Here is a 72,089-nt window from a genome sequence, read left to right as displayed (position 1 = left end):
TCACAACTAGAAACTACACCAGGTGGAGTGGTCACACAAAGGGAACTTTATTTGCAGCAAACGAGATCACAGGGAGTAACTTCCGAAGTTGTGACTCCCAGAGCAAGAGTGAACGGCTTCCGTTAGTTTAGGGTTAGGATAAATATTTAGAAAGGGGAACTTTGTCATCGTATGTAGAGGTGGGCCTAAAGTTGCTCCTGTGCTTAAGGAAACTGCCTATACATACATTGTTGTGTAGATGTGTCTTACGCTCCTCTTGGGGGTGAGGCGGAGATTTTAATATAACAATGAGGTAAAGGCAACTGTTGGTCTCTCTGGCTCCAGGGGTCACCCCATGGTCCAACTGTGCAGGTGCGAGTTGGACGTTAAGTTCAAATTGGTCTGAGCCTGCTGGAGCTCTTCATCCAGGCAGTTGTTATTGCTTGAGGGGTAGTTTTGGTTTCCTTCATGGGATGCTATGCCTGTGGGTCTTTTGCCTGAGTTCAGAGAAAAGCTGTAAAGAAGAACTTACGGGAAAATTTGGGACAAAGGTTGATGGGTACAAGCAAGTGAGCAGTAAATGTCAGGTCTTGGGGATCTAGCTGGTGGCAATGTGACACCGAACGCTGGCACAGAAACAACTTGACTGAAGCCAGGACTTCCTCATTCCCCTGAGCCGTCATTATTTTCTTATTATTTTCTTACTTCTATATTTTTGCCAATATTTCATGGTGTGTGTGTGTGTGTGTGTGTGTGTGTGTGTTTTAATCTTCCTTATAATAGCTATTCTGATTGCATTTATTGTCAGAGAATCATGGTACAGAAAGAGCATGGGTCTGGGTTTGGATTCCTGCTCTGCCATTATCCTTCATACAACCTTTTAACCTTTTTAAGCTTTGTGTGAGTCATTTAAACCTCTCAAAGCTTCAGTTTCTTGCCTATAAAATGGAGACAATAATAAAACTTATTCAGGGGGTCACTGTTAGGTGAACATGAAACAATTCATGGAAAATGGTCAGTCCAGGGTTGGCACATGGTAAATCTTCAGCAAGTGTTAGCCACCACCACCACCACCACCATCATCATTATTATTTACTATAAAATGAGCACATTTGTCCTCTGGTCCTGCTGGTTTGTAGAGATCCTATATAACCCTTAATCTTCAAACAGTAAGCTACTTGGATTCTTTCATTCGTTCAGTAACTATTGAGAACTTACTCTGTGAATAAACTAGAGCAGAGTTCTGCCCTTAAGGACCTTTCATTTTTAGTGTGCTTTGTGCATTTGCAAATTTCTCTCTGGGAGGAAAGATCAGGCAGTGGTGTCTGTTGCCCTTTCTCGCAGAGGCCTGCTTTTTCTAAGTGCCTAATGCTGGTTGCTCCATTACTGATGGGTCTTACTAATAATGACTTGAGGTTTTCGAAGCTTTTCCTTAATAGTACGTTCTTTTCCTTCATGTGTGATGTGTTATTTATGGGAGGCACTGGAAGTACATTTTCATCACCAGACTTCTTTGCATATGTTTTTACACAAACATTAAGCTGTTCATTTTCCGTGGAATGAAACGGAAAGCCTTGTTTTCATGCTCCACTGTGTTTCGTCTCAAAATGGCATTGCAGCTTGGCAGGGTCCTATAAAACTAATTTGCAAAATTTACTACACAAAACATATTTAGGACTCGGGTAATTTTTATTGCCATAAAAGGTGACTTCCCAAAACAACTAAATACCATTCACCTCTCTTTTTTTTTTAATTTTTTAAATGTTTATTTATTTTTGAGTGATTGAGACAAAGCACGAGTTGGGCAGGGGCAGAGGGAGAGAGAGGGAGACACAACCCGAAACAGTCTCTGAGCTTTGAGCTGTCAGCACAGAGCCCAATTCAGGGCTCAAACTCGGGAATGGAGAGATCATGACCTAGGCTGCAGTTGGACACTTAACCCACTGAACCACCCAGGCACCCCTCATCCTCATCTCTTGCCTTGGAGTGGCTTTGCATGAGCATTTTTAGTATATCGCTTTTGTCATTCAGTGAGGCTGATGCTTTAAAGAATTGCTCTAAGATGGGATATTTGATATCTTGGTCCTGATCAAACTCATCCCACTCAGATTTTCTTTTTAAATATTTTGTTTTTAACTAGTGAAATCCATTTTTAGTTTTAAGGATGATTTTCTTTAAATTTGTTAAGATCCTGATTTATTTTTGAGAGAGAGACAGAGCACAAGCGGGGGAGGGGCAGAGAGACAGGGAGGCACAGAATCCAATGCAGGCTCCAGGTTCTCAGCTGTCAGCACAGAGCCTGATGTAGGCGCTCAAACCCACAAACTGCAAGATCATGACTTGAGCAGAAGTCTGATGCTTAACCGACTGAGCCACCCAGGCATCCCTAGTTTTAAGGGTAATTTTAAAAGCCTACTTGAAGACAGTATTACATGAATATACATTAGCTATACAGGCACTTATGTCTAATAACTATAGGAGGACAGTGCCTTGATGGGAAATATAACATAGAAACTAGTTATTGCAGACGGACTAGTGAACTATAATAATGAAGGCAGTAGCCCTGTGGTCACCAATGTGCTCCTATTTGGAATTGTAGCACATTGGATGTGGACATTGTTGTCTGAGTTTTAAGCATACATAAAACATAGTTCTGAAATTTTAATTTTTACAGAGTAATGTGTAGCCAAATTCTGTTCGTGTAGAGACTTACAGATCAGGCACAGGCAGGGCACTGCCCATTTCCTCCTCAGGCCTTTTCAGAGATCTACAGCTCTAGTGGACTGTCCTTACACAGTGGCAGCTTCTCCCCTCAGCACCTGCGTTTCTCTATTTGAGAACTTTCTCTGGCTGTACTCTGCAAAAGCGATAGCCCCCACGAGTAACATAGAGCCAGCGAGGAGCTAGAGGTGGTGAATAAATCCCCGAACTTGTTCCTTGGGCAATTCTGAGGTGTGTCCACACAGTCTTCTCAAGGGGCACAGTGGGATTGATCTCCAGTCGCCAAAAGGGCTAACCCATTCATTAATACACCTTCACTGAGCTCTCCCTTTCCTGTCTCACTTCTCCACACCCCCCACCATGCTTCTTTGGTACATCCCTCCAGAATTACCTGTATCCAAATCATGGGACTGCTTTGAGGTGAGCCCACAGCTAGACACTGTGTAATGCATATTAAGTGATGTAGAAGGATTCACACCTAACTGATAAGGGTGTGGTGGGCACGAAACGAAGTGGCTGTCCAGTTCATAGTAGTTCTCCCAATTACCACACCTATGCTGCCTCTCTCCTTCTGAAGAACTCTTCTCCCAAAAAGATCTGCCTCCCTATCCACAGTGATGAGTTGAAATCGAGGATCTCATCCAAACCATGAAGATCACCCAGTGCCATTGCAATTGTGATTGTCCATGGAGAGAATGTAACCCACGTTGGAACAACCAGAAAACTTCCTGGGATTTTTCTAACTGATGCTATGGGAAGAGCATAACTCCTATCAGAGCTATGAACCCAGAGGTGACCTCTGGTCAGAGTTCTCTCACCGCACAGAGAAGCCTGTTCACAATGCGAGAGTATACATCGAATTCTCAGAGAGAGCTAAGTGATGGGCTTCAGGATTATCTTCATGGCATTTGAGTCCCTAGGACAGTTGAATCTAAACCAGCTCCACTCCATCCCTCCCCATAGTTTGATTATGTGGACTTCTCTACACATCACTATGTTGGCATAAGCTAATTAAAGACTTATCATTTACAAAGAACCTTACTACAGATGTTTACCTCGGGGGCAAAACATTGGATTGGGAGTGAAAATGTAGACCAGAAGAATCACTTTTTAGATACTGTGTTTTTCTCTCCTACAGTTTCTAGGTAATTCTTTTTTCTGTTTTGTTTTGTTTTGTTTCCAGCTCTTTGCTGAATTTCTCATCTCTTCACTCAGTATAAGTCTGCTAAGAGTCTGCTAGGTCTAGCATCTGGGTTGTTTGAGCCTGTTTCTGTTGACCGATTTGTCTTGATTATACGTTAGTCACATTTTTTCTTCATGTATCTAGTAATTTTTGCATAGTGAACATTGTGAATATGTTCTAGAGACTGGACTGTGTTATCTTCCTCTGATGAACATTTTCTTGCAGTAGGAAGGGAAATTACTGGTTGGATTAGGACTCTTAAAATTTGCGGCTAGGTTTTGTTACGGTGGGTCTATTTTAGTTTTAACCTTAGTGCTAGGGTGAATGGCTCAGTCAGAGAGATGGTCTTTAAAGTGTGGTCCTTCCATGATTTCAGTGGAAAGCTTGAGCTGTTTACCAAACTGCTATAGCTTGGTAAGACTTCCAATTCCAAATTCTGTCTCCCTAGGATGGACAACTGTGGAAATCTCTGCTCAGTCTCTTTCAGCCACGAGCTGTCATTTTTCCCCTTGGAATCTTTGGAGCCTCACCTTGACATGTACAGTTCAAGGGTCAGCCAAGAAGTGAGAATAATTTTTACACATATTTGGGGGCTTCCCACTCTGTCGACTCTCTCCTTTCCAGAATTTTCTCTATTTTCAGCCACTTTTGTTGCAAACTCCTTCTCAGAATCGTTAGTCCCTCAGTGACCCTACCCTGTGCCAGCTGACTGTGGTTCTCCAAGTGTGGCTCTCAAACCAGAAGCATTAGCATCCCATGGGAATTGGTTAGAAATACAAAATTTAGGGCTCTCCCCCACCCCCCAGGCCTAGTGAATCAGAAACTCTGGGGCTGGAGCCCAGCAATCTATATTCTAACAAGCTCTCCAGAGATTACAAGAAACACTAAAGTTTTAGAACGATTGCCTTAGGGGAGAAGCTATATAAATGGGGATTTCACCTAGAGTGTTTCCCTTACTTTACTGTCCGGATGTACTCTAGTGCCATTAAATAGACTGGTGAGCTTTTTTTTTTTTTTTTGGAAAGGAAAGGGTGTCCAGAATTCATAATCATTATTTGTAGAAGGGATTAGCCTTAAACAACCTACTCTGCCAGATGGGAATTTGGACATTCACTTTTCAGTATATATTCTATACTAATACTGCTTTTATTTTTTCTTCTAAGAACATACATTCTTTGTCATTTGAAAGACAAATCTAAAAATACTTAAAAAATTGTTTTAATGTTTATTTTTGACAGAGAGACAGCATGTGTGTGTACACACACACACACACACACACACACACACACACACGAGTGGGGGAGGGGCAGAAAAAGAGGGACTCCCACGCAGGCTCCCTGCTGTCACTGCAGAGCCTAACTAGGGGCTCCCTCTCATGAACCCTAAGATCACGACCTGAGCCAAAAATCAAGAGTGGTATGCTCAACTGACTGAGTTACCCAGCTGCTCCTAAAATACCCTTAATTGAGATTTGAATAAAATGTTTGTAGAACCCTAGAAACACCTTATAGTTTTATGGAACACAGCCTGAAAATCTCTAGTTTAAACCATATGATTGACAGTATGGGTCAGGATTAGCTTCAACCGTGCAGAGGAGTATCTCCATGGCAACTGTCACCATAGCATCGGGCCTATGACAGAGGTGGTAAATGAGCCTGTACAGACTGGGGAGGAATTCTTGGTCCCCATTCCAGGAAATCTCAGAGACATGCCTTGCACCTTGATAGAAGATGCCTATAGGTGGTAACTGGGTGAAAATGAACTCTTTGCTAAGAGCAGCCATATTACTAACATACCAGTCTGTTTTCAGAAGGAGGCTCTTTTCCACTCCGGTGGGTCATATTCATATCAGCTTTGGTTCATTAGACCTCACATGTTAACCTCACCTGCTCATATTCCCCAAAGTACAGAAGGTTGCTGCTCCTCAATGGGAACAGGAGCTCGCCTTCGAGAAGGGGAGTATTCTCAGTGTTCCCACCCTACCAGACCTATGGAATGGTGCATCTAAAAAATCACCCCTACCTTTTCCTCTGCCCCCATCCCCAGACAGACTCACTGGTGTCTTATACACTAGGGAGAAGGCACTGGGCAGTGCTCCTTCAACTTTAATGTGTACATGAGTCCCCTGTGGATCTTGACAAAATGTAAATCTTGATTTAGTAGGTGTTATGGGCTGGACAGTGTTCCTTCAAAATTCTTATGTTGAAGTCCTAAGCCCTACTACCTTAGAATGTGACTGCATTTGGAGATAGGGTCTTTAAAGAAGTAATTAAGGCTAAATTAGTTCACTGAGATGGGCTCTAATCCATCTAATATAACCGGTCTCTTAATAAGAGGAGGGGAACACAGACACAGAAGGAAGACCATGTGAGGACATGGGGAGAAGATGACCATCTAAAGCCAAGTTGAGAGGCTCCAGAGGTAACCAACCCTGCAGACACCTTGGCCTTGAACTTTAAGCCTCCAGAACTGTAAGAAAGTGAATGTCTCTTAAGTCACCCAGTGTATGCTGCTTTGTTGTAGCAGCCCTATAGATTAACGCAGTAGGTCTGGGGAGGGAACTGAGAGTTGGCATTTCTAACAAGCTCCTGGAGATGCTGATGCTCCCAGTCCAAGGACCACACCTTGAGTAGCCAAGACCTAGAAAATCAGGTCCCTTTTTGTTTTATGGCACTTTCAGCAGCTTCTCAAATCACTGAGTGTGTTGGGGAGAAGAGCACTTTTCCTCAGACTCTGCCTTCCTAAGATGGCTAAGGCAATTGCTCGCAGCCTTTTTATATTTGCATTACTTTTGAAATATTATAAATGTGAGGCACCTTTCAGGAGATGAGGTTAGATTATATAAGCAAGTAAAATGGACTGTAGATAAACTGGGGAACTCAGGCCTCCTCTAACATGAGCAGCTGCCACTCAGTCTCTGGGCCAGAATGTGCGCTTAGTGTGGTCATATTTTCTAAAGTTTTAAGAGAAGCTGAAAATTTGGATTTTTACATTAAGTCTCTAATTTTTAAACTTTTAAATGTTGGCAACTCCTTTTGAAATGTGAGGCAAACAAGCCCCCCTGAAGTCATGGGCATGTTCTTGATCTATCTCCTGTTTTGAAATATACACACATAAAAATTCATTAAGCTGTATGATTAAGATTTGTACAATTTACTACTTGTAATTTATGACACAATAAAAAATCTGCATGGGGGGGCGCCTGGGTGGCTCAGTCGGTTGAACGGCCGACTTCGGCTCAGGTCATGATCTCATGGTTTGTGGGTTCAAGCCCCGCATCGGGCTCTGTGCTCACAGCTAGCTCAGAGCCTGGAGCTTGCTTCAGATTCTGCATCTCCCTCTCGTTCTGACCCTCCCCTGCTCATGCTGTGTGTGTGTCTCTCTCTCTCTCAGAAATAAACTAAACGTTTAAAAAAAATCTGCATGGGAATGATGCATATCAACTTCAGGTCATCTATGGGGCTGGAGGCAGGGGAGGAATGGGGTTGGTTTCACCTGTGTCCTAACATTATGCTTTGTTAAAGAGAGAGAACTGAAGCACATACCGGAAATTATGAAGAGCTGTCTCATCTCAGTGTTGTCTAGGCTTTCTGCCTTATTCTTTTCAGTATGAAATATTTCATAATTAAACAGTTTTAATATAAAAAAAAGCTTGATAATACCAATACTGTATGGGCCAAACTAAACCTTTTGTAGGTTACTGAACCATTTCTTGGGTCTCCCGCTGGGGCTGTACTGCTGTTTAGATAAGAATGTTTGCTGGCCTGACCCAGATGTCCTACATGTGTCAGTAAATACCTGCTCTACCCATGCCATAACATGTGATACGATGTCATCTCACCCAGTCAGCCCAGCATCCTGTATGACTTTATCACTCGAAGTGTCTTTCTCTATGAGCCTCAGACATAGTGAAAACAGTTTGTACATTAACTCAAATGCGAAGACACTATGTTGCGTTCACAGTTGAGAGCCACCAGACTCTTTCAGATCTTGAAAGCGATACAGCCTGAGTGGTTAATCTCACTGGGTACAAAACCTGGCTCTTCCATTTACTAGCTGCATACGCTTAGGCAAGTTAGTCTCGGCCTCAATTTCCTCGTCTGTAACATGGGAATGATAATAGTTATCTACCTATTAATCTTAAATGTGAAGATTTAAGTTTGCTGACTGATGGGTGCATAACTTTCAAGAACCATTAGCTCTTATTAAGTACTTAACATTAGTGTGATTTTGCTTTAAATATCTTTGTTACATCCTGGATTAAATCTGAGGTCACAGCATTAAAGACTTGATATGACCACCAAGCCCCAAAGGGAAAGTATTTTCAACTCTGATTCAAGTAGTAAATGTGATCAAACATAGTCATGATGCCGCTGCAGAAGCCGGGGTGGGTGACAGTCACTTCCTGCCTTTAAGGAACTGACCTGTGTGTATGCTTTGTGAAAGACCCCAAAGTGCTGAATCGGAACTCAAGGGAAAAGAGAATCATGGAAGCTCCAGGCTGCTTCATTTCCTGGCTGCCTGGAAGCTCAGGGCTCGGGCACCTGCCCCTCCCTTTGGGCGGTGGTGTTTCCAGGGCAGCCTGGCGTGTTGACCCGCAGGGTTGCTGTTCGGAGCTTATTGCTCAAGGTAATTATATCCCTTCTGCACCCTGCTGGCAGCTTTGCGACCCAAAAAGGGCTTTAGCAATGACTAATAAAGCTGTAAAGGAGGCACCCACATCCAAGAAAATCCATTCCCTGAAGGAATATGATTTCAACGACTTCTCAGTTGGTGCTTCTTTGCCTTTTAAGCCACAAGCATTAAGTTTGTCTGAAATTCCAGTTATCCCATGCTGCGTTCTCCAGAGGCTGTAAATCACCTAGTAAATCACTGGGACACTATTCGTGCCTGGAACAGAGAAAAGGAGCTAATTACCCCTGAGAGTGCATTTTTTTTCCCTATGTGGGTCTTTCCTTGCATCTCAGGAGATGCATTCTTTGAGCATATCTGCTGTCTCCAGTTCCAAAGGGCCACAGATCTGCTGGCTGTCTTTCCCTTCCATTGGTCTAAAACTCCTGTGGCACATTCCGTGGTCGGTTAGGCCGAACCTGGGAGCTGCCCTGCTCATTTCCACTCCCCTTCACCTCTAAGTTGGTTACCCATCTCAGCTCTACTTCATTAATGTCTCTGACATCTGTCCGACTGCCACTGTCCCGGTCGGGGCCTCATTATCCTTCCTCGGAGGCCTGGCGCACACACGGCTCTCTGGCCCACCTGCCCTTGAGCTTGCTCTCATGCAATGCTCCCCACTCTGCTACCAAAATTTTCTTTCCAAAATGTAAATCTGATGCCAGCTAGCAGCTTAAAATCCTTTATTGCTGCCCCTTCCCCCCACCCACACACTGTTTTCAGACTAAATGTTCCCAGTATTGCCAGAAATTCTGAGTTGTCAAGAAAAGCCAGAAATCTGGATTTTTATGTGAATTCCCCTATCCATTTTGTTTATTTTTAGAGTTATTACATTTTCATATTAAAAAATTATAAAACACTGCAGTAAGTCTCCCGCCCTCTCTTGGCCCCAATTTCCTAACTGAAGAGGCACCTGTTACCCAGTTGCTTCTATAGCCTTTCAGACACACACACACACACACACACACACACACACACACCCTTTTCGTTTTTGACACAAATGGCAGCCAATTTTTTTATGTTGGTATAAAATATTAAAACTCTGAGGGTCAAACAAGGCACATTTGCATCCATGGGTTACAAATCATATAGGCATGTGCTTACAACCCACTTGATCGAAAGTTCTCTAAAGACAGGGGTAGAGCTTTGTCTTGGCACCCCCCTCTATACCTGGCATGATGCCTTGCACACAGCTGGCACTCAATAAGTGCCCACCCATTTATGCATTTATTAAACACCACTCTGGGCCTACTGCTGGGTCTGCTCCAGGTATCTGTGATGTAGGCACCCTCTGTGGAAACACATGACAACAATTAAGTCTAGAGAAGTCTCTGGCCCTATGGAAACATAACCAGAACTCAGCTGGCTGTAGGTTCACAAGCTGCCCACCTCCCATTTACCCTGCTTGTTTGAGTCTATAACAAACGGGCAGAAAAAGCAGATCCCATCCTGCTCTCAGGCTTGCCCTGACGGGGTTTCTGCTTGTGCTGACACCAGCATTCCCAAACCAGCTGTCATTCCCCGGAGTGGTGACTCCATGCGTTGCCCTCAGCCGGGTCAAGGCAAGCCAGGACGGGACCGAAACCACAGGCACAGGCAGTCTGCTCACCCGTCCTGGGGCGCTGGGCTGGGCTGGGCTGACTGTTCGAATGAGTAAGGCCTTTGCAAGCTTCTTCATGTTGGGAGAAGACTCACTGCTCTGGTGGTTGGGGCCCTTCTCCTAAGTTAGATTCGACTTGCTCACTTGCCGGTGAGCTGGACCATCTCTGGCCAGTTGGCTTAAATGGTGGCTGCAGGATAGGGTGGTATTTTCTGTTCATGATAAGGTGACCCCACCAAGGAAAGGTAACAAACTCTTTTCACAAGTTCTCTCCCCGAGTCCTTGGAGAAAGTGACTTCCCGTGGTTTCTGCAGTGACACAGGACAGGTGGTTTCCACAGGCAGCATGCTTCTGCGGAGGGCTCCTAAGCCATTTCCCTGGGACGGTACTGTGACGTTTCTCTTCCCCACTCAAGACGCCATTCTGAACTGTAAGTGGGTGGGAACATGAACTTGTTCTGAGATTCACCTTGAATATATTCTCATTGTAGTGTCTATATGAAACGTACTCCCCAAACTCATCTAAGTGAGACTTGTCCTACTCCTTTCTTTATTGCAAGTTACCTTGGGCTTGCAGACTTCATCCTCTGGGCTGGTAGGAAAATAATACTAGTGGTAGCAGGTAGGGCAGGCTCTCTCCTTCCCTGGGGATGCGTCCAAATCCAGGAGGTTATGAAAGCCTGGAAAATGGAGACGAGTCCACTCTCCTCCTGAGACCAAGTCTTCTCCTGATATCCCCAGGCTGCCTCTGCAGAGAAGGAAGCTTGCACAGCTTCCATTCCAAGCTTGGGAATCTTGGCTAAAGCTGGGAACCCTAGGCCAAGGCTCTAAGCCTCCGAAAGACACCACAAAGCCTCTCCATAGAAGTCCAGCCATCCTGCCCACCTGCCTCAGGCACTATAAGGAGCACATTTCGGCCCACAATGCCTGGAGTCCACTAATCTCCAATCCGTCCCAGGCTCCAAGCTTCCAGAAAGCATAAGCCAGGTTGTCTGCACAAACAACTTCTGCATTTGGCCCTCAAACCAAACCTGCCTGAGGCAAGGCTGGCTTCCTGCATGCAAAGAAAAACTAAAATACAGGAAAAACAAACACTCCCTGCCCCCAACCACCGTCCTCCCCCCCACTAAGAGCTCAATATATTACCCTGTCACCTAACTTGTATTAGAATAAACTAATCACTCACAAATTTCTGTACATCACAAAATTCAATATTTATCACAAGTCAGTTGTGCCACACATCACAGCTTATGCGATGCCACCATTGCTTTGCTCTAAATTAGAGCAAAAAAAAAAAAAAAAAGAAAAAAGAAAGGAAGGATAGTCTGTCCTCACCCCTGATTTATTTCCTCCATTCACTGACCTCAGAACAAAAAAATAAAAATCCCTTCCCTTGAGGAAGCACTTTCTAGGCAACAAATTATCAAAAGGGTTGTTGCCTAGTGCCCCAATTAATTGTAGTCAGCCCAAAGATGAAAATGCAAGCATTACCTTATCATGATAATGATGCAATGTTGATTAAAGCAGAAGTGGCATTAAAATCATTCCTATTCCTAAAGCTATCTTCTCCACTTAATTAGGACTTTCTTAAAAGCAACCTTAGTTTTCAAATTAATCTGAGAACAGTGTCGGTGAACCAGAATTAAATGCATCTGGTCTATGAGAGACCTGCATGAACAATATGGGGACTAGATTCGAAAAGACTGCTGCCTTGATGTATTAGTATATATTTGGGCAGGCATGTAACCAAGCACTTGAACTAGCAAAATGGGAACACTGAGGTTGAGTTCTTCTGGATGTTTATTCCAACTGTGCATTAACTAGGACCTCAGCGGCAGACCCTGGGGCTGGTTCTGTAGCTGATACCACTGCAGAACATATGACCAGGGCCATTCTCAGCCATGGCTACTGTCCAGGGCAGAACTGCATCTGTCGTCAGGTTGCCCATAGTGACAAATGCTCAACACCATTCATGCCTAAAAAAATATAAATGCAAACACAACTCAGAAATTATTTTTATCTATCAGGTGCTGGGTGATTAAAACCATGGATAGTACTGGGATGCTTGGGTGGTTAGTCAGTTAAGCATCGACTCTTGATTTCAGCTCAGGTCATGATCTCATGGACTGCGAGTTTGAGCCCCACATTGGGCTCCGTGTGTTGACAGTGCAGAGCCTGCTTGGGATTCTTTCTTTCTCTCAAAACTTAATAAATAAACTTAAAAAAAAAAAGAAAAAACCATGGATAGTAAAAATTATAGATGATCTAATAGGCAAACAGTAGACTCTGAAATCATTAATAGATCAATCTTTCCAGTGGCTAATTTGTCATTGCCTATTCAAATTTTTAAATGCTCATGCCCTATTTCCTGGCAGTTGCATTGCTAAAAATTTACCATACAAATATACTTATAAATGTTTGGCAAAAAAGGAGAAATGTAAAAGGATGTCTCCTGCAGAATTGGTGGCAAGAGACACAAGCTGGAAACCAGTTAAATGTTCCTCAATAGGAGTATGGTTAAACACATTAAGGAACAGCTACACAATGGAATTTTGTGACCATTTTAAAGAATGTGGTCTGAGGCACTTGACTGACTCGGTCGGTTGAGCATCTGACTTTAGCTCAGGCCATGGATCTCACAGTTTGTGAGTACAAACCCAGCATCAGACTCACTGCTGTCAGCGCTGAGCCTGCTTCAGATCCTCTGTCCTACTCTCTCTCTGCTCTTCCCCTGCTCGCTCTCTGGTGCATTCTCTCTCTCTCTCTCAAAAATAAACAAACATTTAAAAAAAAGAACATCTATAAAGAATAAAAAAGATAAAAGATAAAAGAATGTGGTCAATCATGCATACTAAAGTAGAAAAAAATACTATCTAGAAAAAAAACCCAGGACACATATAAAATACTATCATAAAGGGTTTTTTTCTGGAAGGATAGGCAACATATTAACATGATTACTTTTCTAACAATATATAATCTAATAATCTAACATATAATAACAATAACAAAAATAACAACATATAATAATAAGCTAAAATGTAATCTCAAAAAGAAAATACAGAGTACCTGGGAAGTGGTAGATCATTTCCCCCCATTCTTTCTACTTATTGACATAAATTGCTTTTTAAGAATGAGGCTGTATACATATAAAAGCTTGGAAACATGTCTGTGAGAGATTGTGCTTTCCAAAAATGGCCAGGGCAATAGTCCTGGTTCTACATGCCCTTCTAGAATCTTGTTACTCCCCATCTGGTTCCTCTGGAACCTGGGTAGGACTTTTACAGCTTTGACATTAAGAACACTATGGAAGTGACACTGTGTGGCTTCTAGAATGACCATACAGCTTCTGTGAGGGTTGGGCTCTCTTGGAATTCAGTCACCATGTTGTGAGGAATCCCAACCCAACCCACAGTTCAGTGGTTTGGAGTATATTCACAGAATTGTGCAAATATCACCACTCTTAATTCAAGAACACTTTTATCACCCCAAAAGGAAATCCTGTCCTATCCAATCCTCTCCTTTCCCCATGCTCTAGCCACCACTATTTATTTTCTTCTCTATGGATTTGCCTATCTAGACACTCCATGTAACTGGAATCATACAATATGTGATTTCTTGTATCTGGTGTCTTTCACTTAGCATACTATTTTCAAGGTTCATCCATGTAGTATGTATCAGTACTGCATTCCTTAATACTCCATCATGTACATATACATTTGTTTATCCGTTCATCAAGTGATGGACATTTGGGTTGTTTTTCACTTTTTGGTTATTAGAATGACAGTTTTGTCAACGCTGACATAGAAATTTTTATGTGGAAATGTATTCAAATCTCTTAAGTTCAAGTACTTTAAAATCATCTAATAGTATTAACCAATACATGACACATAATAATTAAATGATACATGATTAAAGTGATTTATTCATTAAATCAGGTTTTATAAGAACAGCCAACCTATTCCCTCATAGTAATTTAGATGTCATTCAGAACGCTGTACAAAGTAATGAAATAGCACTATTTCCAGATTTCTCACTAATTTACATAAACTTCACCAAAGCAGTGTGAATTAATGACACACCACTTTACTATCTAAAAAAAACTGTGATGTGGTCTTCAACATTCCCCTCTTCATTTTCCAAGATGAAAACCTATCACTTTAATTTGACGTACAGGGAAAGACTTCGGTCTCTTCAGGCACTTGGGGTCTGATTTAGAATTCTTGTGGACACAGCTTTGTGTGCTGTGTACCTGTTTGGGTTTACTTAATAAAAGTTCAATAAAAATAGGCCTGTATTTAAAAATAAATTCTGTACTGTACAAAAACTCACTTCTGTGGGAGTTTGGATTTGCCTTTAGAGTAGACTGTCATGCAAATAAGAATTTGACTACAAATCTCTTCATCCATGGGCACCATTTCCCTTTGGGATGGTCACACTCCCTCCCAGAGCCCACTGCTGGCCTCATCTCAGTCTTTCTGAGTCTGCCCATATGCCTCACATTAATCTAGTAAGGAAACAATGAGATGCTTCTTTGGGGGAACTGTTGTCAAGGCCACTTGCAGAGAAGAAACCATACAAATAAGAAAGTGTGGATGCTTTCTCCAGTGGAAAACTAAAACTTTGCTTGGCTTCAATCGTTGGCACACAGTCTCAGGTTCACCATCACTGAATAGACTTCTTTCCACTTGGCTTTCTCTCGGCCAGTGTCCTGGCACACTATCAGAGGGGAAAATAATTAGAAAGAAGTGTCTTTTAAGGATGAGAAGCACTAGTAGCTTACCAGATGGAGAGAATCACAGAGCTTCAAACAAACCCTTGACCAGACAGTAGCACTGTTTGTCTTCTTGCTTATATAAACTATGTGCAGTGTTCATGCCTCCTGGATTGTGCACACTGCGAGAGCCAGGATGCTTGCTCAGTTTCCCTCTTCTTCAGGCAAACCTTCTGGTGTCTCTTCAGTGCAGGAGCAGTGACTCAACTGTAGTTACTCCCAGAAACTTTCCAAGAGTTTCCCTCACCCTCTCAGAGTTCTAATGTTGCTGCGGGATAGAAGGTCTATCTGACTCTGGGTTCATTAGTGATTCAGGTGTGTGGGGGGTAGGGAGTGAGAAACAGCTTTATTATTTTTGTAGAAATGACACTTGCTAATTGTAAAAATATCAAATGTAGATATGTGGTTAAAAAGCATCTGCTCTCACCTTTTTGGAGGTTAACAAGTGGGTCGCTTTGGTTTTTCCAGTAATCTCTGCTTGATACATACAGATACATACTTTATTCATACAGCATTTCTCAAATATACTTGAGAACATGATGTTCATTTGTGTTCAATGAGAAGCTGACCGTGAGACAAGCACTGGAGAGGAAGCCATTCACTTGGAAGGCACAGCAAGTAGTAATGGCTGGCGTGCGTGCCTGTGTGTGTGTGTGTGTGTGTGTGCATGCACGCGTGTGTGTGTGTGAAGACAGGGAGGGTAAGGCAGGCAATTAAGGGTGGCTATCAAGTTAGCCGCTACTGTGGGTGGATGGAGATTAACCCCACAGAGAAACTCTAGAAAATGGTGTAGAACACGTGCCTCAGAGATCTCATTTGAAGAGCAAGGGAGCTGGACCCTTCCAGCCTGAACAGCCTCCCAAGACATTAGAGAAAGCATACCCCCTGCTCCCGCCCCAGGAGAGAAAGGAAGATATCTGCGGGTGGAAGGCAGCCAGACACATACACAGAAGTGGGAGTGCCAGGCACTGCTCTAGGTGCAGAGGGCAGGATAGGAAACAAAACAGAGAAAAAGTCCTGCCATCGTGGAGCATTCCTGCTGTTAGGGAGACAGATCATAGACAGAGCAAGTAAGAAACATATGGCACTTTTTACACAGTGACAAGTACTATGGAGAAGAAGTACTGAAGAGTCCTGGGAAGGAGGGAGAAGGGGTTGTTTGCGATTAGGGATCAGGGAAGGCCCCAGCGAGAAAGCGACACCCAAACAAAGACCCAAAGGGGAGGAGGGGGGAAGGCCACCACATGGTTACCTGGGTGCAGAACATTCCAGGCAGAAGAAACAAGAACAAAGGCCCTAAGGCAGGAATGTTCCTGGTGTGTGAGGAACAGTGAGGCCTATGAAACTGAGCAGGGGGGAGATGCAGGGGTAGTGGGAGGGATTTACAGAGAGGAGGCCAGGCAGAGCCGCACCTGGTCGATCCTGGGATGCCCTGAGGTCCTACCTGGAGTGAGACCGAGAGAGTTGCAGGAGGGCTGGAGCAGAGGAGGACAGAATCTGGCTTCAGTTTTAACGGATGGCTCTGTCTGCTGGGTGGAAAGTGAACCAAAGAGGGTCCAGGGCAGAAGTGGGGAGTCGAGTCAGGAGGTGGCTGCAATACTCCTAATAGTGGCAGGGAGCCGCGAGGAGCAGTTAGACTCTAGAAATATCTTGAAGGTAGAGCCAAGGTAACTGGATGGCAGGTTGGACGTGGAATGTGAGAGAGAGAGAAAAAGTCCATGGGTTTGGCCTGAGCAACTGGAAAGATGGGGCTGCCTTTTCTTGAATCAGGCAAAACTTCAGAAGGAGCAAGTCTTCAGTGAGGGGTGATTAGGCACCTGGCTTTGGGCATGAGTTTGTGGCAGCTGTTAGCCACCTCAGTGGGGACATCAGCAGGAAGCTGAATGCAGGGGTCTGGAGTTCAGAAGAGGTCCTAACTGGATATAAATTAGAGAGCCTGTCAGCATTAGGATGTTCTGAGCCACACGACTGTTTTAAATCTTCAAGGGAGCAAGCTGCACAGGAATGAGCTCTGAGACTTAATGCTGAGCCCCCACAGGGATGGAAGACCATGAAAAGGAGGTTGAGAAAAGGCACCCAGAATATGGTGTCCTGAAAGCCAAGTGCAGAAAGTATTTCTAGGAGTGGGGAGTGATCAACTATATGCATGTGCATACAGGTGCTACATTTATGCAGATGTACACACAGAAACGCTCTCTATACATATATACACATACAGATCAATTGTAATATACTCCATAAACAGATCTATAACAGTTTTCTTGGGAAGAGTGCTCCACAGCAATAGGATCAGTCTACTCCAGCATTTAATGGCTTCATAGTGTTTCACTGGGTACATGTGTCATAATTAACTTTTTCCTATGGATAAATATTTTTCCCAATTGTAGAACTCTGAATTACACAGCAATGGGAATCTTGTGCTCCTTTCACACCTGTGTGACCATCTCCTTGGGGATAAATCCTGGAAGTGGGGTTGCTGGTTCGAGACTCCTCCCTGGGACGAGCGGATAATCCGAGACGTATTCAATACGGAACACTCGCTGCTATCAGAAAGAACTGCTGGGATGTTATTCCAGGCAGACCCCATTCTATGGGAGGCTTCTGAATGTACGGAGGACACAGGGCAGCCATCTGGGCAAATGGCTGTTAGAAATAGGGTCAAGTCACAAAGTCCACGACAGGAAGCAGTCTGTTGGTACTAGCCTTCGGCCTGACATATGAAACTGCTGTCAACTTCTGAGTATAAAAACCACTGCATCTCCATATAGAGCAGAACAACTCTCGAGGCCTGCGGGCTCTCCAGCACAGCCACTAAGCACTTATTACGTCAAGAGCAAAGGCAGCAGACAAAGGCAGATGTGCCTCTTTGAAATGACTGTAATTAACTCCAAATCTTTCCTGACACTTCATTTTTTGCTGGCTGTGTTTGTCGATTTGTAATTTAGCTGTTAGAACAAGTCTACTACATACCTCAGATTTTTTTCCCTTTATCTTGCCATTCCTAGCAAAGCACAACTCTACCACCTGTCTGGGCACATACAGAGAGTGAGTCTGGACGGTGTCCGGATGCCCTGTGCATTTAATCGTAACCCTGAGAGTAATATCTACCAGCCAGGCAACTGGCTGAGAGCTGCTAAGGACTTCAGGGTATTAAAGGACAATGTACTTAGTCACACATGTCCTCAAGTGTGTGACTTGTATATAAGGAAGTATACTGAGACATCTTTTGATTCAGAAGGAAAATAAGGAAAACAACCAACACACAGCCATGTCTTTGATCCATTTATTCCCATCTCTGGGTGGGTCTGTAAACAGCATTCATCCCAGGACTCAGGACCCACTGGTACTTAACCTTGGAAATCACAGGTGAGCGACACTCATCTAAGAATGAGTCCCCTACATTAGCTTCTTAACCACTGAGAGAGGCCTACAGGAATGTAGCTGATGGTCTGAAGTTCAAAATGGTTTTAGATCTGTGTGCTCTGGCTACAGGCTCTTCAGTTCACTATACCACGTGACATCCCTTTACCCTGATAGGGCCTCGAGCCACATGCACCCGATTTAAGCCGCCAACACTGTTTCCTCCCCTTCTGCTCCAAGGGCAATGCCCGGTCCAGTCAGGAGATCAACCGGAAGGGTTTCCTTCTACGTCATGGCCGAGATAAAAGTGACTTGATCCCAAGGACAGCAGCTAGAGGGCAGCCTATGGAATTTATGCCAAAATGCATTCCTTAAATGACCGTATTTCATAGTTTCTTATAGATAATTGCCACCAGACCTATAAGCCTCTGTGTGACGTTTAAAATCAGAGCCTGGGAGTGACGGCCGCCGGTCTTCCTCTTCCTGGCCCAACTCTGCCTCTGCCATCTGCTGGCAGCCCCTCAGAACGCTGTGTAGTAGTGCTCCATGGTGCTGATGATGTCACTCTGGTCCTCCAAGAGCTCCAGCACCTGCTGCAGCACAGCTTCACTCAGGCCCGGCCGGACGCTCAGGCGAGCACAGGCCAAGATGTGCTGGAAGTGGCAGCCCTTCTCTATGTCTGCAGGAAAAAGGCAGTGGGCTAAGCTCGGCACACCTGTCAGACCCTCCTCCCACTTCTCCGTGCTCCCCCTCTGAGTAGAAGTCCTTCTCCGTGGCCCCTTAGTCAGAATGTGCATTTTAACAAGACCTGCACGCACCTTAGAGTTGAAGACGCGTTAGTTTAGATTATCAGCAAAAACAAAACAAAAACCCTGTTCTTGGGCCCCTCACTCCACGACAGTGACGTGGACACACTGCTCAGGAACTCAGGTCTTTGACGCTCAAGGGTTCCTAATCAATTATTTATTATCCAGAACCTAATGGGTTTTTAGCGTTTGCTCATCTTTTTTCTCTAGTGCAATGACATGCTGACCCCCTAGCTTGCCAGGTGGGAGCGCTCTAGAAACAGACAGCAGAGCTGGTTTGCAGCAGCCTCCATATCCTTTCCTTGCCTGCTGGAGGTCACAGGTGAGCGATACTCACCCTGACCAATCCAACACAACAGAGAAGAACGCTGTGGTCTGTTCTCTTTCTTCTCTGCCTAAGCTTCCAAGCAGTCCTGTCTATGATGCTTGTGTTCTAGTAACCCCTTACCCTTCACCCCGCCCCAAATCCAAGACCATTTTGTACACTATGAGAAAAGTTCAAGGTTAGGAGCCTCTTTCCTATTTGAAACCAATGATTTAGAGTAGTGGAATGCACAGTGAAGTTGTGACCATTAGAGGGTCATGAAATTAACTTCATGGGTTGTGACTAAGAGAGATGGGTATAGGAAATTACAAACTGCATTACACTATAGTATATGTATTATTTTGTGAAACTTTATACTATATACATATAGTATATGCATACATATATATACATACATATGTATATATATAATTATATGTGTGTTCGTATGTGTGTATACATAATGTAGTGGGGTCATGATGTAAAATGCTTTTGTAATTCTGGGTCCAAGTCAAACCTCATTACTGAAAACAAACCTTCCCCAGATTCACTTGATGCCCCACGCAGGGCCAGGCTTGGCCTCTCTCTGTTGTGTCCCCAGCATCTGGCACACAGCTGCTCCACACGGTCGCTGAATGCTGTTTTCAAATGCTTTAGGCTCCAGGAAGGTGATTAAAGATAGTGTTGGGCAAAGCATGGCTTGGGAGTTGGCGCAGCTCTATGGCCTTGGGCAGCTCATAGCATCTCTAAGCCTGTTTTCTCACCAACAGGGAGGGGAACTAAGAAGGAGGTGAGGGCACCTCTGAGGTCCTTTCTAGCTCTATGGGTCAGATAATGTCACAAGCAGTGCCCCTGAGCTAACCAAGACTTGATAAATTCTGACCTCTAGTGGCTCTGTCAACTCATTACTCCTCCGAGGTGGGGTTACTGTTGAAAAACATGCCACCTTTCGCTGCTTTCCAGGCTGTTTCTTCAACATTCATTTACTAAAGATTTCCTGAACATCTCCTATGTGTGTGTAGCATTGAGCAAACAGGAGCAAGTGGTAGATGGAGAGCTGACTTGAGAGTCCAACAGGCCTGAATTCAAGTCCTGGCTCTGTCTGGGGCAGAGCGGTTCATATCTCTGGGTCTGTCTCCTCACCTATAAGATGGGAAGAAAAATCACCTACTTTCCCCGGAGGTTGTGAGGATGAAAGGAGACCTGCGGCAGGTGGTTCTTACATGGGAATGACTAGGATTCAGTCATCTCCATAACCTATGATGATGCACATACCCTAGTCCCTGCTCTAAGCCTGCTGCTTCAGCTCTTCCTGAGGAGGGTGATGATGGAGGGTGGAAAGTGGGGCCTGCATGCAGCAGAGAGGGAGCACTAGGAATTTCACCACTTCTTGGATTTTAATCTATCTTTGCAGGGCCGGATGCCCAAGCTCAGGGATCAAGAGGACTTAGAGACACATGTGGGGCCATAAGCAGTGATGCTGACTGCCCTGAAGGCCTTAAACTGTTTCTTCAGAAGGGCCATGCTGCTGTCTGGGTGTTTTCTGGGAAGGCTGCTCATAAAGTGACCTTCAAGTCACATAGGAAGAAGGACTGGTATCCGTTTTTCTTTAATAAGTGTCTGGCAGAATTCACCAGTAAAGCCAGCAGGTCCAGAGCTTTACTCTGTTGGTACACTGTTAGTGACTGATTCAATCTTCTTACTATAGGTCTACTCCAATTTCCTATTTCTGTGTGATTTAGTCTTGGTAGGTTTTGTGTGTCTACAAATCTGTCAATTTCATCTGGTTATCTAGTTTGTTGGCATGTAATTGTTCACGATACTCTTTCACAATCCTTTTTATTTCTGTAGAACCAGTACTAATGTAATTTCATTTTCTGATTTTAATAATTTGAGTCTTTTCTCCTTCTTCTTAGTCCCTCTAGCTAAAGTTTTGGTAATTTTGTTGACCTTTTTAAACAACCAACTTTTGGTTTCACTATTATTTTTCTATTCTTTATTTCATTTACCTTTGCTCTAATTGTTATTTCCTTTCTTCTGCTAGCTTTCAGTTTAGTCCATAATTTTTCTAGTTCCTTAAATTGTTAGAAGTTGGGTTTTGACTCGAGATCCCTCTTGTTTTTAAAATATAAGTGTTTGTAGTTATAAGGTTCTCCTTAGCACTGCATCTCATAAGTTTTGGTATGTTATGTTTTCATTTTCATTTCTAGCAATTTTCTAATTTCACTTGTGATTTCTTCTTTGATCCACTAGTTGAGTGTTGTTTAATTTCCACAAATTTGTTAAATTTTCCAGTTATGTCGTTGACTTCTAACTTCATCCCACTGTGCTCAGAGAAGATACTTTTCATGTTATCTTTATTTTATTTTATTTTATTTTTTAATGTTTTTAATTATTTCTGAGAGAGAGACACAGTGTGAGCAGGGGAGGGTCAGAGAGAGAGGGAGACACAGAATCTGAAGCAGGCTCCAGGCTCTGAGCTAGCTGTCAGCACAGAGCCTGACACGGTACTCGAGCCCACGAGCCGTGAGATCATGACCTAAGCCGAAGTCGGACACTTAACCGACTGAGCCACCCAGGCGCCCCATGTATGATATCTTTTTAAATCTGAGATTTAACTAGTGGCTAACATATGGTGTATTGTGGAAAATGTCCCATGTACACTTGAGAAGAATGTGTACTCTGTTGTTAGTTAGGGTGCTTTGTGTATGTCTATTAGATCTATTTGGTTTCTTGTGGTGCTTAGGTCCTCTAGTCCCTTACTTTTCTTCTGTCTGCTTATTCTATCCATTATTGAGAGGAGGGTACTATAGTCTCCAACTATTAATGTAGAACTATTTATTTCTCCTTTCAATTTAATCAATTTTTGCTCCATATACTTTGATGGCCTGTCATTAGATACATAAATGTTTATAACTGCTGCATTTTTTTTTGCTGTATTGAACCTTTTTGTCTCTTGTAAACTTTTTGGTTTTAAAGTTGGTTTTGTCTGATGTTAGTACAGCCATCTCTGCTCTCTGTTGGTTACTTTTATTTGCATAGGATATCTTTTTCCATCCTTTCACTTTTTAAAAAATTAAAAAACTTTTTTAACATTTATTTATTTTTGAAAGACAGAGAGAGACAGAACATGAGCCGGGGAGAGGGGGAGAGAGAGAGAGACAGGGAGACACAAAATCCAAGCAGGCTCCAGGTTCTGAGTTGTTAACACAGAGCCTGATGTGGGACTCGAACTCACAAACTGTGAGATCATGACTTGAGCCAAAGTTGGACCCTTAACTGACCGAGCCATCCAGGTGCCCTGCAGCTTTTTCAATCCATTTGTGCCTTTGGATCTAAAGTGAGTCTCCTATAGAGAGCATACAATTGGATCATGTGTTTTGTTTTTTTAATCCCTTCTGCCAATCTGTCTTTTGAGTGGAAAGTTAAATCCATTTAGGTTTAAACTAGTATACTGCTGGTTGGTGGGGGGAGGACTTACTTTTGTCATTTTGCTATTTGTTTTCTAAATGCCTTAGGGCTTTTTGTCCTTCATTTCCTGCATGACTGAATTCTTCTGTATTTAGCTGATTTTTAAAAAAATTTTCGTGTTTATTTATTTTGAGAGAGGGAGAGGGAGAGAGAGCGAGTGAGCAGGGGAGGGGTAGAGAGAGAGGGAGAGTCAGAATCCCAAGCAGGCTCTGCACCATCAGCGCAGAGCTCAATGCGGGGCTTGAACTCACAAACCCCGAGATCATGACCTGAGCCTAAACCAAGAGTCAGATGCTTAACCAACTGAGCTACCCAGGCACCCCTAGCCGATTTTTTTGAACAAAAAGTTTAAATTCCTTTCTCATTCCTTTTGTGCATATTCTATAGCAACTTTGTTTGTGGTTTCCATGGGGATTACATTTCGCATCCTAATATGAACTTACTCCAATTTAACTTCAACACAGAAAAATTCTGCTCCTTTGTAGCTCTATATCTACCTCTGTTTCAGTTGTCATAAAATCACACCTTTATGTACTGTGTGCCCAAAAACATAAAACTAAGTATTTTTTTAAATTCATTAGTCTCTTAAATTATATAGAAAACAAAATGTGGACTTACAAACCGAAGTTACAGTGATGTAAGTAGACTAGTAATTGTTTTTTTAACAATGTATTAGCCTCTTAAATCATACAGAAATCAAAAAGTGAAGTTACAAACCACTGTTACCATAATACTAGCTTTCATAATTGCCCACGTATTTAGCTTTATTGAGATACTTCTCCATTTGGCTGTGAGCTACTGTCCAGTGTCCTTTGATTTCACCCTATCAGATGCCCTCGAACATTTCTTTCAGGGCAAGTCTAGTGGTAACAGACTTGTGTTTATCTTAGAATATCTTCATTTCTGCCTCACTTTTGAAGGACAGTTTTGCTTGGTTGACTTTTTTTTTTTCCTCCTGTTTGACACTTTGGATATATTAGCCCACTGCCTTCTGGACTCCAAAGTTTCTTATGAGAAAGCTGCAAAACTTACTGATGAGCTCCTGTATGTGACAAGCTGCTTCTCTTTTGAGAAGATTTCAAGATTCTGCTTTCAAGATTCTCTATTTGCCTTTGTCTTTTAAAAGTTTCATTATGGTATGTTTTGGTGTGGGTCTCTCTTGAGTTTATCTTACCTGGGAGTTCACTGCGCTTCGTGGATGTTTATATTCATGTCTTTCATCACATTAAGGATGTTTTCAGCCACTATATCTTCAAATATTCTCTCTCTTCACTTTCTGGGACTCCCACCATACAGGTTAGCCTACTCGATGGTGTCCCATAGGTCTCTTAAGTTCTGCTCACTTTTCTTTCACTCCAAGTTTGTTGACTCTTTCTTCTTCCTTTGAATCTCTATAGTGAAGTTTTCATTTCAGTTATTGTACATTCCAGCTCCAGAATTTCTTTTTTTTTCCTGTTTTTTTCTTAAGTTTTCTTTTTTTCAAATTTTAATGTGTATTTATTTATTATTTTTTTAATGTTTATTTATTTTTGAGGGAGAGCAGGGAAAGACAGATGGAGACACAGAATCTGAAGCAGGCTCCAAGCTCTGAACATCAGCACAGAGCCTGACGCGGGGCTCAAACTCACAAACTGTGAGAACACGGCCTGAGCCGAGGTTGGATGCTCAACTGACTAAGCCACCCAGGTGACCCTTCTTAGGTTTTCTATTTCCTTACTTATATTTCCATTTTGTTCATTAATCATTTTCTTGACCTTTTCCATATCTCTCTTTAGTTCTTTGAGCATCTTTAAGCCAGCTGTTTTAAATTCTTTGTCTAGGAGATCTGCCATCAAGGCTTTTTCAGGGACAGTTTCTGTTGATTACTTTTTCTTTTGAATGGGCTATATTTTCCTATTTTTTTGTGTGTGCCTTCTAATTTTTAGTTGAAAACTGGACATCTGAATTCAATAATGTGGTAACTCTGTAGGGCAGACTCTCCCTCTTTCCTGATGATTTGCTGGGTTTTGTTATTTATTTACTCTTAATTTGAATTTTTAAAAATATTTTATTTTTAAATAATCTCTACACCTAATGTGGGGCTCAAACTCACAACCCGAGATTAAGAGTCACACTCTCCTCTGACTAAGCCAACCAGGCACCCCTGGTTTTTTGTTATTTTTTATAAAAATTATAGGTTGTCTCTGTGCCAAGGATCAGCCTCAGGTATAAACCTAAGGTCTTCTCCGGTCTTTGTCTGAGCCTGTATCTTTCCCTTGGCATGTATAAATCACTTTCTGATTTTTCCCATATATACAGTTGCTTTGTTTTTTTTTTAATAGTTTATTGTGAAGTTGGTTTCCATATAACACCCAGTGCTCATACCCACAAGTGCCCTCCTCCATGCCCATCAACCCCCTTCCCCTCCCTCCCACCTCCATCAGCCCTCAGTTTGTTCTCGGCATTCAAGAGTCTCTCATGTTGCTTTTTAATGCCCTAGTCTTTCTTTTCTGGGTCCCAAAAGGGGAGAAAAGAAAAGTGAAGAGGGGGAGGGGAAGATACCAGTCCTTTAAATCCATTGGAAGTCACATCAGCTTTGCGGGGAGGGGCTTGTGACAATGAGAGGAAGCGCAACAATGCAACAAATTGCATTTGTCTGCAGCTCTGTGATCAGAAGCAGCAATTTGGCAAACAGAGCACAGATCCCTGACATCTAGAGAACCTGTTCCTTTTTGCCCACCTAGGCTGCTGCAAACTCTGTGCAAGCTACTCCAAGAACACGTACACAGGTGCCTGCCATGTGCTGGGGGAAATGGTACGGACTACTCAGAGCTGAAAATTGACTGAAATTATCCCCAATTTACTCTCCAATCCTTTCCCTGTAAGTTGTAAGCCTTCAATAGGCTCCAGAGTTCCAAAACAGTTATACTGGATAGGCGCAATTGTTGTCTAAGTAGAGAGGCAGGTTGCTGGTGCTTTCTACTCCACCATCTTCCTAACAGTTTTGTAAAACACTAATTTACTTAATCCTCAAAACAACACATCACGAGGATACTATTATTATCCCCATTTTGCATATAAGGAGAGACAAACTTTTGTCAACATAGTATCGGAAGTCTAAGCCACAGCAATCAGAAAAGAAAACGAAATAAAAGACATCAAAAATGGTAAGAAATAAAACTGTCATGATTTGCAGATGACATGATACTATATATATATATATATAGAAAACCCTAAAGATTCACCGAAAAACCATTAGAATAAATGAATTCAATAAAGTTTCAGGACACAAAACTAACACATAGAAACTGGTTGCACTTCTACACACTAAAGGTGAACTATCAGAAAGAGAAATCAAGAAATCAATCCCATTTATAATTGCATCAAAAAGAATTAAATACCTAAGAATAAACTTAACCAAAGAGGTGAAAGACCTGTACTCTAAAAACTGTAAGACACTGGTGAAACAAACTGAAGATAACACGAATCGATGGAAAGATAGTCTATGCTCATGGGCTGGAAGAATTAATATTGCTAAAATGTCTATACTATCCAAAGCAAAATACAGATTCAATGCAATCCTTATCAAAATATCAATAGCATTTTTCGAAGAACTAGAATAAGTAATACTAAAATCTATACAGAACCACAAAAGACCCCCCAAATAGTCAAAGCAATCTTGAGAAAGAACAAAGCTGGAGAGATCATATCCTCAGATTTCAAACTATACTACCAGGCTGTAGTAATCAAAACAGTACAGTACTAGTACAAAAACAGATATAAATGGAACAGAATAGACTGCCCAGAAATAAGCCCAAATGTAGACAGTCACTTATCATAGCCCATGTGATAAAAAAAGGCAAGAATATACAATGGGGAAAAGACAGTCTCGTCAACAAATGGTGCTGGGAAAACTGGACAGCTACATGCAAAAGAACGAAAGTGGGCTACTTCCTTACACTACACACAAAAGTAAATTCATAATGGATTAAAGACCCAAATGCAATCCCTGAAACCATAAAGCTTCTAAAAGAAAACACAGGCCATAAACTCTTGGATATCAACCTTAGCAATATTTTTTTTTGTGATGTCTCCTCAGGTAAGGGAAACAAAAGCAAAAATAAACAGGACTACATTGAACTTTTAAAAAGCTTTTGCACAGAGAGGAAACCATCAACAAAACAAAAAGACAACCTGCTGAATGGGAAACAGTATTTGCAAATGATAGATCTATAAGGGGTTAATATTAAAAATAAACAAATAATTCAAACAATTCAACATAAAAAAGGAAATATGATTTAAAAAGAAGACCTGAATAGACATTTTTACAAAGAAGACACATGAACGGCCAACAGACCATGAAAAGATGCTCAACGTCACTAATCATCAGGAAATGTAAATCAAACCCACAATGAGCTATCATTAGAATGGCCAGAATCAAAAAGTCAAGAAATAACAAGTACTGGTGAGGATGTGGAGAAAAGGGAACCCTCATGTACTGTTTGTGAGAATGTAAACTGATGCAGCCACTGTGGTAAACAGTACGGGGGTTCCTCAAAAAATTAAAAATAGAAATACCATAGGATCCAGCAATTCCATTTCTGGGTACTTATGTGAAGGAAATGAAAATATGATATATGCACCCCCATAATCATTGCAGCATTATTTTTTTATTTTATTAAAAATTTTTAATGTTTATTTATTTTTGAGAGAGACACAGTGTTCAGTGGCGGAGGGTCAGAGAGAGAGGGAGACACAGAATCTGAAGGAAGCCCCAGGCTCTGAGCTCTCAGCACAGAGTTCCGACACAGAACTTGAACTCACAAACCATGAGATCATGACCTGAGCCGAATTCGGACACTTAACCAACTAAGCCACCTAGGCGCCCCTGCAGCATTATTTCCAAGAGTCAAGATATGGAAGCAGCCTAAGTGTCCACTGACAGATGAATGGATAAGGAAGATGTGATATCTATGTACAATGCAACATGACTCAGCTATAAAAAAGAATGAAATCTTGTCGTTTGCGACAACATGGATAGACTTGGGGGTATTATGCTAAGGAAGTAAGTCAAATAGAGAAAGACAAATACCATATGGTTTCACTTACATATGGAATCTAAGAACCAAAACAAATGAACAAACAACACAAAACAGAAACAGATTCACAGATACGGAGAACAAACTGGTGACTGCCAGAGAAGAGGCGAGTGAGGGGATGGATGAAATAGGTGAAGGGGATTAAGAGGTACAAACTTCCAGTTGTAAAAGAAATAGTAAATTAGGGCTACAATCAATAATATTTTAATAACTTCATATGGTGACAGATGGTAACCAGACATCATGGTGATCGTTTCGTAATGTATATAAATGTCAAATCACTATGTTCTATACCTGAAACTAATATAGTATTAATTTAGTAGCTCAACTGTATTTAATTAAAAAACAGAAAAGAGAGAGACTGAGGCACAGACCTACCCAAGGTCACACAGCTTCAAAGTGGTAAAGCTGGGATTCAAACCCAGGCAGGGAAGCTCCTGAGCCCAGCTTTTCACAACTTTGCTGTCTTTAGACAAGCCCAGTATCAGTGCTTTAGGGACCAAAAACAGGCTTCATGTTTACAGCCCTTTTCTTATTGTAAGTTTATCCATTACTGAAATACTTATAAATGACTAAAGATTTTACATCCTACCAACCATCGTGATCAGAAAAAACTCAATGCTGCATTTTACACAAAAGCTAAGAAACACTAAAGGCCCAGTAGGAATGGTTAAGTGGTTGCAGATCTATCTATATGTACGATGGGATACTGTGCAGCTATTTAAAAGACTGAGGCACCGTTGAATGTGCTATTGCTGAATGAACTCTAGAAGCCAAAGTTAGATTTAAGATACAGGGTGCGGAACATGCAGTATTATATGCTAACCTTTACTTGTGCTTTTTTAAAAAAGAAACTGTACAAATATGTTGTATACACAACATCTCTAGAACAATATGCCTAAAACTGAATTTGGACTTGGGAACATAAAGCCTGGGGCTCAGTTTTTGGAGGGAGTCTGACTTTTCTGTGTGTACTTTGCACTGTTTGACTTTTTACCATGTCCAAACATTATTATTCAGAATCTCTATATATTTTAATGTCATAGATATTTTCTATGAAAAGGGAGTAATCACAGCAGGCTGCAAGATAGTCCCCACGAGGTATTTTTGCTGGCATTCTCAGTTACTCATGCTGCAGAGTTCAGTTCCCGGGAGTTTCCTAGTTCTGAGGACTGGCTTATAGCTCTGAGGCTCCCATACGCAGACTGAGCGGCACAGGCTGTCCACCTTGACGCACACACTCACCAAGGCAGGAGCGGGTCTGTGGGTGAGAAGGGGACGTAAAACCTGCCACTTTTACAGAGTCTCAGGTTACCAGGAGGTTTGGTTCTCCTAAGAAATGAAGTGTGAACTCCTGCCATTTGCTTCACCGGGCGCTGGGATTATTTCAATCCATCCCGTTCCTAATGCAGACCAAAACAGGAATCTAGCCAAGTGGCCTGGGATGGGGGCTAGTGCAGGAAGGTTATTTGGGGAGCAGCTTCTCATCTCTTCATGGTTGAGGAACTCCACGTTTCCCGGTTCTTTAAAGCTCCCTATATTGTGGACAGACAGGTTTTCCCTCAACTCAAGGACACTTGTCCTTGATGCTCTGAATGATGTAAACATCGGCCAGAAACCTTGCATTAAAATAATAGACTGCATTCAGTTTATTTTAAGATCTGTTGTCACACCATTCTGGGATCTGACATCATAGGTTCTTAAAGGCTAAATAGGGCTGCATACCACAAACACCAGGGCTGGAGACCTGGTCCAGCTCCACCCGTTGATGCAGGCTGGAGCAGGGCCAGGACCTGGGGATTTAGGGGCTGAAAGGGCTGGGGGTGGGTTTCTTTGGACAGAAAGCAAACAGGCTGAGGAGACCTGCGGTCATTAACAAGTCTTTCCCCCTTCTCTGCCAGCCTCATTTGCTGACAGATGCCAACATTCGTTATTAGTAGATGTTTGCAAAAGACAGACTTTGAAAAGTCATTCTGAAGTCTGATCAGTTTACACAGGATTTAAAGATAGGACTAATGCTTTCTTCTTTTTCTAACTAGTGTGAAAATGGTAATGTCTGTTGTCAGACGATCTACAGTTTGAGTTTCTAACCACTAGGGGTTGACCTAACTCCATGAACACCAACTTTATTCTAAGCCATTTTCTTCTGCAAATTATCAGGTTCTAAGATGACTGAATTACAGTATTCATAAACTATGATGTCTAGAACTGTGCTCCTAATACTGAAAGGCTTGGTGTTAAGAAGAGAGGAAACGGTCTCATTCCAAAGACAAGGGGAAAGAGTAGGAGAAGAAATAGACAAATTAGAGAGAACGTGAGAAACAGAAGGTCCGAAAGTCCTAGCCCAGTGACTTCCCTTGTACTGCACTCACCTGAGACGCTCATCTGTCCAGCTCTTGCCCCATCCCCCAATGAATCAGAATCCCAGAGCTGGGAGCCGAGTGCTGTATGTTTAAAAAAAGCTCCATGTTTGGGGCGCCTGGGTGGCTCAGTCAGTTAAGCGTCCAAGTCTTGATTTTGGCTCAGGTCATGATCTTGAGGTTCGTGGGATAGAGCCCCAAGTCAGACTCTGTGCTGACAGAGTGGAGCCTGCTCGGGATTCTCTCCCTCCCTTTCTCTCTGCCTCTCTCCTGCCTGTGTGCATGCTTGCTCTCTCTCTCTCTCAAGATAGATAAATAAATTTTTTAAAAAATATAAAAGGAATCATTTAAATATAATAATAATAATAATAAAATAAAAATTAAAAACTCCATGGTTGAGTCTTATGAGCAGCTAAGGTCAGAACAACTGTTGAGAGTCTAACACTCACTTTATAAACGAAGAGACTGAGGCTCACAGAGGGCAGGTGTCTTGCCCAGTCATACTTTAAAGTCACTACTAGGGAAAGCCCCATGTCTCCTGACTCTCCATCCTGTGCTCTCTGGGAGGCAACAACCCCTCCAGGGGATCAGGGCACCACAAACATGTATATTACACCACTTACGATTTGGTTTCTGACAGTCTTCTTGAATGATATGGTGTATCCTTCTGTGCAGTTCTTTGTCTTCTCTGGTTACCTAAAGAGGAAAAACAGGAAGAGAAAGCATTCTTAAGTAATAAAGTGGTTGTGTCATCTAGACTCCCAGATTATTTTTTCAGATAGTTTCTAAAAATTTCATAATAATCACATAATAATCCCATCCCTACACCAAAACCAACTATGTGGTTTTTGAGACTTGGCCTGTTATCAAACCAGCTCTGTCCCTAAGCAGCTCATGCCTCTACAACTGGCGCACAGGCAGACTCCCTTGGGAGGTGGTTTACTGGGGCCATGATGTCAAGAAAAACTGAGATCCTACACTTTTTTGTTTTAAATGTTTATTTTTGAGAGAGAGAAAAAGAGACAGAGTGTGACTGGGGGAGGGGAAGAGAGAAAGGGAAACACAGAATCTGAAGCAGGCTCCAGGCTCCGAGCTGTCAGCACAGAGCCTGACATGGGGCTCAAACCCACAAACTGTGAGATCATGACCTAAGCCAATGTCAGACGCTGAACTGACTGAGCCACCCAGGCACCCCTGAAATTCTACACTTTTAAGGAGCAATTTTCTTCCCAAATGTTCATAACATTCTTTTCTTTTAAAATTTTTTATAGTTTATTTTTGAGACAGAGAGACAGAGCATTAGTGGGGGGGGGGGTGGGCAGAGAGAGAGGGAGACACAGAATCCAAAGCAGGCTCCAGGCTCTGAGCTGTTAGCACAGAGCCTGACGTGGGACTCGAACCCATGAACCGTGAGATCGTGACCTGAGCTGAAGTCGGACACTCAACCGACTGAGCCACCCAGGCGCCCCTCATAACACATTCTTAATGTTCCTCTTACTTGTTTTTATATTCAAAGGGAGACACAAGTGATCAAAGTTCTGATTTCCAACCAGGACTCCTTCCTCTGGGAAGGACACTTGTCTCATGTCTTATTAGTTTTCTTCTTTCTCCCAACCATAAAGAAAAACAAATGAAATTAAAACTGTAAGGAAAGGCTAGCAAGAGAGTAAATTTAGCCCCATCCCTTGAAACACTTTGTCTTAAAGGCAAAAATAACGAAGCTCCTTTCTTAACCAGCTCAAGTAAGAGTAACCAAATGGATTTCACCTTCATGTTCCATAGTAAACCTAAAAACCAAAGAGAAAAAGGAAGGAAGGAAAAAACGAAGAAAGGAATAAACAAAAACACCATGCAAACACACACATGTATGAGCAATTGTCAGACCAGACTTACAGAATGATCAGATTTTTTTTAACTTTTTAAAAAATGTTTTTATTATTTGTGTGTGAGAGAGAGAGACAGTGTGAGCAGGGGAGGGTCAGAGAAAGAGGGAGACACAGAATCTGAAGACAGGCTCCAGGCTCTGAGCTGTCATCAGCACAGAGCCCGACGCGGGGCTCAAATCCACGAACCGTGAGATCATGACCTGAGCTGAAGTCGGACACTTAACTGACTGAGCCACCGAGGCGCCCCCAGAATAATCAGACTTTAGAAGGACCAGATTTTAGAATGAATAGGGATACTGACAACTCCCGTCTTCTCTTGACTCACAAGGTTATTGTGAAGAGCAAATAAGGTAATGTGGGTGAGAGAGCTGCTGCAAGCAGGAAACTACCACACAAACAGAAATATCTACATCACTGGGATAAGTATTTCCCTGAGGTAAGGCCCTTGGGAAAACAGAAACCTCTAGGACAGGTGAGGAGGTGGAAGGGGAGGAGTAAAGAGAAGGGGGGTGGTTCTGCTGAGGGCAGGAGCCATTAGTGCTTGATCACCCCATTCCAGTTCACACTGATTCACAGGAGGAAGTGCCCTAGCCCTGCCACACCTCAGCCCTGGCCTGCTACCCGTGGTCCTGTAGTGGCTCAGGAAGACCTGCTTTCTGCAGACACAGAACGCCAACTTTGGAGCCTCCCAGGGGGAGAATGGGAAGTGGGGTGTGGGGGAGGCATGTTGGGGTGCGCGGCCCAGCATGGGATTCTTCAACCCTACCAGGCCTTTCCATGCCAATAGGAGGTGGTCTGCACCCACTTCACAATGATCAGAACACCCTTTCCAAAGGTTACTCAGGGGTACCTCGCTGGCTCAGTTGGTAGAGCATGTGACTCTTGATCTCAGGGTTGTGAGTTCAAGCCCCACCCTGGGTGTAGAAATTACTTAAAGAAAAAATTTTTTAAGTTGCTCAAATAGTATTTAAGACGTATCTTAATTGGGACACCTGCGTCGCTCAGTCAGTTAAGCGTCTGACTCTTGATTTCAGCTCAGGTCATGATCTCACGGTTTAAGTGAGATTGAGCCCCTCATCAGGCTCTGCGCTGACAGTGTGAACCTGCTTGGGATTCTCTCTCTCCCTTTCTCTGCCCTTCCCCCTTGCTTGTATTCTCTCTCTCCCTCTCCCTCTGGAAATAAGTGAATAAACTTTAAAAAAATTAAAAATAAAACATATCTTAATTAAAAAAAAAACTCTCTAAAGTGGGGAATCACTGAGTAAATCAACATCATGAATATGTCCTATTAAGGAAAGCTTCCCCTCAGGAATCATGTCTGTAAACAGGGAGACTTCTAGGAGTCCTTGTAATTTTGATCTGCCTCTAGATTGCTTCATGACTGAAGCCACATCTACACTACTAGCAGCAGTCATGAGGAAACCTTCATGTTTCAGTCCTTCAGTTATCAAAGGTAGGGAGTGAGAGGTGAGCCTTTACCTCTGAAGGTATGAGGCAAGCAAGTGCTTGTACCCCTGGTGGTAATGTCCATTAGCAGAGCCTCCTTGCAGGCCAATCAGACTGTGTTGACCAAACGCTTAAGGTACTTGCCCTCTGCTCTAGCAATTCCTCTTAAGAGCCAATCTTACAAAAATGCTTACATGAATTCACAAAGAGAGTTATACAAAAATAGCGATAGCAAAACTATCTGTAAGGGCAAAACTTATAATCAACATAAATGTCCATCAGAAAGAAGTGGCTAAAAGTGTACAGCAATACCATGCAAGGTCAATAAGACTGAGGGAGATTTAGAAGTACTAACATGGAAAGATGCCTGTGGTGTGCTATTTTGGTATTCCCAAAACTTGCCAGGAATTACTTATTTATTTAAAGTTTTTATTTATTTTGAGAGAGACAGTGCAAGTGGCAAAGGGGCAGAGAGAGAGAGAGAGAGAGAGAGCGAGAGAGCGAGAGAGAGAGAGAGAGAGAGAGAATCTCCAGCAGGCTCCATGGTGCCAGTGCAGAGCCTGATGTGGGGCTTGAACTCATGAAACTGTGAGATCATGACCTGAGCCAAAACCAAGAGTCAGATGTATAACCAAGTGAGTCACCCAGGCGCCCTGCCAGGCATTACTTAGAACAGTGGTTCTCAACTGTCCCAAGGACCCCTGGTGATGTCCTATGATGCTTTGTCACAACTGGGGGTGGTGGGGGGTGGCGTGGCACTGCTACTGCTGTCTAGGAAATGAAGGCCAGGGATGCTATTAAACATCCTATAATGCAAAGGATAGCCACATACAGCAAAGAACCATCTCGCCCAAACAGTGTTAAGGCTGACAAGTCCTGATCCATAAGATAATCACAAAAAAAGCCACAGAAGCATCTATAGATATACATGTGTAAATGCAGACAAATGCCTAGAAGGGTATACTGTTAAAATTGTCACCTTGGGAAAAGATGAGTGCTGACTTTCACTTCTTATTTTATGTACCTCCTTAATGATTTATAAAAACAGTAATAGGTATTCTAAGTATTCTTTTTTGTTTTTTTTTTTTACAGTTTATTGTCAAGTTGGTTTCCATATAACAGGTATTCTAAGTATTCTTAAGGAATGAATACAGTTGTGATTGAAGCTGTGAAGGAAAAAAAATAAAGTTGCAGGTCTCTTACATAGTATAGGTTATCAAAACCATCATCTTTCTGGAAAACAAATCCTTTTTCTTGCAGCAGCTGTATAGCATTCTTAAATATGCTATGAATTGCCTTGGAAGTGATTTCATTCTTAACATCCACCTGTAGGAAGAAGAAAAAGAAAAAAAAGAAAAGAAGTCAGTCCCATCTTACAGCATCTAAGAGTAACTCCCTGGACCAACTGGTTTATGAATTCACCCAACAGGCTTTTAATGTGCTGAGTCAAGAAGATTCAGGTATGTGGCCCAGTAGGACGATGACATTTAAGGAGGACTAGGAAGTTTCCTCGGGTAGGATCATGCTTGATAACTGTTCCATACCTTGGTTGTAGGGTTTTTGTTTGTTTGTTTAATTCTACAACATGAAATAGAAAATCAAAAAGATAATACTTAAATTTCAGTATGTGGTTTATATGTCTTGAACATTTAAATTACTTCTATTCCCATGTGCTTTTTGGTAGAATTGTTTCCTAAACAAAAAGATGCTTTGATTTTATTTATTTTTTATTCAGGGTCAAAACATTAGATACATATTAACTCAGTTAAGTCATTAAAATTATGGCTATATATAATTCTTCCTAAGGACTTCAAAGAATTTTACACATACTGAAATAAGTTGGGGGATTCCAGGATATAAAAATATTAAGTAGTCTCCTACTTAATTTTTATTTAAAAAATTTTTATTTTATTTTTGAGAGAGTGCAAGTGGGGCAGGGGCAGAGAGAGGAGACAGGAACCAAAGCAGGTTCTGTGCGGACTGCAGCGAGCCGGATGTGGAACTTGGGAATCTCAAGATCATGACCTGAGCCGAAGTCGGATGCTCAACCAACTGAGCCACCTAGGTGGCCCTCCTACTTAATTGTAAGTGGGAAATGGAGGCAAATAGCCAGGTGGAGACCCGTCTGTTGAAGGTGGGTCCATGGGGCTGAAGGCAGAGGGGGTCCTAGACCACATGGAAGGAACCTCTACTGTTGACAGTTTTCTATCTCCTCAATTTTAATAGTTCTCCTCTTCTCTAAGATGTAGGTTTACCCAGACAGATGACCAGGTCCTATTTCTTATTTCCAAGGAAGCTAGGCCTTCAGCTGCGTCCGACCATGGCTAACTAGACTGCAAGCTTACTGAGTCAGGGACTTTATTTCAACTTGGCCATCTCCTCCCAGGCACACAGCAGGTAAAAATTATCTGTGTAATGAATGGGAAATAAAAACCCTATTACAGTGGCTGTATCCCTTTTATTATTCCACTGGGGAGTTTCAGTCCATTCCTAAAACAAAGTTAAGTGGTGAACAATTGTCCTTCAAGGTACAGATCCATTTTTAACTGGACAGAAATGTGTCAAGATATTTAAAAAATGAGACCACCAAAGAAACAAGGCAAAACTTCTAAAAAAAATGTTTAAAGGCAAAGTCCTGCCTCTTAAGAAGAATGGTCAGGAAGGCTATCTGGGGCAGTTCCCACAGATGCTAAAGAGAGAGCATGCTTGTGATTTGCTGATGACATTTCCTCCAAGGACAGGAAAGGAAAAAAACCCCAAATGGCCTTGAGCATTCATAACTGCATCCCTAAAGAAACACTCTCTTTCTAGAAGAGGGCTTCCAAAGAGGCATTGTTTTAATCTAAAGGATCCTAGTGATAGTTCATAAACATGCTACCTCGGGCTGAAGAGGACAGTCTAACATTCTTAATAGCCAACAAGCTGGAGCACCTGGTCATGAGAACATTAGGGCCTAAAAAGTTAACGAACATTCCAGGTTACAACAGCACCCATTCTCTGAAGGCAGAATAAGGCCAAGAACTATGTGATCACTCCCACGGGCAGAAAATCAATCTGAGTATGTTTGGAATAAACATCTCACCTAGCAATTCTCCAACATACATCCTTCTATTCAGGGGGGCTTCAGGCAAAGCTGAGTGCCCTTACTTAGGGGAAGCACTGTCAACCCAAAATGACTCTCCCACAAAATTTGTATAACTGCTCAATCTTCGTAATTCTAAGGAAATTCATCTCCTTCAGTCAATTTAACATAAGGATCCTAAGGGTTGAGTTTATTACGTCTCTTACCAAGATAGAAATGAATTGGAAACTAAAAATGATTGCTACATAGTTACTGCCATCATTAAAAAGGACTCCCAGTTATCCTCAACCCACACAAAAAGCTCAGTTCCTCCTCCCAGATTTCAGTAAGCTCAGGCAGCAGGAAGACAATGTGCTAGCGCTGTGAGATTAAAAGCACAGTTTCAGCTGTGAAGGAGAATGACCCAACAAAAAAGGCTCTCTGTAAATATAAACAATATGTGAAGCTTCCTTTCCAAAAACATTTGCCTCGGCTGACCTCACGACGTATCTCCCTGCTGGTTATAAAGTCACAGTCTCAAGGGTAAGGCCTCCAATCATCTGTTCTGGCCCGCAGCATTGCCTGGCCTGGGATTTGTGTCTTTCTTGTCTTTTCCTACAGAGCAATGACAGGGCTCATCTGATTCAGGAAACCGAAACTGCACAGAGACAAAAACAGTGACTGGTTGACTGTGCTGAGACTTAGCAGGCTTCTCCTAGCCACAGGTCAGGAACTGGGTGGATCTCTGAAATATATATAGAGTCCTCGTTCCCAAACAAACCACATTTATCCAGCTGTCAAAGAAACAATGGTTTTGCAAGGTCTGCTTATCATGTTTCCAGATTCGCTAGGAAGGGCCACTATGGAAAAAAAAGAAAGGGGGAAAACATTGAAACCCGCTCTCCCCTTGCCTCTAAACTATGACACTATCACAATGATTTTTTTTTTGTGAGGGTTTCATCTGTATGACCAGAGAAAGTGCTGAAGGATCTAGGGTTTCACCATCGCTGTAAAGCATCCTTAGTCTCCCAGGCTCTGTTAAACAGAATTCAATTTAATGACACTGACCTCCCCAGAGTCATGGGAAGGAATAATTCATAATTGATGGAAAAATAGTTTCCAAAGACAAAACAAAGTGCCACATTCATTTCTTTTTCAACATACATGACTGGGCAGACACAAGTTTCTGCTCTAAGCACTTTCAAAAAGATACCATGCCAAAAGTTCCCCATGGTTGTTCTGAATGGAGGAGCCCTCGGAGAATTCACAAGTCTCTCTACAGAAGAGTGGGTTCGCGGGAAGAATGTGGTCTTTGCTAAGCTTCAAAGCTTCCTTCCGAACATGCCGACCAGAGTGGTCAAAAGCGCTAGGAGGCTGACTTGGCAGGGAGCCTCCTCTAAACGACCAAATGGGAAAAAGGTTAATCCTGCTGACGGCAGACAGCTTGACAGCCCCAACTGCTTGGAAGCAAGAGTGGCCCAGAACAAGTGGCCAGTCCCGACCCTCTCCACCTGGGTGCTTCCTGAAACAGTATCCCCCATCGCTGCAAATGAAATTGTGGGTCATTGGACACACAGCCTGGTGCCAGGAAGAGATAATTAGGTTCACGAATGAAACTGAGAAGCAGTGGTCGTGCCCAGGAGGTCAGGATGAGGACTTGGTATCTGTTCCACCAGAATCATGAGGAATAACTTATGTTACCTACCAGACCTATTCAAGGCAGCCCTGTTGGGAATGGCAAAAGATCGGAATACTTCCAGTCCAGAAAGCGAGAAACTGGTTAAATAAATTATGGTACATGTAACAAAAGAGTATTATAGTGGCAAATCTCTATATGTATGGCTAGGAAATGATGTGTAAGATGTGCGAGACATGAAAAGCTAGGTACAGATTAGTGTTTAGCATGCCACCAGTTGTGTAAAAAAAAGGGGATAAAACTACTTCTAGTTTATAAATGCACAGACTCTCACTGGAAGGTTATTCATGAGACTAGTAATGATGCCTGTCTCTGGAGAAAGGGACTAGGAGGGAAGATGGGAAGGAAACTTACTTTTAACTAGATACTTTCAGGGACTATTTAAATTTTTAAAATTAAAAAAAAAATTATTGTAGAGAGAGAGAGCCTGAGCAGGGGAGAGAAGGGCAGAAGGAGAGAGAGAAAGAATCTTAAGCAGGCTCCAGGCTCAGCACAGAGCCTGACACAGGCCTTGATTCCACTACCCTGGGATCATAACCTGAGCCGAAATCAAGAGTCAGATGCTCAACTGACTGAGCCACCCAGGCACACCAGGGACTATTTAAAATTTTAAGAACTATTCTTTCCTTCAACCAATACAGGATTATTAAGAACTTACTTTATAGGGTGCCTGGGTGGCTCGGTCGGTTAAGCATCTGACTTGATTTCAGCTCAGGTCATAATCTCATGGTTTTTAAGTTCAAGCCCCACATCAGGCTCCGCACTGACGGTGTGGAGCCTGCTTGGGATTCTCTCTTTCTCCTCTCTCTCTGCCCCTACACTGCTCATGCTCTCTCTCAAAATAAATAAACTTAAAAAAAATCAAATTAAAAAAACCTCACTTTATGGCAGCCCTATTCTAGGCTATGGTTCTAGAGAGCAAAGAACAAGACAGGCAAGAGCTCTGCACTTGTAGAATTTAAATTCTGGCTGAGGAATAGGCAGGTACACAAATAAATATCAGTGATATCCTAAGATATGAAAACAGGGTGATAACATTGTAAGGAAGCAGGTGGCTATCAGAGCAAATAGTCAGGGAAGACAAGAAGGTGACACTTCCTGGTGGAATGAATAAGTAAATACAAATTATGTTACAACAACAGAAAACCTAAGAATTACGATGAAAGGGATCCTAAAACTAAGTTTAAGTAATAACAATTCCAAGTGAATAAGTAAACACAAAACAACTTAAGTTCACCTGAAAAATACGGACACTTCTTTCCCGGGAAAGTAGGAAATTACTTGAGTGTTTCTAGAAATTTTTACTTATAAACTAGACTGAATACAACTTGGGTCTTTATTCAAACTCCCAAAATATGACAGGTTAACCTTGTTTTGATGAAGAGAGAACAAGTTATTAAAAACCTTTATTCAGTTCAAGAATCATCTTGCTGATCAATAAATAATCTTGGAAAGACAATTAATTACCTTTTCTCATTTATTTCCCCCTCATTTGGCCCCTGCTAAGATTAAACCCATCTCATTGAATATGAAGATCTAAGTACTATGAACCTTAGACTTTTTTTTTTTTCCTACCCGAAGGTTAAATTGACTGAGATTAAGTGAGGGGGGCAAAAGGGCAGGTACATATTCTCATTTCAAGTTCTGTTCTAGAACAGAACATCAAATAGAACCATAACCTCTGTTCCCTGCATCTACCCCATGAATCTTTTTTTTTAAGTTTATTTATTTAGAGAGGAGAGACAGAGAGAGAACATGCATGTGTGATTAGGGGAGGGACAGAGAAAGACTGGGAGAGGGAATCCCAAGCAGGCGCCATATTGTCAGTGCAGAGCCTGACCTGGGACTCGAACCCATGAGCCTTGAGATCATGCCTTGAGCCAAAATCAAGAGTTGGACACTCAACCGACTGAGCCACCCAAGGACCCCCTACCCTCTTGAGTATTAATGCCACAGTCATGTTCACCCACACCCTTCAGCTGCAGATATGGGACAGGGGACTTGAGTTCTCACATGGGCATGTTGTACTTACCTGTTCAGAGGAGGCACTGTGAGTCACAGGCTGACTGGCCAGGGACAGCAGAGATTCCACAATTTCCAATTCCTGCTGGTAAAAGGTTTGCACTTTGTTCTCCACGAGGAATTCTTTGGCTTTTTCACTCAGCAAACATGTGAGATTGGTAAGGTCCAGGGCACCCGGATTGCTGCTAGGGGAAAGTTTTTAAAAGCTTTGCAGACAACTATCACCTTTGTTTCTTTTTGGTGTGCATAAAATAGAAACCCAGTTAGGAAATGCAACGTTATATGGACGTTTGTTTTAGCGACTGACTGAAGTATACCTGACCACAATGTTACATGAATTTAAGGTGTACAACATAGCAATGAACAAGTCCATACTATGCAACATTCACAAGTGTGGCTACCATCTGTCAGCATATAATGCTATTACAATACCATTGACTATATTCCCTGTGCTGTATCTTCTATCCTCGTGACTTCTTCCATAACTAGAAGCCTGTATCTCTTACTTTTATTCACCTATTTTGTCCATCCTCCCCTGTGAAGGACACTTACATTGCTTTCAAATCTTGGCTACTGTAAATGCTGCTGCAATAAACAGAGGGGCGCTTATGTCTTTTTGAATTAGTGCTTTTGTTTTCTTTGGGTAAATACCCAGTAGTGGAATTTCTATTTTTAGTTTTTTAAAAAGATTTTTAAACTTTTCTCCATTGTATTTTCTTGCCTTGTATAGATTGAGCATATAAATATGGCTTTATTCCTGGGCTCTCTATTCCATTTCATTGATCTATGTGTCTATTATGTGTCAGTATCATACTGTTTTGATTACTATAACTTTGTAGTGTATCTTGGGATCTGGGATTATGACACCTTGAGCTTTGCACTTCTTTTTCAAGATTGCTTTGGCTATTTGGGGTCTTTTATGGCTCAATACAAATTCTAAGATTATGTGTTCTACTGCCTTGAAGAGAAACTCGGTTTTCCACCAGTGAGTAGGATGTTAGCTGGGGTTTTTTTCATGTATGATCATGTGATTTTTATCCTTTGTTGATGTGGTGGGTGATGTTGATTGATTTGTGAATATTAAACTATCCTTGCATTCCCAGAATAAATCCCACATGATCATGGTCGAATGATCCTTTTAATGTACTGCTGAAAGTAGTTGGTTAATTTTTAAAAGTTTACTTATTTATTTTTCAGAGAGAAAGCAAGCAGGTGAGGGGCGGGGTGGGGGGAGAGAATCCCAAGCAGGCTCCACACTGTCAATGTAGAGCCCAATGTGGGGCTCAAACTCATAAACCGTGAGATCATGACCTGAGACAAAATCAAGAGTCATATGCTTGCTTAATTGACTGAATCCGCTAATATTCTGTTGAGGACTTTTGCATCCATGTTCATCAGAGATGTAGGCCCCTAGTTTTTTGTAGTGTGTCTGGTTTTGGTGTCAGAGTAATGCCGGCCTCATAGAATATATTTGGAAGCTTTCCTTCCTCTTCTATTTTCTGGCATAGTTTGAGGAGAATAGGTATTAACTCTTTCTTAAATGTTTGGTGGAATTCACCTGTGAATCCATCTAGTCCTAGACTTTTGTTTGTTGGGAGTTTTTGATTACTGATTCAAATTTGTTACTGGTAATTGGTCTATTTGATAGTAATGCTGGTTTTTGACATAAAGGGCAATTCATGAAGTGGGCACTGTGTGGTTGTTTAAAACGATTAGGCAGGACTACAGGAATTATGATATTCATGAGATCTGGGAGGAAAAATAAGGTCAAACTGCCAAACAGCATATGTGATATAGGTACAGTCCTATTTTTATAAGAAAGCAAATGAAACCCCATAAAATACATGGGTGAATATTCATGCTTGTATATGCACAGAAGAAAAACGTCTAAAAGGATACATATCAACCTATGCACAGTGGTAACCTCTGGGGAATGGGTACTAAGGCAGGAGAAAGGAAACTTTCACTTTTTACTTTTTCCAGGTCTAGAGTTTGGGGTGGGTTTTTTTTTGTTTGTTTGTTTTGTTTTGTTTTAAGTTTTATTTGTTTTGAGAGAGAGTGAGATATCACTAGTAGGGGAGTGTGGAAAATCCCAAGCAGGCTCCACGATGCCAACTCCACGATGCACAACCTGACACAAGACTCGAAACACTCGAATCCATGAACCATAAGATTGTGACCTGAGATGAAACCAAGAGTCAAACAGACACTCAACCAACTGAGCCATTCAGGTGCCTCAGTTTTTTTTTTATAAGGTCTTTTTAAATGGTTGTGTTTATTCTAATCTTTTTTTTAAAAATGTTTTTATTTATTTTTGAGAGAGAGACACAGCGTGAGCAGGGGAGGGTCAGAGAGAGAGGGAGACACAGAATCCAAAACAGGCTCCAGGCTCTGAGCTAGCTGCCAGCACAGAGCCCGACATGGGGCTTGAACCCACAAACTGTGAGATCATGGCCTGAGCTGAAGTCGGATGCTTAATGAACTGAGCCACCCAGGTGCCCCTAATCTAAGTTTTTGGGGGGTTTTTTTTGGTAATATACACATTAGAAAAATTAAAGGGTACACAGTGAAAAGTCTCCTTTTTTATCCTGTTTCAGTTCCCACCCTTTGGCAGCCACTGTTATTAGTTTTCTGGCTCTCCTCAAGGTTCTTAAGTATGAATGAATACTAATTCATACTAATGAGTATGAATATATTCTTGCTCCTTCTGGTTCTTTTTCACCCCTGCACAAAAGAGTATAATCATCCCTGGTTGGGAATACAGTTTTTTGTTATAATGTGCCACAGTGTAGTATTTTAATTGTGATGTTTCATGGCAGCTTTCTTGACGTCTCTTGATTTGGGGCTCATTGAGCTTTACAGTTTTCCACATACTTGGAAAAAGCTCATCTGTTATTTTTTCACATATATTTTTTTCTGCTCCCTGCCCTCCTTCTGGGACACTGATTACATGTACATTTTCCTCACAAAAACCTTACAATATTTGTATTATTATTACCTTCACTTTGCAGATAAGAAAATTAAGGCATATAGAGAGTAAGTAGATTTGCCCAGAGACCCTCAGTGAATAAGTAGACGGTATAGGATTTGAACCCAGGTCACCCCAGCATCTGGGGTCCCACTGCTTGGTCTTATTGACATTGTCATACCTCTAGCAGTGAAAGGCCACAGCTTACCTTTCTTGTTCTAGGGTTGGGCTCTGGAAAGGCTGGTCATACACTTTCCTGTAGATACTGGGCAGCTCAAGCATCCTTGCAATTTGAATGTTGCACACTGGATCATCCACTTTATCTAACAAGCCATGGGGGAAAACGTGCCAGAGAAATTATAATGAGATCAGCTCTTTCCCACGTCCAAATTGCTGCTCGGTGCCCAGTGGATCTCCTTCCCCATGTGTGCCCAGGAATCATACATTCTAGATGCACTAAATGATTCCCAGTTATCCTTTGAGAGCGCATGCAATGCCCTAAGCATCATGGGCTTGGCCAGGCGCAGACGGGAACCAGGGAAAGTACGTTTGCTTATTCACTCCTCTGTTACAATGGCAGACAACAGGGGCTAGCCTTGGGATTTCCAAGCCAAAATCAACCAGAGCACTGAAGAGGGGACCACTCAGAGGATGTGGGACTATCATATTTCTGATTAGCTGTTTCCCTTCAAAGCTAATGGACTCAACAGTATTTAAGAAATCTCCGTCATTTTATAGACTATGAATACTCTGCCCTAAATAGACTGATACTTAGAACTTCAAAGCACTCTATTATGTTGCCCAAATAAATTTGACAGATATATAGAACAAATCATTTGTTTGCCTCAATTTGTAGTTACTTCTCTTCAAAATAAAGTTAAGAGATGCTGCTTCTCTAAAGAAAGCGTGTTATGAAATATAATTTCCCAGAGTTACATTTTTTAATCTGAACTTTTTAGGAGTTTGACTTTTCGCTAACCCACAGTTTAGAAGCTAACCCAGAGTTTACTGGACACACACCCAGAATAACAACCAATTTGGCAGAAATTACTTATGCTTACAATAAGTAGTGACACGAATTTCTCGTTCTTCTCTGTATGTGTGGATATAACCTCTGATCTGGATAATGTCCCCAATTTCTATCTTTGTTTTCTGCTCAATGGTCTCCTGCAACTTCTTAAGCTGTGAGGTTAAGTTCAGCTCCCCTATAGCTGGACCACCTGTTGTTGCTAGGGATAGAAAAAAAAGAGACAAATGCATAACACAATCACTCCACATCTGTGAGGTAGTTTGGGGAAAGACCAATGTAAGATATCTATACATTCTACTTCTCATTAGTTGCTCTACTGCACAAAATCTATGTGAAGGACTTCTGATGTCCTGTGCTGAAGAGAAGGCCTAAATTGTAATTATTTAAAGTAGGGTGAAGGGAAGGGAGTCTAGGAGGCCTGATAAACCCAAGTGGGTGAGTTCGGGCATGGCTGTTTTCTCTCCTACCCCCTCATCACCAGTGCAGGCAAAGGGCTCTATGTGGTCCTGAGCTGAATTCTGTATGAGTTCAGCTGGGTTTGGTGGCAACAGCTCTAAACAACTATTTAAAGTGTGCTTGCAGACTGGGGGGGCTCAGTTAGTTAAGCATCTGACTTTGGCCTGGGTCATGATCTTGCAGTTTGTGAATTTCAGCCCTGCGTGAGGCTCTGTGCTGACGGTTCAGAGCCAGGAGTCTTCTTTGGATTCTGTGTCTCCCTCTTCTCTCTGACTCTCCCCCCACTCATACTCTCTTTCTCTCTTTCCCTTTCTCTCTCTCTCTCAAAAATAAATAAACATTAAAAAAAATTTAAAGTGTGCCTGCAGGAAGACAGGTCTGGCATAGGAGAAAGTGGGCCCCAGAGTCTTCATTTGCAGTTCTGTTTACGAGGAAGGCAAATGTGCCTCAGGCTGATTATCTTTGTTAGGTAACTAGGGTAATCTCTCCCTCTCTTTCCTTCTCTCTTTCTCATACAACTGCATGGTGAAAAGAACCCAATGCACATTCAATTCTAAATAGTTTCTATCACTTAAGTTTAATTTCAAACTGTAATAGCTAAATAATAATAATAAGCAGAGCCGTGACTATTTGGGTACTATAGGTGCTGTTCTAAGGACTTTACGATGGATTAGCTTTTTTTTTTTTTTTTTTGGTGCTTTAAATTTAATCTAGTTTATTTATTTTTTTTTACAAATAGTTTATTGTCAAATTAGTTTCCACATAACACCCAGTACTGATCCCCACGAGTGCCCTCCTCCATGCCCATCCCCCCACCCCCCTACATCCATCAGTTCTCAGTTTTTGTCAGCATTCAAGAGTCTCTCATGGTTTGCCTCTCCCTTTCCCCCACCATTTCCCCCCTTCTTCTCCCCCTTGGTCCTCTGTTAAGTTCCTCCTAATCCTCCTATACGTGCAAACATATGATATTTGTCCTTCTCTGCCTGACTTATTTCACTCAGCATAACACCCTCAAGGTCCATCCATGTTGCTACACATGGCCAGATTTCATTTTTTCTCATTGCCATGGAGTATTCCATGGTATAGATAAACCACATCTTCTTGATCCATTCGTCCGTTGATGGACACTTAGGCTCTTTCCATGTTTTGGCTATTGTTGAGAGTGCTGCTATGAACATTGGGGTACATGTGCTCCTATGCCTCAGCATTTCTATTGGATTAGCATTTCTAATCCTCACAACTACACCTATTTATTATTAGCCCCATTTTATAGATGAGGAAACAGAGTCACAGAGAGGTCAAGCAACTTGCCCAAAGTAAAACAACTAGTTAGCAACCAAGCTGGAGTTTTAACTCGAGGAGTCTCTGACTCTAGTGCCTTCCTGCTTATTCTTTATTCTCTGCTGCCTTCCCCTGAGCATACTCACATTTTCCAGTTACAGCGAGTGTGTGTAAACATTTCTGTGTTCTCATTTTCTGCCTAGCATAAGTTCAAACACACACATATCCATGGGATCTATACGACTCTAGCATTTTACATTATAATTGAACATTCTGTCATGTTAACATGCCACAGTTCATTTAGTCAGTCTCATTAAATATTTCATTCTCCCCCCCCTTTTTATAATTTTTTATTTTGGTTTTTTATCATAGCACTGGATGGGGTTTAGAGGTCAACACTTGGGTAACACAGTCAAACAGACCTGGCTGAAATCTCAGTTCACCTCTTACTAGTTGTGGGACCTTGGGCAGCCTGCTTAACCTCACTCTGCCTCAGTTTCCTCAACTATGAAATGGGGATAGCAATGGAGTCCACCTCACACAGAGTTGTTGTACATGATCTAAGTTAACCCTTACATCATGAGCTTGTCAGCACAACGTCAGATCCAGAATCTAGAAAATATTCTATAAATGTCAGCTATTTGTAAAAATGAATACATAAGCCCTTTAGACAAAATTATTTTGTTTTCTTTGGGGTCTTCTATTGGGAATTACTGGAGAGAAAAGTAAAAAACAGGTTTAAGCTCATTACATATTGTCAGAACGTTTGCCAGAATAAAACCAAACAAACCATTCTCTTTTCACCAGTGTCACCAGCACAAATGCACACTTGTAGCTCCTACCCTGCCCTTACTCATTTAGATGTTTAGTACCTTAAAAAATACACGGTTCCATGATGTTTTATTTTGCTAAATTTTAAACTGCCAGATAGGCTATGTGTTTTTATATAAGATGATCTCCTCTCTATATTTCTTTACGTATAAGAAATCGTCTTAGGCATTCAATGTATTATTCACATCTGTGTGCTTTATGTTAACTTCTGAAAAATTTGGGGGGAAGCATTATCAGTTATGCTGATTACATCCCCCACCCCCACACCCCATTCCATGGCTTTTCTATGGCTTTCTTTTCTTATTTTATTTTATTTTACTACATAAAAGTGTGAAAAGATCTTCACTCTATCCCACTGTCAATTGATGATAGTGTTTGGTGCTTTCACAGCTAGGGACTTATGAGACCTTAACATACATACCCCACGTCTACACAATAAATACATAACTCCATCTCCTTTATGTGACGTCACTCAAGCTGGAAGACAGGGATCAGAGTCACCTCTTTTGAAAATATTTTCCTCTACCTGAACCAACAACATTCACAAAATGCTGATTTATTTCCTGCTGTTGTCTTATTTTAGGTTTGTCATATATTAGTGTTCCTATAATGAGTGAACAAATCTCTCTTTTAGCCTGGTAATCACATTTTCTGCTTTTTAAGCTAATGCACCTTAGAGCACTGTGGCTTTGTAAAGAGCAAAGGCATTACTTTTCTTTTAATGCATCTAGTCTACCAAGGGCAATGGCAACCTAGGGAGCACAGGGCACTCTGTATCCAGTAACCAATACCTAGGAATCTAGACGCAATCAGCATTAACGGTACTCAGCTTACTGGGTTTCTTCAGAAAATACCCCAAGTATTACTTTTTAAAAGGTTATTCCATCTGTGTTCCTATTTCTCAAGCTCTCTTCTACTTCAGCTGAATTTAAAACACTTGAGAACAAATGCTTCATGCAGCATTGCTGAAATAAACAGACTGACGGCTGGTCTGAGAATGAGGCCCCACATTCACTTAAAGGGTGAGCCGGACTGCTGAAAGGGCTCATGCTCCGTAATTTAGTGAATGTAATGAGATGGCTGGAGCCTGACAGAATTTCATTTTAAATAGCCTATTCCACCCTGAAAGATAAAACCCCCTCTAAAATTCTAATATCAAGGGCCAGGCTTTCTTAACTTATCTCCAAAGCTAAGTCCAAATGGTGCACTTAATAGGACACTGATAGGAGTTAATATCATATTCGTACATACCTTAACGGGCTGGAACACGGTTTTGACTCAGGCTAAATTTTGTTTGAAAAAATTAGTCTTCATTGGCCATTTTCCAGGGGAAAGCTTTTAAATTGAGGGTAATTACATGAAAAGAAGAGAACGGGCTAGTCCAGAACAATTTAAAAATATCTTTCATATATAACATGACTCTGGCTTTTTCTGGCTTTTTCCTTGGACTCTTACCCTCTCATTTTTATTCTCAAAGTAATTTTCAACTGAGGCTACCTGTTCATCTCTTCATCTACTTAGAAATATTTTTAAAATCTCAGTGTTAGTAGCCATTCTATCTTAAAAATTATTATATAGGAGTTATATAATATTCCTAATATCATTCTTTAAAAAATGAGCTGATTTTGAAAGTTAAAACAATGTCTAAAACAGGAGTCTACAAGCTATATAGCCCATGGGCCAAATCCATCCACAACCTGCTTTTGTAAATAAAGTTTTATTGGAACCCAACCATGCCCATTCACGTATGTACTATGTATGGCTGCTTCTGAGTTACAATGGCAGTACTGAATAGCTGACATAGGATATGGCCCACAAAGCAGAAAACATTCACTATCTTACCCTGTACAGAATAAGTCTGCTGCTCCATGGTCTGAAACAAGTATATGTATCTGAACAACACCTTCTGATTGAAGGTTTTAAAAACACTAAAACCATAAATCTGCAAATGATTTTAATAACCTAGAATATATGCAAATTCAAATATCTGGCTGTCTTATAGGTTTACTTTTTTTTTATTTTTAAAAAATTTTTTTAATGTTTTTTTATTTATTTCTAGGAGAGAGAGGGAGAGAGACAGCGTGAGCAGGAGAGGGTCAGAGAGAGAAGGAGTCACAGACTCTGAAACAAGCTCCAGGCTCCGAGCTGGCAGTCAGCACAGAGCCCGATGCGGGGCTCGAACCCACGAACCGTGAGATCATGACCTAAAGCGAAAGTCGGACGCTCAACTGACTAAGCCACCCAGGCGCCCCTTATAGGTTTACTTTTTACCTGTGAGGCAACTGCATAAAAATTTGTTGTCTTTTTAAATTTTTTTTTATCTACAAAGCTTCTCTTTTTTTTATTTTTGAGAGAGAGAGAAAGAACAAGCAAGGGAGGGGCAGAGAGAGAGGAGAAAAGAGGATCCAAAGAGGGCTCTGCATTGACAGCAGTGAGCCTGCTGTGGGGCTTGAACCCACACACTATGAGATCATGACCTGAGGCAAAGTCAGAAGCTCAACCGACTGAGCCACCCAGAAGCTTCCTAAGCCAATGGGTGCCAATGGTTAAGGTGTTCCCAAATTAGGAAAAGGAATACTGAAGTTATATGAAACTGATGGCCAAATTCTAAATGTAAATATGTCAGAAAATTAAGCAAAGGAGCAGTCCACTGGTCAGAACAGTCAAAGTAGGAAGCTGACATTCTGACACGTAATAGCAAACAGGAAAGGCACCATGTATCACTGAAGGAGACAGATACTGGATGTCAGATGTTATAGCGGCAATATTTAGTGAATACCCCCGCTGTGTATGGCACCATGCCATGTATGTTATAAAACAGAGAAACAAGGTCCCATGTCTGTAGCTCCTCTAGAACCAAAAATAATCATCAGTACTGCCCACTATTCTTTTTAATATTATACACTTAATTTAAAAAACTACTTAAGAACTATTAAAATATACTCAAGGAATTCCAAATGCTGTTTCAGTTATAGTCAATGGTTCAATATATAATTTTAAAGTGTCTTTTCAGTTTATATAATTCAGTGGCTAACTTCAAAGGAATTCTATCTTACCTTCTCATCAATGTTAGAATTCCTGGTATATTTGAGATTTCAGAAAATCTGGATCATGGCAGCACAGAAGTTAGTGGCAATCACGTAGGAGGAAAAGTCTTCAAAATCTTCTTTGGTTAAGGGATATGCCTGGAGCAAGGAGATTCTGACCTGACTGGCAAATATGCTAAAACATCTTGATTTACGTAATGACTGCTGTGGTAAAAATGAAATGCTGGAACTCCCAGAAACCACATCACACTCCCACAGGCTTAGGAAAAAGTGAGCACCAAACAGAAGGAAGAAACAAACACAACTAGCTCTTCTGTGATATCGGTCTGCAGAGTAGCCAGAGCTCTGGGCACAGCGCTTCAAGTGGATCAACAGCATTCATCAGTGGATAAAGGTGAAAATTTAGCCCTAAGGCTGTTCTGATGAACCACCTTGAGTAAAAACCATTGGTTAGCAGAAAAGTAAAAGAGTATGTCAAATAAAAGTACCTGATGAAGACTCGATATTGTTTGACTTTTTCCAGCAGATGCAGTTTATAACTCCAGTGCTGTCATCCACTGCAAGAGAAGCATAAGAGGGTAGAGGAGAGATTTGGGTACTGTTAGTAAATTAGTACATCATCATTGCATTTGGCTACACCAAAAAATGACATTTTTCAATAGCCTAGTTGGGCAAACCCTTATAAAACTCTCCTTCCATTAAAAAAAATTTTTTTAATATTTATTTATTTTTGAGAGACAGAGCATGAGCAGGGGAGCGGCAGAGAAAGAGGGAAACACAGAATCTGAAGCAGGCTCCAGGTTCTGAGCTGTCAGCACAGAGCCCAGTGAGGGGCTGGAACTCATGAACAGCAAGATCGTGACCTGAGCTGAAGTCGGATGCTTAACCGACTAAGCCACCCAGATGTCCCTTCTTCTATTTGTAGAAGTAACCTCTCACTATACACCAATGAAAACTGCTTGTCTGTACATGCTGGCGTAAAACACGAGCCTAGCAAGATGTAGTCAACATTTCCCTTACCCTGCCTCAAGGGTACTGATGATTTTAAGTTTATTTATTTTGAGAGAGAGCAAGAGAGAGCGAGCGAGAGCATGGGCACAAGCAGGGTAGGGACAGAAAGGAGAGACAAAATCCCAAGCAGACTCTGTGCCATCCTGCATCAGTGCACGGTCTGATGCAGGGCTTGAACCCAGGAACCGTGAGATCATGACCTGAGCCATAGTTGGATGCTTAACCAACTGAGCCACCCAAGCGCCCCAAGGGTACTGATGATTCTTGACCACACCTCTTCTAAAAATGGAGTCCTCAGGAATTCAAGTACAAAAATCTCAATGAATGCAACATGCAAAAGCAGCCTTGCTCTCCCACCCTGAAACAAGGCAGCACTGACATGGTCCATGATGAGAGCCTTCTCTCATCATTTGCTCTCTCAAGAGCTTGATGATTTATCAAGACAAAGCACCCCTAATTTTCTGACCTGGACTTCTCTTTGTAAATGAACTTCTGCCCAGTCCTTAACATTGCAGGGGATGTATGGAAACCTAAGTATATTGCAGAAGGGCAAAGTTTAATTTTCATGATGGAAAATAGTTCTATCTTGCTCACATAAATAATTTTGGCTTATTTTATCCTTAATGCAAAATACACACACACACACACACACACACACACATACACACAGAATTCCCATTGCACTTGAACTTATAACTGCAGAGGAACTGGAAATGTTTGTTATGGGACGATGGATGTCTTCTCTTTGTCTAATTTCCGAAAAACTCAGAAAAGAGATCAGTGGGCTTAATGATTTTTTTAAAAGTCGTCATCAAGGCTGTTATAAAAGCACAAGTAATATAGAACATAACGTAAATTTTTTTATTCCTGGTATAAATCTGTGTTGAAAGCAGAAGCCAGGAATACTTCTTATACAAAAATAAATTCTAGATGGATTTTATTAAATGTAAAACAGGTGAACTTAAAAACGTGAGAAGAAAATATGGGTAAATACTTTTGAACCTTGTGCTTATAGTTGGTGGAGGGGATTCTTTGAGCAGAACTGAAAATCAGAACTCATTTTTAAAGGTCTGATATATATGACCTAATAATTAGTACTGTACAGCAATTTTCCAAATGATAGGGCTACTGTCTTTTTTTTTTTTTTTTTTTACAAATAGTTTATTGTCAAATTAGTTTCCAAGGGCTAATGTCTTAATATAGAAGCAACTCATACAAATTGATAAAGAAAAGACAAAGACCAGAGAAAAAATGGCAAAGAAAAAGAATACGTAATTCACAGAAGATACAAAAATGGCCAATAAGCCTGTCAGTACACTAAATTCATTAGTTACCAGAAAAAGAACAAACTTAAATAATGTTTCAACTACTAGAATAACAAATATTAAACAATACTGATACCCTCACATGCTGTTAGTGGAAGTGGAAATTCATGTCAAATTTCCAAAGAGCAAGTTAGGAAACCTGTTGAATTTTTAAATGTACATATCCTCTGACTTAGCAATTACTTCTAGAAATTTATTCTGGGAGAAAAACAGAGTAAGTACACAGACTTATATATTTTGTATAAAGCCGTTTGTTCCAACATTGTTTATGATACTGGAAGTTGGGTGGCTCGGTTGAGTGACTGACTGGGCTGAGGTCATGATCTCAAGATTTGTGGGTTTGAGCCCTGCATCAAGTTCTGTGCTGACAGCTCAGAGCCTGGGGCCTGCTTTGGAATCTGTGTCCTCCCTCTCTCTCTGCCTCTCTCCCACTCGCTCTCTCTCAAAAATAAATCTCATTTAAAAAATCTTTTTTAATGAATTACAATGGCATAGCATATGAGGGTAAAAAGTTATAATGAAGATTTATGTTCACTGCTGTTTTAAGATATCCATGCCTCTTTTAGAAAAGAAATCTTATGTATAAGACTATGTGTAAGAAATGTATATATATGTACATTTTTTTAAAAGTTTATTTATTTTGTGGGGCGCCTGGGTGGCTTAGTCGGTTAAGCGTCCGACTTTCGCTTAGGTTATGATCTCGCGGTTCGTGGGTTCGAGCCCCGCGTCGGGCTCTGTGCTGACTGCCAGCTCAGAGCCTGGAGCCTGTTTCAGTCTGTGACTCCCTCTCTCTCTGACCTCCCCTGCTCACGCTGTCTCTCTCTCTCTCCTAGAAATAAATAAAAACATTAAAAAAAAAGTTTATTTATTTTGTGAGAGACAGAGAGAACATAATCAGGGGAGGGGCAGAAAGGGTAGGAGAATCCCAAGCAGGTTCTGTGCAGCCAGCATGAGCCCAATGTGGGGTTCAAATTCATGAAACCCTGAGATCATGACCTAAGCAGAAATCAAGAGTCGTGGATGGTCAACTGACTGAGCCACCCAAGAGCCCCAAGAAATCTCATATATAATCGAATAACATAAATGTTAAATAGTGTATTTTGACAGAAATGATTTTAAGACAGTAAAATGATAATAGCCAGTTTCTTTTGGAGCATCGGAAAGGAACTCCACGTTGAATGAACATGCTGACTGTAAGCCTCATTTCAGGAATATTAAGAAGAGAAAGGAATATACATAATAGCTCAAGGAAATAATACATATATATATATATATATTTTCCAATATTAGGAACATGTGAAAAATATTAGGAAGGATGTTCACCCAAACACTGACATTGTTTTCATCTTATTTGTAGGGTTTTACATGACGTTAATGTACTTCAGTAAAGTTTACTCTAACTTCAACTTTTGTTTTATAATGAGTATCGTCTTAAAATAAATCAATAAGGTAATTCTGAGTTAATGAATTGTTTGACACCTTTAGGCACACTATCTCTGGCCAGTGTCAAATCTCGGTTTACCATGTAAAGTCAAGAAATAGTAGCACATGAGAGATTCGTTCTAGGGAATGTGAGGACACTGACTGCAGCCTCTCCAGGATTCTAGGTCTGAGCTGGAGCTGCTGCCAAGTGCTCTGGGCACTGCCACCAAACCCTCTGACTTTCTGGTTTGTAACCTCTCCCGGCGGGTGCTGCGCCCTGGCAGCATAAGGTCTGGCTGCTCGAATGCCCTGGAAGGGGGAGGGCCCTGCAATGCTGCACAACGTGCCCCCCCACCCACTTGCCTGGGTCGCTGGCCTTTTGTTTCAGCAGTGGAATGAGTCAGTGAGAGCAGGAAACACCCCCAGCACAGGCCTGTGGTGAGTCAGGTGGAGCAGGACCCAGTACAGCAAGGAGGGGCCGCCTGGCAGGTGGCCCGAGAGCCAAGCTGGCCCTAGGACAGCAGGGAGGGTGCAGCTCTCCCTTGAACAGGCCTCACAAGAGCTAAAATCACAAAAGCATGTCTACTCTCAATGACTTCAACCCTCAGATGCTTTTCATTTTCCCAGAGCCCAGAGATGGATCCGGTTCTTGTAACATTCACTTTAAAGAAAATGTTTACTGGGGAAGGGTCAAACATATCGCCTTCATCTTTTTTTAATCTCTGACCTCTACACAGTTTCCATCCCAGACCCCATGAGAAAGGGAGGGGTTGGGGAGCCCCACCTATGCTAACAACAAAACATGCTGTATCCAACCAAAAACAACAAAAACAAAAAAAGCAGATGAAGTGATGGTGGGGGGGAGGGTGAGCTGATGGGGGAGAGAAAAATCAAATTGAGTTATATGGAGACTATACGGCGGACTGGTGTCAGTAAATAGATTGGACCTATAAATCTCCATCAGTGGAACCTTGAGCAAATGACTGGGCCTTATTTTTCTCATCTCCAAAACGGAAAGAACATCTGTCCTTACAATTTCAAATGATCAGGGGGAGAAGAACACTAAGTTATGTATGTGAGAGTGCTCTGTAAACTGAAACTATCATTTCATCACTGGTATTTGGAGAGGAAGTACTTTATTATACTACAGAAAATGTACTTGCCCACAACTGAGTGTGCTGTAGGAAATTGATGACTACTTGTTGAATTGTCTGGAGAAAAACAGATACCTTTGGTAAAATAAAGCAGAGAAGGGATCCAATGGGTGGTGCCTGACAAGATGATCTATTTTAAAGTCTAAAAATATATACATGTTGAGGAAAAGCAGAAGGTATGAGGAACCTCATCTCTCACATGTTATTTTTGTACGCAGGAGACAATCAACTTTAGGAAAATGAATACGTGTTGAAAAACATGCAATGATATTCTATCTATACGACAGCTATCATACACAGGCTGCCAGTGAAATGGTCTCAGTCAACTGGTTCAACTGCCTTCTGATTCCCCACAAGGAGAGCAGGACCACAAATCCAAGGCGACACAACAGAAAGCGACAACGTCAATTACAGCAAAGGTTTGGAATCCAGAGTTAAGCTTCCCCCTAAATATCTAGGTTGGCCTCTTAGCTGAAGAGGCTCTGAGAGCTACACAAGGCAACAGATGAAAATGCTTACATTAAACTCAATGAACAAAAACCAAAAACCAAGACCTACCATACGAATTGCTGTGCCCAAACTATAGAAATCTTCATTTGGTTTCCATCCAGATCAGGGCACAGAAACTTTCTGATAATGGATATTCACCCCTGTATACCAAAAGGCTTTTTTTTTTTTTTTTTTTTTTTTTTTTTAAGAAAAGATTTATTTTCAAGTAATTTCCACGCCCAACACGGGGCTTGAACCCACAATCTCGAGATCAAGAGTCGCATGCTCAAATGACTGAGACAGCCAGGCACCCCCCAAAAGGGTTTTTAAAAATACTGTTATGGGGGCACCTGGGTGACTCAGTTGGTTGAGTGTCCAACTTCAGCTCAGGTCATGATCTTGAGGTTCATGAGTTCAAGCCCCACATCAGGTTCGCTGCTGTCACCCTGTCAGCATAGGGCCTGCTTCGGATCCTCTGATCCCCCCTCTCTCTGCCCCTCCCCTGCTTATGCTCTCTCTTTTAAAACATAAATAAAACATTTAAAAATATACAGTTCTTATTATTTTTATACCTCCCTGTCTTCTTAAAGAGTCTACTTTGACATTAATCTGGCCTTTTTTATTTTTAAAGGTACTGATATAGACATTTGTTACCATCCTTAGCTATTTATAGCTATGCTCTCAGGTATCAGGTATCTGTTCTTGATTATCCAGAGACCCTAGACTATCATATTTTAATTCTTCTACCTCCAAACTCCCCATCAGCTGTCATGTAACAGTATGCATCAGTATCATTCCTACTTTTGCCTCACTTTACACTTGGTCCATGACAGTGGCTCCAAATAAAAGACAAGTGCATGGGCTCTGTGAGAGTCCCGGGGTGGTCTGAAAGGCTGGGGTTGCTTCAAATTCGCTGTTCCTCCAAGTGGGGTCCTTCCACATAAGTTCAGTGTCAGGCACAATTGTTCTTACCTCCATAACAGTAGAAAGCTTCTTTTTCTCTTCTTCCTATTACAGTTCCCAAGATCTCCACCTGTTTTATTGGATGCCCATTGTAAAAAAATACTCCTGAAATTTAAAAAAAAAAAAAAAAAAAATCAGCCCTTGACAAATGGCAACCTCAAGAAATTCAAATGTCTTTTCCTTAAGGGTCCTAAGTAGAAAGTTTGGCTTCAGTGAAGTTTGTACTAATGCAGAAAAGAGAAAAACAATGTTGCCCAACTAGATCTGGTTAATCTTCTTTCCACTTATGAAAATGATATGTGCCTCCTTGTGAACCTCTCACAACGGGCTTGAAAACAGTCAGTATATTATGAGACCAAATCTAATTTGAGGGGCTACAAAAAAAAGAGGAAATCACAAGAAAGACTTTTTTGGCTTTTTTACTAGAGCTTTTCTAGGGAGCCAGTCTTCATTTCTATGAATTAGCAGTAGCTTTTTGTTTTTTTAAAAAATTTTTAATGTTTGTTTATATTTGAGAGAGAGAAAGAGTGTGAGCAGGGGAGGGGCAGAGAGAGCCGGAGACAGAATCCGAAGCAGGCTCCAGCCTCTGAGCTGTTAGCCCAGAGCCCAGCACAGGGCTTGAACTCACCAGCCATGAGATCATGACCTGAGCCAAAGTCTGACATTTAAGTGACTGAGACACCCAGGCACCCCCCTTCTCCTGCCTCCTTTATTTTTAAAGAGAAGACAATTAGGTTACAAAATGTTGCCCTTTGGGGCCAGATTATAACTCTAAAACTTCTCTTTTTAAAACTGTTTTCAAAACCCAGAGAAAGATGCCAACGGGCAGCTTCCTGATAGAGGAGAAACCTGAGAGGCCGAACAATACACTAACACCTGGAGGGCTTTTGTGAAGGGATGTGGAGGGACTCCTGGCTGCGGTGAGTCTCTGATTCCCACCCAAGGTCCCAGCGCTGGACTGGCTCCTGCAGAGCATCCTGCCTGCACACCTGCAACACCCTCACCTCACTCCCTATTCTGGCTTAAGCTACTGGCATGTGCATCCGTCTCCTGCAGTTAATGATTCCAGACTAAAACCTCTAGCCTGCCTTTACCCCCTCCCCCATGATGGCTGAATTCTTTACTTTTAGAAAGAGGCTATAAACATTTAAATGGAAATTTCCTTTTAAAATAAAGATATGAATTGTGAACAAAGAAACACTCATCAGTGTAGGCATCTGACCACCTCCTCCCTCCCCGCCAAGCTGGACAGAGCCTCTCTTCTCCATATCCACAGGGCTGGTGGCAGGATGGACCTGTGGCCCAGACTCTGATGCCCTTCAAAATCCCCAGACTGGCCTCCACTGATGGCTCTTGTTTCCAGTGTGGATAAGGGGCCAGGACGAGCCACTCATGGAGAGTCCCAGAGGCTCTAAGCCTCAATCAGCTGGAGATTCTAGAAGGGTGAGATGTGGTTGGAAGGAAAACATGGTGACAAATTTAGCCAAAAGAAGGGCCCTCTCCCTGGGAGAGCAACCTTCTAAAGATGCCTTAGTGGATTAGAGGCCATGGCCAGGGCAACCATTGGGGGCCAAGAGCTGAAACAGCAGGGCTACACAAGGGAAGGAGCCAGAGTCACTGTGTCATCCCCAAAGGAGGGTCACTCCCTTCCAGGGACATTTGGGTTGAACTGGGGACAAACTGGCTCCACAGAAAATCCATGAAATTTCAAGTGCAGGACAGTTCCAATCAACTTTTCCTGAGTTGTTACGATTGATATCCAGGCCCCTTAGTTACCACCTTTGGTGATACCTTTGGGGCCTCTGCCCCTGTCTGCTGGCACTGACCAAACACAAAGGGCAAGTTCAGAGGAGGGGGAGCCCTTCAGGACCTCGGCAGGCAAGCTCAGACTTCCCGTGGCAGAAGGAAGTTTAAATCAGGAGAATGAGCCTCACCTAGGGATGTGGGCATGGGGTCGTCTATACCCCATACCCCCATACCCCACCACTGTGCCCTGATATGCCTGTGTGCAGAGAAGAGCTACAGCATGGCCAGCCCTGCTTTGGTTTGCTGCAGGGCCAGGTGGGGCTTAGAGTGGCCTGAGCTCCAGGTTGCAGCCAGCACTTTCTGCTTCCCCACACGCATGGTATAGGCGCTAACACTTCCCATCTGTGTACTGCGCAGAGCAAAGTTGGAACTGTTCTTCGAACGTGACTGGCCTTCCCCTACCCCAGCTTAAAGAGGGTCTGTCCTTGTTGCTAGCCATTGGTTTGTGTTAGAGACAGAACACTCCACAGGATTCCATGTGGTCAGCTGTGGCCCCCCCCAGGACTACAAAACAGGAGGAGGAATTGTGGAAGCCTCTGGACCCATTGGAGGATCCAGTCTGCCCCTGAAATATCTTTCCAGCTGGTTCTGGAGCCACTAAGGGGTGTTCTGCTGATGTCTGAAAGCCCGAGACAGCCTCAGGCCTCTGGGAGTTTCCCTGAGACACCCTGGTATGTGCTGTGATGGTGGTCTTTACAGTAAAGAGCTGACACACTTTCAGGAGGGGAAAAGAGCTAACCAAAAGGTGTTCTGCCTACATTGAAACATACAAAAAGGTGATAAGAAGACTAGACTAATCACACAAGCCAGGAAAGTCCTCAAGTCACCTGTGATGGAGGCCAATCCTCCATTGCAAACTATGTTGGGCCGCTCAATAAAAATCTGAACAGGTCTTCCCTTGAGGACACAACAGACTTTCTCAAGAAAGCACAGGAAAGGGAGGCCCCTACACTTTTATCTCCTAGATGGACAATGGTCACCTTCAAGGACAGACCTAGTCACCCCAAGGTGCAAACAATCCTGCTGATGCAATAAATGTCTTAAAAGCATCACAGAACCATAGGGAACCAATTTAAAGAAAACAACACAGGGGCTGAGTCAAAACACTCAGAGAAAATCAACTGAGGAGGGAAGATGCTGCTTGAAAATAGAGAAGACACTTCCCAGAGTGTATGGAATCACGAACAACACATATGAGAAGCTCAACCTATATGAAGATGGCCGAAGACATGGAAAATAATTGGGAGAGAACTTCCTTCTATCTATACAAAATTCTCTCTTAGTATAAAAGGGCTCAAAAAAGTTAGATGGCAGCTCTGCTGACTGAAAGAAAGCTCAGTAAGCCAAGAAAAGAAAATAACCAAGACGACAGGTACTGGCTGATGTGGAGTTGAAGCTGCTGCTTCCTGCTGCCTTTGTTCCGCATGCAGCCCACGGAGGCTCAATCACTTGGGCCATCAGGTCCGCAGGAAGGAGGGTCATGCCAGGAGGGTTCAGGGGTCCAGGGTCACGGAGGCAGGCTTGATTCAGCTTTCACAGTTGCCAGCCCCCTAACAGCCACCACCCCAGCAAGACATCTGCCTGTTTTCTCTCTTTTAAATATGCTTTTGGGGCACTTGGGTGGCTCAGCTGGTTGAGCATCTGACTTCAGCTCAGGTCATGATCTCACTGCCTGTGAGTTCGAGCCCCACATCGGGCTCTGGGCTGACAGCTCAGAGCCTGGAGCTGTTTCAAATTCTGTGTCTCCCTCTCTCTCCACCCCTCCCCTGCTCATACTCTGTCTCTTTATCTCAAAAATAAACATTAAAAAAAATGCTTTTGGTTTATCTCGTTTTAGTCTAACTGCTATTAATTAATTGATGCCTGAATGTATTCAAATACCTAAGATATTATTTGTTATTAAGTTTTTATTTTATTTTAGAAAGAGAGCAGGGGAGAGGGCACAAGGAGAGAAACAGACAGTCTTAAGCTCAGCATGGAGCCTGATGCAGGGCTTGATCCCATGACTGTGTGATCCTGACCTGAGCTGAAATCAAGAATCAAACATTCAAATGACTGAGCCATCCAGGTGCCCCATAAGATACTATTTTTAATATAATTCTTATGAATGCACCATTTCCACTTCATTAGACCCTCTAGAATTTAGATAATTTAAGTACTGTATTTTGATTTAAACATTCACTGTATCCCATTATTAAAGTCTGACGTGGATATTTAGAAAAATAAAGATTTTTCTGTATGCTATAAACAAAACAATGAAGCAAAAAAGACGCCAAGACCTATAAACACCACCACCACCACCACCACAGTCAAACTTCGTAATTTTTTTCATAATACTTTTTATTAAACCCTAAATTCACAGATTGACTTAGAGGAGTTGACATTTTGCAACCATTTTGCAACGTAATTCTGATGGCCAATAAGCAGAATAAGGTCAAATTTCAAATCAAGGGCACAGTCTTCCACAAGACTGCTCTTTCTTCAGTCACTGGCCCTAAATTTGGGGGTTCCAAGGCCACCCACACTTCTGACCAAAGCGCTACAAATTTGGGGGTTCTTGTAACTCTTGGCTTTGATAATCCGCTAGAATGGCACACAACTCAGGAAGGTACTACACCTATGACTGTAGTCTTTGAATAAAGGGTACAAATCAGGACTACCTAAATAAAGAGATGCATAAGACAAGGTCTGGGGAGGTCCAAGCACAAAGCTTCCATAACCACAGACATGGCACCCTCCCGATAAATCAATGTATGATTATCAACCTGGAAAACTCACCTGAGCCTCAGTATGTAGAGTTTTTATTTGAGTTTGATTATGCAGGCAAGATTGAATCCTTGGCCACAGGACAACTCAACCTTCAGCCCCGCTCCCTTCCCAGGGGGTTGGGCTGATGTCACCTAGCTGGAAATCCCAGCCCTCTCTAATCACACGGTTGTTCTTTCAGGCATGGACAACCCCTATCCTCATATCAAACCAAAAATAACACCAGAATAAAAACCTAGACTAGAGTAGGGGAATTTCCCACCCCTAGGGCCCCACAGTATAATCTAAAGAGTATTACTGTTGTGAAATTATGATTGGTGTCTGCTTCAACCATGAAGTTTCATTTCAAAAACAAGAGTCGGCAGTTAGTTCAGTTTTTAATAGGATGCCTGGAGGCCAGCAAAGGGGGTGTCCTGGCTAGCTATCAGGAAAGTTAGAGACCCTGTCCTGGCAACACTCCAAAAGTAAAGCCACCAGAAGCTGGATCAAACCAGACAGACCCCAGACAAAGGCCAGAACCCCTAACCAAGTAAGGGAGAAAAGGCATGAAAACCTCCTCACAAATATTTCCCTCCCAAAGTAATACATTTTCCATCCCCTAACAACTGTCAATAAACGACACAAACCTAAAACCCCAGGCACAGCTCTCCACTGAGCTCGCCTCCTCTCACATCTCGCTTTAATAAACTTTCCAACTTGCACTGCTCAACCACGTGTCTGGTTTCTCCTGGAATTCTTTCTTGCAAGGAGACCAAGAGCCTCCAGCAACATCCCTGGGAAGGACTGGGTGGAGGCAAAGGGCCCAGGGGCAGGGGTCTCTCCAGTCCACCTGGCAACAAAAGCATGTCTGGAACAGTATTACCAGTGACACAGCGAAGACACTCAGCATCAGTTTTCCTTGGTTTGTTGTTAATACATCATAAAGTCCTTCAGCCACAGGAAGCATTAAGCCCCTAGCATGCCCTGATATTTCCTTGAGCATCTACAGAAGACCTTTCTTTCAAATGCAAGGCTGGCATTTGGTGTGGAATTGTTTTCTTCCCGAGATGAGCTATGAAGAATACTGGACTGCTCTGGAAAATGGACAACTAAGGGGGAGGACGGCTGCCTTCCAAGAAAAAGCAAAAATCAAAAAAGAAACAGACGGTCTCCAACAATAATTAGGAAACCAAGGTGTGGTGAAAAATCTGCACAAAAGGCTTTAGAAGAAGGTCATCCAAATATATTTGTACATAGAACTGGAAACACACAAAACATCCTCTCATTAAAACTGTGCATACTTGAGATTCTTGACTACTTCTGACTCACAGCTTGCTTTTCATTCAAAACAGCAAAGAGTTTAACCAAACTTCTCATATAGCACAGTAAACATGTGAAGATCATACACAGCTAAATGCATTATTCAAATCTACCCCAAATTATATTATATTTTAGATATGAAGAACCTATCTTTTGTAACTACCACTTTAAAAAAGTGACTTCTTTAACTTTACATGTTTAATGTTTTGCATTAATTAATTAATCACCTTTACAAGTGAGTCACATGCCCAGGGCAGGTAAGAGGCACAGCTGAAAAAGGGAACAAAACCTAGAGATGCCTGGTCCAGTGAGATTTCTACCAAGAGCTGTCCCAAAGAAAAAACAAGTGACCATGTTATAATATGACAGATCTCAACTGCAGGCAAAAACATTCCTCAGTACAAAGGTTACTTCCCCAAGCATTTGTTTTAAGAAACAAAAATAAGATTTAGGCTTTGTAACTCGCATAGACATGAACTAATTCGAGAGTCCATGCTAGGTCCTTTTCAGAGGCTGCAGTAGGGAAGGCTCTCCTGAAAGCCGCTAAGCCCCAGCATTCTGCAGCTTTGGAGAAAGAAGGGTGGGGTGCAGGTGCAGCACAGGGTATCCCCCAAGCCCACGAGCCACATACCTGGTACCTGGCAGGACTCCTTCAAGTCCAGGATATCCCTGATGTAGAGTTTTGCGTAAGCTAGAAACACAGGATCCAAACCCCATAGGATAGAAGGGGTCTCCTCTTCAGGTCGGCTGGATTCGGACTCCATCGGGAGGCTGGGCTTTTGGCTTGCAGCCAACACTGAAAGGCTCTGCGTCACCGAAATGATCTAGATAGGAGACAGAAAAAACCAGGATGCAAAGCGTTTAAGGTGGGTGAAATTGGCATGGCCCCGAAGCTGCTCCCGGGCGCGCCTCCAGAACTCGGGTTGGGATAAATAAACCCAGGGGTCCAGGGCCTATCCAAGCCAGGGCCTAGAGGAAAGAGGCGTTCTTCGGGTGAGGGCCTGTGCGTTCTTTATGGTTCTCCTTCTAGAACCTCCTCTGCCCCACGGGAGTCTTTCTCCTTCCCCCAAAGTACCAACTTCAAAACGGCTATACGCTAACTTCTCACTTTGGGGAGATAGGTCCATACGGGCATACCCTGAAACCGCTTTAATGGGCGGGGTCCGAGAGGAATGGGTGCCCACGTGGCCAAACACCGGGGGGGGGGGGGTCAGAGGGGGTGGATCTGTGCGTCGCTCTGCCCCTGCACCTTCCGGTTTCGGGATACACTGAGGAAGGGTGGGAAACGGAAACGAAAAGCAGACCCGCTCCAAGCCCCTCCCGCCGCGCTCGCGCCGCCAGCCCCCGGCCCCCTGCCCCCAGGAGTGCGCAGGTCCCGCCCTTCCGGGCGCTCAAAGGCCTTTGGGCGCCAAGGCCCTACCCCGTGCTGGAGCGCTGGGCCCAGTTCTTCTCTGCAGTCCCGGGGGCAGGACACAGCTCCCGGCTTTCCACCGACCCACCTCTCCCCGCCCGGGGCCTTCCCTCCCGACTGCCAGAGCTTCGCCACGGCTCCGCCCCACCGCGCGCGGGACCCCGCCCCATCCCGACGAGGCCCCGCCCCAACCTCTCTGCAGGTGACCAGACTGCCTCGCAAGCTTGGCTCAGGTAGTGCTCTGGTCCCTCCATCCGCGCCGCCTCCGTGGGCTTCTGCTGGGGCACACAACCCAAATCTCTGAGGCGTGGGAGCTGGCTCTGCAATTCCTGCTGTCCGAACCGCATACTCCAAGTCTCCCTTTCAAGCCGTCTCCCGCTAGTGGTAGGACGATGAGTCAGGACCCCTAAAGGTTGGGACAGGTTTGGGGGGGCAGGGGTTTGCTCCTGATATATTAAATGAACAAATAAAGAACGAAATACCAAGGTTAGGATTACACTGTGGCATATTTTAAATGTTAATTTGCATTTGGTGAGTGATCTTCTCTCTCTCTCTCTCTCTCTCTCTCTCTCTCACACACACACACACACACACACAGGGACTCTACTTACATTGGAGATAATGTCAGTATCTAAGTTTGAGTCCTTGAGTGAATGTGAGGTCTTGGCTCTGCCCAAGGCTAGCCTTACAAGATCATGACAATAAATTTTGTCTTCTTTCCTCTTATTCAGTCTACAGTCTGGAATGTTGTACACTGAAGAATTTTGAAATACTGGGATTTTGGTAAATCGTAGCTACCTTGGTGGTGTTTGTCCCCAGTGGTCCTAATTTAAAGTGAGAAAAGACAAAAGGCATCCAGATGATCAAGGAAGAAGTCAACTTTCACTCTTTGCAAAGGACAAAATACTGTATATGGAAAACCCAAAAGACTTCCGCCAAAAAACTGCTAGAACTGATACATGAGTTCAGCAAAGTCACAGGATATAAAATCAACGTACAGAAATCAGTTGCATTTCTATACACCATTAATGAAGCAGTAGAAAGAGAAATCAAGGAATCAATCCCATTTACAATTGTACTGAAAACCATAAAATACGTAAGAATAAACCTAACCAAAGAGGTCATAGATCTATATGCTCAAAACTATAGAAAGCTTATGAAAGAAGTGGGAGAAGATACAAAGAAATGGAAAAACATTCCATGCTCCTGGATTGGAAGCAAGTATTGTTAAAATGTTGATACTACCCAAAGCAATCTACACATTCAATGCAATCCCTATCAAAATAACACCAACATTGTTCACAAAACTGGAACAAATGATTCTAAAATTTGTATGGAACCAGAAAAGACCCCAAAGAGCCAAAGTAATGGTGAAAAAGAAAACCAAAGCTGGAGGCATCACAATTCCAGACTTCAAGCTGTATTACAAAGCTGTAACCATCAACACTGTGTGGTATTGGCACAAAAACAGAGAGATCAATGGAACAGAATAGAGAACCCAGAAAAGGACCCACAAATGTATGGCCAACTAATCTTCAGCAGAGCAGGAAAGAATATCCGATGGAAAAAAGACAAACTCTTCAGCAAATAGTGTTGGAAAAACTGGACAGTGACACGCAGAAGAACGAACCTGTACCACATTCTTACTACACAAAAGTAAAATGGATGAAAGACCTAAATGTAAGACAAGAAACCATCAAAATCCTAGAGGAGAAAATGCAAAAATCTCTTTGACCTTGGATGCAGGAACTTCTTACTAGAAATGTTTCTGGAGACAAGGGAAACAAAAGTAAAAATGAACTATTGGGACCTCATCAAGATAAAAGTCTTGTGCATAGTGAAGGAAACAATCAACAAAACTAAAAGGTTACAGATGTAATAGGAGAAGATATTTGCAAATGACATTGGATAAAGGCTTAGTATCCAAAATCTATAAAGAACTTACCAAATTCAACATCCAGAAAATAAAAAATCCAGTGAAGAAATGGGCAAAAGATATGAATAGACACTTTTACAAAAAAGACATCCAGATGGCTAGCAGACACATGAAAAGATGCTCAATATCATTCATCATCAGGGAAATACACATCAAAACCACAATGAGATATCACCTCACACCCATTAGAATGGCTAAAGTTAACAGCTCAGGAAACAATAGATGTTGGTGAGGTTGTGGAGAAAGGGGAACTCTTTTGCACTGCTGGTGGGAATGCAAACTGTTGCCGCTACTCTGGAAAACAATATGGAGGTTCCTCAAAAATTTAAAAATAGAGCGATCCAATGACCCAGCAATTGCACTACTAGGTATTTATCCAAAGGATACAAAAAGCTGATTCAAAGGGGCACATGCACCCCAATGTTTATAGCAACATTATTAACAATAGCCAAATTATGGAAAGAGCCCAAATGCCATCAGCTGATGAATGGATTAAGAAGATGTGGTATGTATGTATGCATGTATGTGTATGTACGTATAATGGAATATTACTCAGTGATCGAAAAGAATGACATCTTGCTATTTGCAACAATGTGAATGGAACTAGAATGTATTATGCTAAGTGAAACAAATACCATACGATTTCACTCGTGGAATTTAAGAAACAAAACAGAAGAACATAGGGTAAGGGAAGGAAAAAGATAAGATAAAAAGAGATTCTTAAATACAGAAAACAAACTGAGGGTTGCTGGAGAGGTGCTGGATGGGGAGAAGAGCTATATGGGTGATGGGCATTAAGGACAACACTTGTTGGTATGAGCACTGGGTGTTATATGTAAGTGATGAATCACTAAAGTCTATTCCTAAAACCATCATTACAGTATATGTTAACTAACTTGTATTTAAATAAAATTTTAAAAAATCAATTTAGCAGAAAAATACAGATCATTCCTTTTGAAAAAAAAAAAGAAGAAAAGATAGCCACATTCCACTCCCAAAAATAAATAGAAAAGCTACATCATAACCTTACTCAAGATGGCTAGAGTTCTTCCTAATTTATAGGGACTCTGTAAAATAGAAGGAGGGAGTAGAGGTCATTCTGGCAGGCCATTCCTGGGGGAGGCAGGTAGTAGCCAAAGAGATAATTACTAAACTATTTAGCAGAGAAGGAACTTCAAGCAGCTGGAATGGAAAATGTGTGTCATTAGAATGATGGCATTTAATTACATCCCTGACCACTGAAGAAGCTGAAAAACAGAATCCTTGGCAAAGTATAGCATTGTCCGTGTTCTACTATGATGAACAGTTGTTTCTGTGGAGTTTAAGATTCAGTTAAGAGGGGCACCTGGATGGCTCAGTTAGGTAAGCATCCAACGTTGGCTGAGGTCATGATCCCACCATATGTGGGTTTAAACTCCACATCAGAATTTGTGCTGACAGCTCAGAGCCTGGAGCCTGCTTCAGATTCTGTGTCTCCCTCTCTCTCTGCCCCCTTCCCCACCCACATTCTGTCTCTCTCAGAAATAAACATTAAAATTTTTTTTAATTTTAATAAATTTAATAATTTTTTTTAAATTTTAATGTTTATTTATTTTTGAGAGAGAGACAGCATGAGCAGGGGAGGGTTAGAGAGAAAGGGAGACACAGAATCTGAAGCAGGCTCCAGGCTCTGAGCTAGCTGTCACCACAGAGCCCGATGTAGGGCTCGAACCCATGAACTGTGAGATCATGACCTGAGCCGATGTCGGACGCTTAACTGACTAAGCCACCCAGGCGCCCCAATATTAAAAGTTTTTAAAGATTTCATTAAGAAAAGATACACTTTTCGTAGGAGGGAGGTTCTCTTCAAGGAAGCACATCCAGTAGGACACCCAGAAGGATGGGTGCTTCTGGCTGACCTATCAGATGAGGAGAGACAGGTGGGGTGACATTTTCCTGGTTGCACACATCCACTCCAGGGTGGAACCCAAGAAGAAAATCACTACTGAGTGTACTCAGAGACCGAGATTTTAGGAGTAACTCTTGTAGTTCACCCAGCGGTAGAATACTAGAAATAAGAGCCCTTGGGAACTCCAAGCTTACCATGAGCTACACCAGGTGGGTGGAACAGAGCAGACTGCCTCTAATGTCATCTTTTACAATGAAAGGAGGATTCCTTGGAGATCAGGGATGCTTTTTCTATCAGAGCTTAAAACTTGAAGTAGCAGATTGCAACTGAAACCCAAAGTGCAATGTGGAACAGAATTTCCAGACTGCAGAAATATCTAGGGGGCTGGGAGGACCTTCCACCTGCCATCTTCACCAGGATAGACTCCAGGTTCCCCAATCCACTGCCTGGAGATGTGCAAAGGACTCCTGAAATCATGAGCACTGAAGGGCTCTTTCAGCTTGGGACTCCACAACATGGCCAACCAGATATTTCAAAAACTAACAGTCAACTCTTAATGCTGAAAACCTTTCTTATGGAACTAGCCATCGCACTTCTCAATATGAAATAATGCTTGATTTTGCAAGCAGTTTGGTAAGGTAGACAATTTTTTCCTAGAAAGTTAAAATTTTAGCAAATTCTTCTGGAAATTGAGGGGAATGAACTGAACATTTCCTACTTCAAAGTGCAGACTATTTGCCTTAACCATTTTGACATTTTACTAGTAGAATGGGGTTTATCCACTTGTATATTGGGTTAGAGTTTCTGGCTGAAGTTTATAATAAGGATAACTTATCAACATTTTTATTATGTTAACTTTATAACCCTGGGGGGGATATCTTTAATTACTCAGCATACCTTGAACACTCTGTGTGCTATGGGGGAGCACTAACAATTTTTATTTCACTGGAGCAAGAAGAATGATACATGTAATATATTAAATAACAAAGCAGGAGGTTAAATTTCATGTAAATACAGGATGTGTAGACTGGATAGCAACTACCGTATGGGTTAGAGGAAGTAAATGGGGGAGGGGGCTCATTAAGTAAGATAACATGAAGCTGCTGAAACAAAGTAAGCACTCAATATGTATAAGCTATTATTCTTAACCATGGAGACAGGATTTAAGCTAGGGTTTGAGACTGTGGAGGAGCTGTTCATTTATTTGTGAAACATTTTCGTAAAGCACTTTTCCAGCACTATACCAGACACTGAAGGTAAGAAGGAGACAGGACAGACTGGGAAGAGCCCTCACGGAGCTTCCATTCTGTTGGGGGAAAGAGGGAAGGACAATAAACAAAATAAAAAGAGATAGTCCTCAGGGCTTTGAAGGAAATAAAAAATGTTTTATGATCGGGGCACCTGGGCGGCTCAGTCCACTGAGTGTCTGACCTCAGCTCAATTCATGATCTCGTGGTTCGTGAGTTGGAGCCCCACATCGGGCTTGCTGCTGTGGGTGCGGAGCCTGATTCAGATCCTCTGTCCCCCTTTCTCTGCCCCTCCCCTGCTTGGGCTCTCTCAAAAATAAACCTTAAACTTTTTTTTAATATAAAATAAAAGAATGTATTATGATCGCTCATAATGGGATGTGAGATGTCCTCTGTATAGATCTACTTTCATCAGATGAGATAAAGCAACATTCGGGCTGAGACAGACCTGAAAGATGAGAAGGAGCTAGCCAGGAAGAATGCTAAAGAAAGAGCATTCTGGACACCAGAGTAATGGGGGATGTCTGGAGGCAGGGAAGTACTTTCTGGTTGTAGGAACAAAGGAAGCATGGGGGAGAGTGGTTTCAAATGCAATTTTAGAGATAGGCAGATGGCAGATTCCGGAGGGTCTTGTTGGCCATGGCAGGTCAGGATTGTATTCTCAGTCTCCCTATATGCACAGAGGGGGGTAATATTGTGATCAGGTGGGGGCAGGGCAAAGGAAGCATGATGAGCTGGGCACATTTGTGGGCAAGCCAACAAAGGAGCCTGGCTTAGAGGGCAGCTGCAGGAAAAACAGGCTGCAGACCAAGATTTTAGCTAGAAGCTGGAGAGTGTGAATTGGTTTCTACTTTCTTTATTCCTTGTAAGCAATAGAGTGTTGTTGATTACAGATCAGAGGAAGGATTTAATAAGTTTCTAAAATTTCAGGCAGTGGTTGTGGGAGGGGGGATGGGCTAAATGGGTAAAGGGCATTAAGGAATCTACTCCTGAAATCATTGTTGCACTATATGCTAACTTGGGTATACATTTAAAATTAATTAATTAATTTAAAAATAAATTTAAAAAAAATAAAATTCCAGGCATACCTTCCCCATCTAACATACGATGATAGAGAATACAAAAAGAACTAAGAAGAATTCTGTGCCTAATTTACTGAATCTATCTTTAAAATTGTGTGGGATTTTTAATGTTTATTTATTTATTTATTTAGAGAGACAACACATGCATGCAGGGTAGAGGGGAGGGGCAGAAGAGAGAGAGACTCCAAGCAGGCTCCACTGTGCTATCAGCACAGAGCCCATCGTGGGGCTTCATCCTACAAACCGTGAGATCATGACCTGAGCTGAAATCAAGAGTCAGATGCTTAACTGACTAAGCCACCCAGGCACCCCTAAAAATTCTGGTTTAAGGATATTTACCAAATGATGGTGAAGCAACTAGAGTAAGAAAACATTGCTGGGCCTCACCTGTATCACTTCTCCTCCTCAGCAGCCTTGCTTAATCCCTTGTGATGTCATCCGCCCCCTCTCTCTGGCTTCTCTATGCCATATGAGCATGCTCTTCTCCTCTCTTTCACTGTCACCCAACTTTAAGGAAGTAGCCTCTCTGAGGACCCCAGCCCATCAAGCCCCTCTAGCTCTCTTGCTCTCCTTTCAAAGCTAAATTTCTTGGAAGAATAATATGTGTCCCCTATTCACACTGTTTTCTCATTCAACCTACCAGAATCTGGCTCACCTTAACTTTCAACTAACTCCACCCCAGTCCCCCACTCCACTGAACCTTCTTTCCTAAGGTTGACAATTACATTTAAATTCTCAAATGCAGTGGCTACTTTTCTTCTCATTCATCATTTTTTCTGACTTTCTAGCACTTGATGTTGATCTGATCATATTTTCTCCCTATTCCACCTCGGCTTCCTGACATCCTTTTGTGGTTTCCCTTCCACCACTCCATTTCTTCCTTCTCAGTGTCTTCTTCCTCTGTTAATCTCTTACATTGATGTTTTCCAAGGTTGAGTCTCTTGCCTACTTCCTTCTCACCCCATGTGCTCCCTCTGAGTTGCCTCCTCTAAACCTGTGGCTTCAACTGAACCATTATTCCCATGACTCTCACCTCTTCACATCCGCCCCAGAACTTTCTCTGGAGCTTCACATCTGAATTTCCAACTGGACTCCCCTAAATATCTCAAACTAAAACTCTATCCCCACAGTTCTGCCCCTCTCTTCTCTGTCAATGGATGTCACCAACACCCACTGATCATCTAAGTCAGAAAACTAGAAGGTTTCATAGACACCTCCCTGTCTTTCACCGTTAGATAAAATTAATCACCAAGACCTATCAATTCTGCTTCCTAAATATGTCTTCTTAATTTAGTCCCTTCTCCCCGCTCCTGTTGCCATAGCCGTAATCTGGGCTTTCATTATGGATTGTCTGGATTGCTGCCACCACTTTCCCAACCAGTTTTTCTACTTCTAGTCTGGCCTCTCTCCAATTCATCGTCTGTGCTGCTGCCAAGATGATCCTTATGAAATGCAAATTGCACAATGCTACTCCTTTGTCTAAATAAAATCTTTCAATGACTTTATGTAGTCTGTAAAATAAAGTTCAAATATCTTAGCATTTCAGGGGCACCTGGGTGACTCAGTTGGTTAAGCATCGACTTTGGCCTAAGTCATGATTCATGGTTCATGGGTTCAAGTCCCACATCGGACTCTGCGCTAACAGTGTGGAGACTGCTTGGGATTGTCTGTCTCTGTCTCTCTCTTTCTCTCTCTCTCAAAAACAAATAAATAAACATAAAAAATGTTTTAAAAAATTTCATAGCATTTCATACCAGGATTTCGTGGCTTGGCTACTGCCTACCTCTGGGCCCTTCTCCTACCAACCCCTCACAGCTATCCTACTCTCTAGGTTAGTATCTCTCCAGTGCTGTTCTGCACCACTTCCTCAAGATATTAATGAAAGTCTGGTTAAATCAGAGAAAGGGTGAAAACAAATTTCAACACAGGTTGAATGGGCATTGAGAATGTCCAAGAAAGGAACAGAGGGTGTCAAGTTTGAGTGCTAAGCTCTATTAACATCTCAAGGAATTCAGTTTGGGAAATGCTACTACAGGAATCTGAGACAACTTAGCATTCCTAGAATATACCATGTTCCCTTTTGCTTCTCCCCCTCTGCCTGGAATGCCATTTAGTTACTAGTTAATTTTAAAAATACACTGCATATACTGTATGTATATAGCATATAAGGAATGCTATACACTGGACATACAAAAGGCAAAGAGGCTCTGCATGGGCCAAACATGCAGAAATGTGTGATTACAACACATCAAGATAAGTGCTA

The 72,089-nt window shown here is 42.2% G+C and overlaps 1 protein-coding gene across 8 annotated transcripts; it reads right to left on the bottom strand.

Annotated features, from left to right (window-relative positions):
* Positions 1 to 18,193: 18,193 nt before the first annotated feature.
* Positions 18,194 to 63,783, bottom strand: STN1 (STN1 subunit of CST complex). Of its 8 annotated transcripts, none has more exons than XM_039244025.1 (10): positions 63,762 to 63,783; positions 62,894 to 63,086; positions 56,401 to 56,496; positions 50,516 to 50,584; positions 44,444 to 44,611; positions 43,591 to 43,705; positions 40,425 to 40,599; positions 34,839 to 34,961; positions 30,927 to 30,999; positions 18,194 to 18,963 (listed from the first exon to the last, which is right to left on the bottom strand). In XM_039244025.1, exons 2-10 carry the CDS (start codon positions 63,024 to 63,026, stop codon positions 18,806 to 18,808), a joined length of 1,110 nt encoding a protein of 369 aa, XP_039099956.1. In that variant the 5' UTR covers positions 63,027 to 63,086; positions 63,762 to 63,783; the 3' UTR covers positions 18,194 to 18,805. The 8 variants fall into 8 exon arrangements, with proteins under 8 accessions (XP_039099956.1, XP_039099953.1, XP_039099954.1 ...); XM_039244022.1 differs by having other exon boundaries at positions 63,683 to 63,766; XM_039244023.1 differs by lacking the exon at positions 63,762 to 63,783 and adding an exon at positions 63,400 to 63,438.
* Between the last annotated feature and the right edge of the window lie 8,306 nt (positions 63,784 to 72,089).

The sequence above is a fragment of the Hyaena hyaena genome, unplaced genomic scaffold, assembly GCF_003009895.1.
Source record: "Hyaena hyaena isolate Hyena2069 unplaced genomic scaffold, ASM300989v1 scaffold_233, whole genome shotgun sequence".
Taxonomy (NCBI): domain Eukaryota; kingdom Metazoa; phylum Chordata; class Mammalia; order Carnivora; family Hyaenidae; genus Hyaena; species Hyaena hyaena.
The sequence above is the reverse complement of the archived record's forward strand: the minus strand, read 5'-3'. Positions and strand labels throughout refer to the sequence as shown.

What these genes read in the sequence shown, in the direction of transcription:
- STN1 (XM_039244020.1), bottom strand. Translation starts at nt 63,397, where the DNA reads ATGCCCGTATGGACCTATCTCCCCAAA. An exon ending in AGCTTTCTACTGTTATGGAG is followed by an intron (nt 50,585 to 56,400) that starts GTAAGAACAATT and finishes CTTCTCTTGCAG; the next exon opens with TGGATGACAGCACTGGAGTT. An exon ending in CCAACCCTAGAACAAGAAAG is followed by an intron (nt 40,600 to 43,590) that starts GTAAGCTGTGGC and finishes ACTTTCCCCTAG; the next exon opens with CAGCAATCCGGGTGCCCTGG.